The sequence below is a fragment of the Astatotilapia calliptera genome, chromosome 16, assembly GCF_900246225.1.
Source record: "Astatotilapia calliptera chromosome 16, fAstCal1.2, whole genome shotgun sequence".
Classification (NCBI taxonomy): Eukaryota; Metazoa; Chordata; class Actinopteri; order Cichliformes; family Cichlidae; genus Astatotilapia; species Astatotilapia calliptera.
Genome location: NC_039317.1, coordinates 1,971,489 through 2,043,577, shown reverse-complemented (window position 1 = coordinate 2,043,577; position 72,089 = coordinate 1,971,489). Strand labels below are relative to the sequence as shown.

General features: G+C 43.1%; 1 protein-coding gene and 1 pseudogene across 1 annotated transcript; both read left to right on the top strand.

Moving 5' to 3' along the window:
- The first annotated feature begins 10,709 nt into the window (after positions 1-10,709).
- Positions 10,710-11,515, top strand: LOC113008061 (uncharacterized). Its single transcript, XM_026145202.1, has 2 exons — positions 10,710-10,747; positions 10,890-11,515. Exons 1-2 carry the CDS (start codon positions 10,714-10,716, stop codon positions 11,498-11,500), a joined length of 645 nt encoding a protein of 214 aa, XP_026000987.1. The 5' UTR covers positions 10,710-10,713; the 3' UTR covers positions 11,501-11,515.
- Positions 11,516-34,433: 22,918 nt separating this feature from the next.
- Positions 34,434-59,653, top strand: LOC113008471 (uncharacterized; annotated as a pseudogene).
- Positions 59,654-72,089: the final 12,436 nt, after the last annotated feature.

Genomic DNA, 72,089 nt, shown 5'->3' with positions numbered 1-72,089 from the left:
AAAGGAGACTCTGGCCATGCTTCTGGCTCTTCAACATTTTGATGTGTATGTGGGATCTACTTCCCAACCTGTAGAGGTCTTCATTGATCACAATCCTCTCGTATGTATAACAACAATCAACGTGCAGCGTTCGATACTGTTGATCATAATATCCTATTAGAGCGATTAGAACATGCTGTAGGTATTACAAGTACTGCGCTGCAGTGGTTTGTATCATATCTATCTAATAGACTCCAATTCGTGCATGTAAATGGAGAGTCCTCTTCACACACTGAGGTTAATTATGGAGTTCCACAGGGTTCAGTGCTAGGACCAATTCTGTTTACATTATACATGCTTCCCTTAGGCAGTATCATTAGAAGACATAGCATACATTTTCACTGCTATGCAGATGACACCCAGCTCTATCTGTCCATGAAGCCAGATAACACACACCAATTAGTTAAACTGCAGGAATGTCTTAAAGACATAAAGACCTGGATGGCCGCTAACTTTCTGCTTCTTAATTCAGATAAAACTGAGGTTATTGTACTCGGCCCTGAAAATCTTAGAAATATGGTATCTAATCAGATTCTTACTCTGGATGGCATTACCTTGGCCTCCAGTAACGCGGTGAGGAACCTTGGAGTCATTTTTGACCAGGACATGTCCTTCAACGCACATATTAAACAAATATGTAAGACTGCTTTCTTCCATTTGCGCAACATCTCTAAAATTAGAAATATCCTGTCTCAGAGTGACGCTGAAAAACTAGTTCATGCATTTATTACTTCCAGGCTGGACTACTGTAATTCATTATTATCAGGATGTCCAAAAAACTCACTGAAAAGCCTTCAGCTAATCCAAAATGCTGCAGCAAGAGTCCTGACAGGGACTAGAAAGAGAGAGCATATTTCTCCTGTTTTGGCTTCCCTTCATTGGCTTCCTGTTAAATCCAGAATTGAATTCAAAATCCTGCTCCTCACATACAAGGTCTTAAATAATCAGGCCCCATCTTATCTTAATGACCTTGTAGTACCATATCACCCTATTAGAGCGCTCCGCTCTCGCTCTGCAGGCCTACTTGTTGTTCCTAGAGTATTTAAAAGTAGAATGGGAGGGAGAGCCTTCAGTTTTCAGGCCCCTCTTCTGTGGAACCAGCTTCCAGTTTGGATTCGGGAGACAGACACTATCTCTACTTTTAAGATTAGGCTTAAAACTTTCCTTTTTTCTAAAGCATATAGTTAGGGCTGGACCAGGTGACCCTGAATCCTCCCTTTGTTATGCTGCAATAGATGTAGGCTGCCGGGGGATTCCCATGATGCATTGAGTTTTTCCTTTCCAGTCACCTTTCTCACTCACTATGTATTAATAGACCTCTCTGCATTGAATCATATCTGTTATTAACCTCTGTCTCTCTTCCACAGCATGTCTTTATCCTGTCTTCCTTCTCTCACCCCAACCGGTCGCAGCAGATGGCCGCCCCTCCCTGAGCCTGGTTCTGCCGGAGGTTTCTTCCTGTTAAAAGGGAGTTTTTCCTTCCCACTGTCGCCAAAGTGCTTGCTCATAGGGGGTCATATGATTGTTGGGTTTTTCTCTGTATCTATGAAGCGCCTTGAGGCGACTTTTGTTGTGATTTGGCGCTATATAAATAAAATTGAATTGAATTGAATTGAATGAGGTGGGCTTTAATTTCACAAAACTACAACATTGAAATAAAGCATAGGAGAGGATGTGAAAATATTGTGGCCGATGCCCTCTCAAGAATGTGATGGTGTAAGGTTAACAAACTTATACGTTTGTTTTTCTGGGTGGGGATGTTACATCCCCCAGGAGGATGTCTCTTCTCCCTACTAACTCTTTGTTTTGTCCAGGCTCCACCTCCTCTGTCCTGATTGGATGCTGCGCAGAGTCGGGCTAATTGGTAACCAGCAGAGCACTACTTAAGGCCTGTGGAGCTGTGCTTCTGTGCCCTCTGGCTATTTTGGTTGCCATACCTGTACAGGCTTTGTAACTTGTATGAGCCTGAACCCACATCCCATCACCGGGAGATGTAACAAGGACACACATACATGAGCATAACACAACACAACACAACACACAACACAAATCTAAGATGAAAAACAACCAAAAGAGACTTTAAAGTGGTCGCCATGATGATTCTACTTTAGAAACACGAGCAGGTAGAAATGGAGGCATCAGTGTGACTGCTCATCACTGCCTTTGTTACCTGTTGAAGACCGGGTCTGGCTGCTGGGCTGGCATCAACATGCACTCACATTTAAAATAAGCATACTGTCTGTGCTGTCCGTGTGTGTTAGCAATATCATTTGGTTGTTTCTGTCCTGAATGCATTTGACTCTTCACCGTTGCACTCTTGTCCTTTTTCTACAATAAACGTAAAAGAAATGTTTCTCCCAGTGATGCATTCTGCCATTATTAGTTGATTTGGGTTCAAGGGGTCACCGTTCTCCTAAGGTGGATTTAATGACTGAATTACTAACTGCACCGTCGTGATGATAGCTTTGATTGACAGCTGTGGTAACAGAAACTCCTTATCTCTGTTTGGAAATTGCAGATAGTGTAGGAATGCTGAGAGTAGATCCAGCATTTACTACTTCCCATACTGTACCCACGACTGCCTGCTTCTAACTGACAACATGAGGTGTTCTTCAGTAAACTGGACTAAACAACATTAGGACCTGAGGTATTGTGCACTTTTTCAGAAATCACACTTTTAACTTAAAAAGCTAAACGTGTAGTTTTTAAGCTCATGAGTAAATCAACGCCATTAGCTAAGATGAGCACTCAGCTATTAAGGGGAAAAGCTGGTATTGGATCCGTTTACATAAAAGAATTTACCCAGACTAAAAAAATCACGCTGTGCTGTGCTTGAATGTTAATTAAAAGTCAATGCTGTACTTCAAACATTGGCTCTGCTGCTCAGAGTGTGTTGAAGTGAAGGATGTTAAGACCTGCAGTAGCTGTATGTATGGACAGCAACAGCAAGTTTTAAAAAGCGTGCCTTTCGACAATCCCTTAATAACATGGGATTTTACACAATATTAACCTAAGATGAATTACTGAGACGCCTGAAAATGCTCTCACAGTATTTATCTTTTGTGGCTGATAGAAACACACTGCCTGTAATATTTTAGTTTCTACTGTTAGCTGATTGGACCATGCTCTTCTGGGCAGAGACCTCGGATGTTGTATCTGGAATCTGCTGGAGCTACCCAGTTTGATGGGTCACTGCCCTGAGTGTTCTGATTAACAGTTGCTGTCATCTTCAACATCTTCTCTAGCTTTATATATATGTATTTATATAATAATATTAGAGCCCTAACCCTGTTTCAGGTGTAGCAGTGCAGTGTGGGGAACAGGATCACTCGTATATGTCTCTTTTCTTTTCTGCGCACGCTGTGATCAGCTGATCTGTGCTGCTGCTTCAATATTTTCTGCTCATTGTGATTTTAACCAAATTGTCTCAACTATATTTTATTTTATATATTTTATTTATTGTTTACTCTATTTAATTTGTAAAATATGTGTACACACACACACACACACACACACACACACGTAGAAAAATATTTAGTATACACATCCAGAAATGCATATACTATTATATATTGTACATATATTTATTAGTTTCAGATGTAGCCATTCTTGTATTTTGCTTGTTTACATTATTGTATTTGCACAACTCTGTTGCTTGTGAAGCTCGCACACAAGAATTTCACTCACATGTGCTGTACCAATGTACCTGCACATGTGATGTGACAATAAAAGTGATTTGATTTGATTTGATTTGAATTGAAAAAGATTTGAGCATTTGTTACATGAATGACATGGCTGATTTTCCAACCCTTAGATGCTATAAAGCTAATATAAAAGGTAAGTGAATCTAACCGACATCATTATAAACAAATGCCTTGATGGATGCATAGATGACTCCAGTCCAGCACAATGCATCGATTTATCAAAAAAAAAAAAGCAAACTAAATAGCTTATCCTTCGCCAAACTGCCTGGTACATGTAACATGTGAATAACACAACATTTCTATACTTTAGTTTGTTTTAGATTTCACAAAAATAAGCAAGAAAAACAAGATTCACAGATCCAAAAAACTGATTTTAAATTTCTGAAATGAATTAGACATTACATCTGATCTTTAAGTTTACTTCAGACCCAGCAACACACTCAGACACAAACTGGTTCATCCCAAACACAAAACTCTTAAACACAAACTTAACAACGTAGTGCATGCTGTACCGTGTAGCCAGGAATGCCCAGGCCGCTACATTGGAGAGACCAAACAGCCACTTCACAAACGCATGGCACAACATCAGCTGCGTCCCAATCCAGCGACCTCACGCTTCGGAGTACGCGCACTTTGCGGACTATGTACGGCGGGTACTACGAAGTACGAGAAGTGTGGAAGTGAGAGGCTTGTGAAATGGGACGGTCTGGTCTTCGTCGCGCTGCTCAGGTTGCCTAGCAACCATGATACTAACCGTGAGAAACATTTCATACAGCATGAAGGAGAAAAAATGTTTTTTTGTCCGTTTGTTTTTATTATGACATCACTTTGATTAGTTGAGTATCTGAGGCTGAGACCACGGGACTGTAAAACATGATTGTTGGGCTTCATTTCTGTGCTGAACAGTCATTTAAGATTAGTTAGTAAATAACAATTAGTTAATGTTGGTCATGATACTAAAATCATCTCACTGTGGTAATGTAAATATAATATGGACAATATTATAGTTATTATTATATTAATTATGATTTATTACAGCAGTGAGCTTGAACTGTGTCAAATACTGAGCTTCAGTAAAGATTCAACTTGCAGTTATTTGTATTTCCTATCACCTTAAATCTTCATTTAAAGACAAGTATCTTTGACAGTGTATATACAGATGTATTATATATACGGTGTGACAGCACAAACATCTCCCCACTCACACGCTCTTGCTCGCCCAATCTGGAGCTTTTGATCGTTAAATGTCGCCCTTTCTATCTCCCTCGGGAATTCACTGCGGTCATTGCCTTCACTGTTTACATTCCGCCTCACGCGGACTCGGACACTGCCTTATGTGAGCTACATGAGGCTCTCACACATCAACAAACACTTCACCGAGATGCCGCACTCATTGTTATGGGAGATTTTAACAGAGTGAATCTCAAACGGACATTTCACAACCTTCACCAGCACATCAACTGCCCCACGAGGACATTAGACCACTGCTACACCCCGTTCAAGAACTGTTACAAGGCTCAGCCCCTGCCGGCATTTGGAAAATCGGACCATTCCGCCATCTTCCTCATGCCTGCCTACAAACAAAGGCTAAAGCAGCAACCACCAATCAGGAGGGAGGTCGCTCGCTGGACGGACCAATCGGTGGCCGCGCTGCAGGACGCACTGGATGACGCAGACTGGGACATGTTTCGGCGCAGCTCTGATGACATCAACATGTTTACGGAAGCGGTTGTGGGATTTATCGGGAAACTAGCGGACGACACAGCAGAAAGAACTATCATCCGAACGTTTCCCAACCAGAAGCCGTGGGTGGATAAAAACATCCGCGATGCTCTGAGATCACGCACCGCTGCCTACAATGAAGGGCTTGTCTCCGGTAATATGGACCTATACAAGGCTGCGTCCTACAACGTGCGCAGCGCGGTCCGAAAGGCAAAGCGGAGCTACGGGGAAAAACTAGAGTCACAGCTACGACAGTGCGACTCTAGGAGCCTGTGGAAAGGACTGCGGACTATAACGGACTATAAACGACCAGCTTCTTCAATGATGAATGCAGATGCTTCACTGGCTGATGAGCTGAACACGTTTTATGCTCGCTTCGACGCCGCAGCAATTAAAACAACAAACGGCTGCGCGCGCTCGGAGTGCATCAGTGAAGAAAATGCATTCGTCATCACAGAGCATGCCGTGAGGAACACCTTCAGGAGGGTGAACACCAGGAAGGCAGCAGGACCAGATGCAATCCCTGGCCGGGTCCTTAGAGCCTGCGCTGATCAACTAGCACCGGTGTTCACGGAGATCTTCAACCTCTCCCTGGCCCAAGCTGTGGTTCCCACGTGCTTCAAACAGTCCATTATTGTTCCTGTTCCAAAGAAACAACAGCCCGCTTGCCACAATGACTACCGTCCAGTAGCACTGACTTCAATTGTGATGAAGTGTTTTGAAAGACTGATGAGAGATCACATCACTTCTTCACTTCCTGCCACCATCGACTCACTTCAGTTTGCTTACCGGACTAATCGTTCCACAGACGATGCCATAGCTCACCTGCTCCACACATCCCTGAGTCACCTGGACACTGGCAGAGGGAATTATGTTAGGATGCTGTTCGTGGACTACAGTTCAGCATTCAACACAATAATTCCCTCTAAGCTTTTCACCAAGTTGACGGATCTAGGACTGAGCTCATCACTGTGTCAGTGGATCCTCAACTTCCTCACAGACAGACCCCAATCAGTGAGGGTAGGAAAACAAGTCTCCCCCTCCATCTCACTCAGCACTGGAGTGCCTCAGGGCTGTGTTTTAAGCCCCCTGCTGTACTCACTGTACACTTATGACTGTGTAGCCACATCAGACACCACCTCCAGTGTCAAGTTTGCTGACGACACTGCTGTTGTGGGCCTGATCTCCGACAACATCGAGACGGCCTACCTGGAGGAGATTAGGAACCTTGAGACCTGGTGCCAGGAGAATAACCTCCTCCTAAACGTCAGCAAGACTAAGGAGCTGATCGTGGACTTCACTACAAAGCAGGCGAGGAATTACAAACCCCTCATCATCAGTGGCACGCCAGTGGAGAGAGTGGACAGTTTCCGATACCTGGGTGTCCACATCACTCAGGACCTGTCATGGTCCTACATGGTCTGTCACACAGAATAGACATCAGAGCCTTAAACAGGCTGACTTCTGCTAAATGGGTCAAACTGGGCAGAAAGTCTACAAACACATAACATCCTTATAGAATATGATGTAACACTATAGATCAACTTAGCTCAGAATATATAAAGCATATAAACAGTTACAGCAATATGATGCAACAAACACAGCAGTGCTACTGATCCAAAATACTCAAAGCTTCAAAGAACTGAAACCAACATTTATTTTAGCTCCATTCTGCTGCTGATGCATACTTTAGGTTTCTGAACATTAAACTTGTTGCTGCCTTTCATAGTGTGTAACTTGAAGGCCCTGAGTACTCTGAGTACTTTCTCCCACACTGGAAACACTGGGATGATAAAATTATTTGAACATTACCTAATAAGACTGATTCAGCACAGACAGTTATGTTAAACTTTCCTAGCAGTCCTTCACAAACAGGGAACAGTCTGTCTCTTCTCTCCATCTGTCAGCTGCTGCTGGCTCTTCCTCCTCCTCTTCCTCACACACTGCTGAGTTTGTCCTGGTGGATCATCAGGGCTGCAAAGCCTCACAGATGATGTGCAGCAGTGGCTCCCTCAGTCTGTCCTCACTCTGGACACTTGCAGTCGTCACACATGGAAATCAAATGTGTGATAAGCTGCAGGATTCAGACACAAGTGTAACTTATAAACACATGTTCATACTTTTATTCCACAATCAGAGAGAAAGAAACAGAGAGAGAGTGCAGGACAGACAGACAGGTGGCAGTCTCAGGTGTACACACTGCTACACAACAGCACAGAGAAGCAGGATTTAGTGTTTGTGTTATTACGAGTGTAAACAAGAAGAGTTCCAGATGGTGCAGTGGACACATGTGTGACTGCTGTGATTAAAGCATCTTTCTTTCAGCTTAATGAGTGAACCGTCAGCTCGTTCAAACACACGTTAAAGTGCGTTTGGCTCGACACCACCGAACAGAGGCAGCAATATAACACAGCTAACATTAACAGTGCAGTGAATCCTGCTTGTGCCGTGATGTTCAGGACTGCAAACCGAGCAGCATCACTGACTTTCAGCTTGTTGTGTTTGTGGATATATGACTGACTTTAATCATCCACAAAATCATCACATTCTCTGTAAGATTAAGGTCAATTATCGAACAGCGTATAAAGTAAAGGCTTTAAAACCAAGTTAGTACAAACATCACTAATGTCACATAACTTTGCTGACATGTGGCCAACAGTAATGTTTTAATGTTATTAAACATTCACACATAAATAAGTGACATAATATTCAGTACTTACTTTTGAAAGTTTACTCTTTGGCCGCCCCGCTTCAGCCATCCGCCGCTTTTTTCCGAAAGAAATATCCACACCCACCGCTGCGCTAGGAATCCTGGGATTTATGGGGCCACGAAGTCTACACGGTCGCTAAATTGGGACACAGCTATAGAAGAGCCACCTCCATGGGACAAGACTCGGTGGTCCATCTGCATCTAAATGGTAAATCTAAAGGTCAAAGGTCACTCTTTGAGGATGCCAATGTTCACATTTTGGACAGAGAGGACAGATGGTTTGAGAGAGTGAAAGAAGCCATTTGATATACCTTTATAAGTCCTACAGGGGAAATTTCATAAGGCTGCTGACCTATTGCACGCAATGGCGGCGCCATCTTACCCTCCAACCATACATACATTACACAAAACATCACATGGGGAAGACGGGTCAGAGGTATAACAATGGAAAATGCACCACATGAGGAAAGATAAGGAGAAAAAAATAACTCCCCCCAGACTGAGCTCCAACAGAAAAAAACACCTCTGCACATGAAAAAACTCTTAATACACCAAAGAAACACATGACAAGCTACAGGGCGGGTAAAGGTGAGAGACCGCCGACTTAGACAGTACATCCGGGCCTGCGTGCGCTGGTCTCCTTGATCCCTGTCAGCATCGGAAGGGAATAAGCGTCGAAGGCATTTGGAAAGGGAGGGGGGATGAGTGTGTGCATATCAGTGTATATGTGTGTGTGTGTGTGTCCATAGTTCAGCTGAGACAGTGTCCTTCACCCTGCCAGGCTAAGTAAACAGTCTTCCAGCCAACCCAGGTGGCCTTGTAGGGAATGGGGGGAGCAGTCTAAACACAGTCGTTATCAGGGTGTTGTTGTTCAGCTCCAACCTTGAGACCGCAGCTGGCGCCGAGAGGGTCTCCGCATGAAGTGATGGTGCTTTTTACTTTAGTGCGAACAGCTCATATGAATTTCAAAGCAGTTCTACAGTCCAACACTGGTCTCTCAATCTCCCGTTGGAGAGCCGCGAGCTTCGCCATACTTGCGTTCTGTGATGCTGTCATTTCTTGTGCTCAAGGAGCCGATTCTGAGAACTCACGGCAGTGTGCCTCCCCGAGATGTCATCCAATTTGCGCCCAGAGATTTTATTCCGAGCGAGCCCTTCTGAGATGTATCCAGTCTGAAGTCAGAGATCTTATTCTGAGTATTCACAGCAGCCGTAGCCTCTCCAAGATCTTATCCGTGCTGACTCAATGAGCCCATTTTGAGAAACTCATGCCTCTCCCATCGTTCCAATCCCAGCGGGCAGCCTTGTGGGGGTTTGAACAGCCGGTTCCACTTTCTTAATTCTTTGATAAGTCAGGGCCAAGCCAGCTCCGATCAGCAAGAACCCTGTTATCATGGTTCCGAATAGGTAGATATCTTCAGCACTCAGGCTCACCCGAGCCCAAACTTCTCGTTGAGAAGGGGGTGTCAATTGCATTTAGGGACCAGTTGATCAAATCCATAATTCCTCTTTTAGGTTTTAGAGAACAGACTGTGAGAGAGTGTTCCAGGGAAAAGTAATACAAAAAACACGAAAGTAGACAAGGACACAAGAGGCTAAGCAGGGAAGCTAAGGGAGAGGACGAGGAGGAGGAGAAAAGTGCGACCGCCTTCGTCAAGAGCAAGAACAGAAACCCTTATGTCCACTGTGAACACCTATCTTTGAACAGAGGGCGAGGCTTATGAAACCAACTGTCTGCCATCTGTACTCCAGTTTGAGATCCTTCCCAGATGCCTGAACAGCCACTCACATCCTCACATTCATATGTAGCTAAATAAGTAATCATTTGAGGCTCACTGTTATGTGTGGGGAGTCTCTTCTTTGTGCAACCTCAGCAGCGTTCTAACTCCTTGGAGGTGCATGGCAGAAAAGTCAGCCAGCTAATCCAACTTAGCTGCTCTTGCAGCTGTCTATCAACTATGTATGCTACTAATAGGGCTTTGGAGTGTGATGTCACAGGAGGCGGGCCACGCCCCCCGCCGCCATGACAGTAGGCCAGACAAAGGATACAGCTTCAGCTATGTTGTGTAGTCGGTTGCAACGTTAGATCTCACGATCGTGAAGGCAAGAAAGTGGATAATGGGCTATTTTTTCATCGTTTTCCATCCTGGCGGCAACGTGAGGGATCCCATGTATCCGATATCACCAAACAAAGACGCCAGGCATGGATTGCAGCGGTGAGACGAGCGGATATCGAGTTCCGTGCAATCTCCAGCTTTTTGTTGGTTTGCTCGCGGCATTTTCTCTCCGGTGAGTTCTAAATTAATTCATATCACTATTAAAAGGCTTTTAGTGTTTTTTTTTCAATGCGCTGCGGTCATAGATAATGAGATAAAACATGCTAACGTGTGATGCTGCACAACCATGTCGACTAAGTAGCTTTTGATTTGGCATTATTGCAGGCAAACCAGCATATGAAATGGAACAAATCCAGACTGGGCACCAACACTGCACATGGGGCACGACGACAAACCTGTGTCAGACCTGTGTCGCAAGGCGTATGCAACGGAAGCGAAAAAGAGCACCCATTGCAGGTAAACACCCCCCTCTGAAAACATACTAAATTGCTCTTATGGTACACTAATCCGCACATAACTTAAAGATGAATCACACACCTGTCATTGGAATATTGGTGTACATTAACCTTAAGTCTATGCACTATTTTTTATCTTACAGGCTTGATGATCGATGAAGGTCTGACAGAAGAACAACAACAAAATAACCATGTCATGGAGGCAGTGGACAGCAGTTGTGTTGGACAAGTGGAGGTTGACGTACCAGCTGCAAATGTGGACAGTGGTGATGGGAGTGACAGCGTCACGGAAGCTGAAGGGCAGACGAAGGACTGTGTGTGCAGTCAACAGGGCAGAGCAGAAATAAACCGGCTGTTGGAGGAGAACAGACTGCTTCGAGCACAGTTGCAAAAGACAGAGCTGAATGAAACTTTCTTAAAGGACGATACCGAAAAAGTAAGATATTACACTGGACTATATTGTTATGCAGTCTTAATGTCCCTCTTCAACACTGTCAAAGATTTCCTGCCAATACCGAAGAAACTGACAGGTTTCCAAATGCTCTTACTCACACTAATGTGTCTGAGACTTGATCTTCCAGTCCAGCATCTTTGTCATCTATTCGATGTGTCCCACAAAACACTGTCTTCTGTCTTCACCGATACCATTGATGTTTTGTATGCCCGCTTAGGAGCACTGGTGCACTGGCCTGAGAGGCACTGTCTGCAGGCGACAATGCCTCCACAGTTTACTGAAACTTTGGAAAACGAGTAGCCATCATTGTTGACTGTTTTGAGATTCGAACAGAAAGACCATCTAATTTAAAGGCACGTGCACAAACATACTCTCATTACAAGGGTACACACACCATAAATACCTCATCGGGATTACACCCCATGGAGCTATTTCTTTCATTTCCAGGGGATGGGGGGGCGTGCATCAGATAAACACATCACAGAGAGATGTGGCATTCTTCAAAAGCTGTTACCAGGGGACGTAGTATTGGCTGACAGAGGCTTTGACATCAGAGATGCTGCAGGAATGATGTGTGCACAGGTCAAGATTCCAGCTTTCACAAAAGGCTACTGTCAACTTGATGCAAGGGAAGTTGAACAAACGAGAGCAACTGCCCACCTGAGAATTCATGTTGAGCGAGTAACAGGTAGTTTGCGCAACAAGTTCAAAATGTTACACACTACAATGCCAATCCGATTACTCTTATCATGTGAGGCTGAAGACAACACTTCTTGTTTTGTTAATATGTACCCCAGTGTGGTTGTCAAACCAGGGCCAAATGACACTTGCTCCTGTTGAGTATTCTTAAAGCTGGATGTACAGTACATTGTAAATAGTTGTACTTTGTGTGAAGTTGTTTTAATAAAACAAAAAAGAATAGTGTATTTGTTTGTTTTTCTTTATTATAGATCTATTCACATGTACACAGCAATCACATAAAAATGAAATGCAAACTATTTACATCGCACCACACAGCTGTCATCAATCTTTAACCACAACATGAAACATTACAGGCTATTTAGAGCAGCACGTTGTTTCCAGAAGTATTTCCCAACAAGTTCAGGAAGGCACGCTTTACGAAAGAAGTCTTGTGCTTGCTTTAAGCGCGGTTTCCAGAAATCCACAGCAGGGAAGACGCGAATAACAGCAAGGTCTCTCTGTGTCCACAGAACGAGGTCACAGTGGTTGGCGCCCGTAACAAAGATGCACGCAATTTTTTCAAAGTACCGTCTCTTGGCGTCTGGGCACAATCGGTCGCGATACAGCCCTTTGTCTTTTGCGCTGATTTTGAGCATGGTTCTGGCAGTCCCGAATCCAACACTCCAACACTGTGCGCTTGTTTTGCTTTCTGGCCTACTGACATGGCGCCACGATCCCACAATGCACTGCAGCGTGACTCAAAAGCCCTATAAGCTAGTTAAGAGGGAACTTAACCGTGATCAGTTTCAAGTAGTAAAAAGAAATAGGAGTTCTCAAAGGTGAGAACTCAAAACATCCATTACAAAATTGTTCAGTTAAGATGGGCAGCTAGTAGCTTCTTGGGATCCAAATGATATGTAAATTACACAATTCATCCTTTGGCAGTCAATCATTAGCTTTCTCAAGATCCACAACGACACATCATCAGCTCTGCACATCACGCTTGTTCATGAAAATCAGCACTAGTGCCTCTCCAAAAGTATGTGAAACGGTCTTGTCAAAAAGTCCACTGTTCATGTATTTCATCTAGATCAGCTGCCTTTACTCTTCATTCCCTTCATAGCTGACCTCACTTCCTCCTCTGCACCTCCTGATTAACTGACTTTTCTTCATCCATCCTTCTCGCCCTCTTTCTTACCACGCGTAGGCTCAATTCCTTCCTGAACTCTGTGGAGAAGTCTTCCTTCTTCAGCTTTCACTTATTGTCTCTAAAGTGATCCTACAGATGACCATCTGATGCTGCCTCGCTACATGTTTCCCTGACACCACCTGCAGTTTCCTGTTTGTTTCAGATTGTACCTTCTGTATATGATGTAGTTCGCGCCTTCTTCCTCTCTTATACTTGACCCTTTGTTCTTCCTTCTTCTTGAAGTACATGGTCACCATCCTTTTTGTAAATCCACATCCTTCTGCATTTGTCCTTCACAGCATACCTATTCAGCAGCTCCTCACCTGTGTTCCCTTCACTTACATGTTTATTAAAGTCTTCACCAATCACCACACTCTCTGCCACTTCATCCAACGTGCTCCAGAATTGCTGTCTGACATCCAGCCCATGGGGGTTGTTTCCAGCTTCATGGTCTGTTATCCTCGTCAGTTTTTTAAACACTATTCACATTCTTTATGTCTGTATGTGTGGATAAATGCATGCCACTAAATACATAAATTACACATTGCGTTTACACTCCATGAAGGTCTGGTGAAAAATTGTAGTTTAAAAAGTCTCACACTGTGAGACAGTGTTACATTCAATTGTTATATGGCTGTGCTAAAGTATACAGTGTCTTTACATGAAGCCCTTTCATTTGTGTTTCATGTCTCTTTACAGTGAAGGATGCAAGGCCAAATCCCTCAACATAGTTTGTCTTCGTCTAGTATTATCAAAGTGTTACAGATTGATTTGGGAGCAGTGGCTCCCCAAGGTCTATTATGCCTGTAACTTTGATTTTACTACAGCAGATATTACCTACAAATCACACTACACAGGACTCTCTTGACTCAGTTCCTTTTAATTCTTTTACAAAGGTTTGAGGCAAATTGTATAAAGTGTGACTTAAAGCCTGCACTTTCCTGTGGGACTCCACATCCAACACTTCTTTTCAGCAGAAGCATGAAATGTCAGATGCAGTTTGATATTGTTCCTCCAGGTTTATGAAGAAGGAACACAGTAAAACTTTTAACACTGGTTCAGATTTGAGACTAAGCTCCCTTGTTGCCCTACAAACAAGAGTGAAGTCTTTTTCTTACTCAGACAGTAAAGTGCAAAAAAGAGACTGCCTCTGACTCATGGCGCTTCACTTGCTTGTTTGCCTGCTCATGCTTTTTTTTGGTTTGACTGGTCTTGCATTAGATGTCTTTCTTTTGTTAACTTTGACCCATGTATCTCACTGTTTTCTTTTTGTTTATTTGCAAGATTAACACCCAAAGAATGTTCAAACCTCCTGGTTATCTGGGGTATTTCTGTGTGAAGTTTGCGGGTTCTCGGAGTACTTCATCCACTATCCAAACAGATTATATATCTGACACACATGACATGATGTTCAGGAACATGTGTAAAAGCTTCTGATATGTCCAGAAAGAGGATCGTTGTGGAAAATTTCCAAATGCTGCACCCAGAAGCAGTCAGCTTGATAAGATGCAAGTGGTGTTATAGTTCTCTGTTTCTATGACTTTTTGATATGTGGTCGGGCATTCTGCATTGCCATGCTGTGCACACTGCCTAAATAATAATGGGAAGTTTGTTTGAGGGTATAAATGATGCAGACATGCCGATAAGACATACTGCCATGAGGCTTGGTCTTCTGGGAACGATCGTCTGAAAGAAAATTCTATTTGCCTTTCCTGTATTTTGCAGTGAGTGTAAATGATTCTGTCTGGGGTTGTGCATGTTGGTTTTGAGTATCCATGGGAGATTACCATTCCAGTTTAGTTGCTGAAGAATTCTTCCCAAATGGACCTCAGCACTGGTTAGAAAAAGATGAGTTCCTCATCGCCATGGTCTGTCTTTTGGACCAAGCCTGCTCCAAGACAACTCGCACTGGTGTCTGTATCTCCCATTGCTGATACCACATGGGCCAAGAATTTAAGAGATGTCCTGAGCAGTTTGCTCTTCTTCATATTCACAGTTTGGCCAGGCTCTCTGAACTCGTCCAGCGCAGCTTGAACATCAATCAAGTTGTTGTTTCCAGCAGCTGGAGAAAATAATGAGGCAAAGCAGATGCCGCCCTCCAGTTCCTACAGAATTCTTTCTGGAAAGTTGCGGGTGTGTTTTTCGTCCAAAAAGCATAAAATTGAACTGGAAAAGAGCCAGAATGCAGACAAATGTAGTAATTTCATATACCTCAGGAACCATGTTCACTGCCAATACCCCCTGTTCACGTTTAGAGTAGAAAGCAGCTCTTGGATTCTTTGATTTCTTGGATTTTGGGAATAGGGTGGGCATCTCTCACAGTATCTATGCATGCAGGCTCTTTTTTGGCAAGTCAGGCAACATGTTATAGAAATTGCCTGATGGAAGGGCAGCAGGGTGTTTAACACCTTTGCAAAAGCAAGTGTGTGGCCATCATCTGCTTTGGAGTCTGCATTTCCTGGACTCTGTCCAGGTAATCTGACTTCCTCCCACAATCCAACGATGTGCAGGTAGTGGGATGAAGTTAATTTCTAAACAAAAACCAATATATGTCAGTCCCACTCATATTTTATATTAACCTTCCTCTCATGTTAGCTTTCTGTTATCATCTCTTATGTTAGCAGGTCGGTTTTGACCCGTGAATTAAATCAGCTATAAAATATACTAAAAACAATAAGTTATCATCCAATTTGTTTCTCATCTCTTGGTTACCTTGTTAGGCTTCCTTATCCATGAAAATGTTGGTTTTAATACTTTTGGTGTGGGCCTCTGGGTCTTTTTTTGTCACTATACCTGTCACGACCTGCAGAGTCGGCAAGGCACTGATCAGCAATCTCTCTCCCCCTCCCCTGTTTTGCCGGGGCGGAACTCATGGCGGGTTCACGCCCTCAGCCCACGCCCTCCCGGGTCATGCACACCTGGGCCTCATCAGACCAGCTGGTATATCAGAAGGAGGAGATCAGCTGTTCAACGCTGGATTGTTGTGAAGACTCCTGTCAGTACACGTCGAGCCCTAGTTTCCCACACTTCCGCCTCAGAAAGTAACATTTGTCTCTCTGTTCTAGATTCCCCGGACCCGTCCCCGTGTTTCCCCGTGTCACACGTCATTGGTATTCTTATTTATTATATGTGTAAATAGGTCAAACTGAAGAATTTGTTTAAATGTAGACTATGTGGTTTCCCATCTGCAGTTGTTGCCGAGTATAAAACATTTTCACTAACATAACCAACATGAAATAAAAAAAAAAAAAATTATAAACATATTAAGTGTACGGAAGTCTAAGGAGTAAATGCATGCACTTATTTTGCAGGGGAAAATGAGGGATTAAATGGGTTAAAGTGCAGCGAGGTCATCATCTGGAAAGCTGCAATATCCTCCATGAACATGGTGAAGAGCAGATGCAGCACTGTCTACAACCTACACTCAATTTAAAACAAAGTCAACCAAAATATTATTTGTGATTTAACAACATAACTTTATGATTTCTGAAAATAATGAGGCTTTTTGGGAAGAGATCACCCACATTAATCATGTAAATCAAGGTTTTAGTTTTTGTCTGTATTATTTTATTAAATGGTAAATGGCCTGTATTTGTAAAGTGCTTTACTTAGTCCCTATGGACCCCAAAGCGCTTTACATATCCATCCACACACTGGTGATGGCAGCTACATGTAGCCACAGCCACCCTGGGGCGCACTGACAGAGGCGAGGCTGTCGGACACTGGCGCCACCGGGCCCTCTGACCACCACCAGTAGGTAACGGGTGAAGTGTCTTGCCCAAGGACACAACGACCGAGACTGTCGGAGCCGGGGCTCGAACCGGCAACCTTCCGATTATAAGACGAACTCCCAACTCTTGAGCCACGATCGCCCATTAGTAATGTGTCAAGTTTGAGCTGTGTGGCACACAGGAATGAGACCCAAAGCACATGAATGTGAGGATAATGCATAAAACTAAAAATTGCTTATAAAACAAATTAAACAAACCCAGGAGCAGATCCAGCAAGTTTACATGGAAAGTACAAAGAAGGACACTGTTTGATGGATAACACGACAAGGAACAAAGAGAGAGTCAGACAATACAACATCAGGGAACACAGCTGGACAGAATCTAACCTGTGCAATAAGAGGACGCAAAACTCAACATAACACACAAGGACTCTATCAAAATAAAACAGGAAGTGACTAACACTGAGCCCAAGACTAAGAGACACAAACTTAACACATAGACATGACACAAAACACAGAGACGAGACTGGGAAGACAGAATACAAATGCCAAAAAGAAAGGAAACCTATACACTAAGTAATCATAGGGAGCAAAAAGAAATCATAATGAAGCTGACATTACAGCCAGAATATAGAATATAGAGCTAAATACAAGATTATCACAAATACAAAACAGAAATGTTGATAATCCAAGAACTGAAACACGCAGGCAACCATGACAGTAATGTAATTATCAAACATTCCACTGTGTAAGCCACATTGCACATGCTATTCAATGCTAAGACTCCACATATAGCTTTAGAAGGCCTGTCCATGGTATTCATTTACAAACTGCATTAGTAAACACTGTGTAATGAAAACAATGGGCTTAAACCAATGGCTTCACCTCTTCATCCTGGCTGAGGAATAACAGAAGCTCTCACTGTAACCACCCTGTTTCACTTCTTTGAATTCTTTACTACCATGAAGTTATGTTCTTACATGTGGACTGATGAGAATGTATTTATCAGTCATTATTTTCAAGGCTGTAGCCATCGTTTACAGTTTTTTCTGAATGCTTAAACCCTAACTGTGATTCCTGTAGCACAATCTCTAAAACTATTCAGACTTATAGCAAAACCACTCACTGAGTTTGCAAAACTAAAAGCACAAAAACTGCTTTGCACTCAGTTTGCAATTTTGTAACACCACACTTTGCAAAACTGTAGGCACAATTCACTGCACAACACTCAATTACCAAATTTCCAACACACTCCTAGCAAAAGTATACACATGTATGGCTATCATTAACACTAATTTGCCAACTGTCCTGGCACACTTTCACATGTGAAAAACTTTTTAGATAATTAGTTCACTTTGCCAATCAGCCTAAGCACTATAATACAGGTAAGCTGTGTGTGCGGAGTACAATGGAGGGAGCAGGAAGAGTGGAGAAGTAGAGGAGGCCGAGGAAGAGGACGTGGAGGTGAAGAAGTAGGATGAAGAGGACGACAAGGAACAAGGAGGAGCAAGAGGAAGACGAGGAGGAGGGAGAGGAAGATGAGAAGGGGGGAGAGGAAGGGTAGGAAGAGTAAGAAATAGAATTGCTGATGACATCAGAGCTACAATAGTGGACCATGTAATCAACCGTGGAATGACCCTGAGGGAAGCTGGCCAACAGGTCCACCCTAACTCGAGCCGCTACACTGTAGCAAGTACCATAAGGACATCTTGAAATGAGAATCGGTGAGTACAGTCACTTCGCACTAAGATCTGTAGCACTGCCATATGCCAATGAGAAACACACCAATACCATTGATGTAAAAATACTGAAATTGTTACTTTACAGAATTGCTAGATGACCAGATGCTGGGGCAGAGGAAGCATGTTCACTGCAGACCAAGTAACCCATATAGTCATTATGGCGATTGCAAATAATCCTATACTTGGAAATAAACACTTGTGTTTGTTTTTGATGTGTTTGAATAAACACCAGTACTTGAAGTTTGGATCCCTCTATGCTTATGGATCTATGACAGAAGTATGAGCTCAAACTGACATAGCCTACCTTGTGCACAGAGAAAGCAAAAGCCAGATGTGTTTTGTATTCATACCATCAGTGTGCAGTTGGCGCATTGTGTGCTTAGTAGATGATGGCTTGTGTGTACTGTTTGATACGGAAACACCATTTTTACGAAGGTGTGTAGAGTTAATCTAGCTGTGTTTGCTTTTGCAAGAGAACTACAATGTTTTGATTATTGGGTGACAGGTTTTCTTATTTGTGTGAAGAGTTTTGCAAAATTAGCCAATAGTTACAAAAAATGTGCTTAAGCAATCAGAAAAAACTGTAACTGTAGCAGGGCTCAAGGCTGGGTTAGGGTTAGCTGCTGTAAACTTTATATGTGAAGAGCACATTAACTTACTCAAAACAATGGCTAGCTAGTATGGCTGGAACGTAACACAAGTTAACATTAGCCTAAATAATGGGGCTGCAGTGTGAGTCATGCTGGCTCGTTACCTTTAAGTGTAGAGCTCTCACTTACAAAAAAGTATGAAAGCTATGGTGTGATACAGAATTTCCTTTACATTTTTGTCCTTGACGGGTTAAACCACAATAAATACCAGCAGTGTACACGTGCTGTGTGTACACGTTTTCTGCCTTGTATAACGTTCCTGTGGTTTGAAATCTCTCGTTGTCTAACCACTCTTGTTGTTAAATTTCATGCAGATTGTGATAATGTAATTAGACTCACCATAGAAACAGAAAATCGTTTTGTTCAAATTACAATTATTGTAAATGTAATAAACACCTAAATCCAGCGTAAAGTACGAGCTTCATGTTAGGAACAAAAGTCTGAAATGGTTTGTTATTTATTTTGTCTTACAGTGCTGGTATAATGGGTGCTAATTTCTTGTTAGGCACCATAGTACATGGTCATTGGTATCAAACGTCCCGAACAGAAGGTGTTAAATATGTACCCAAATATAAGCTTAAGTACATTTGGCCTTGACTTCGTAGTTGTGTAGTAACCTTGACATCTGAACATATCAACAGCAAACCAGACTGATGAAGCTGGTATACACTCAGCCTTGTACTCTCCAGAGCCTTTTCTTTGTCTGAGCTTCAGGGCTTTGGAAACAGATTGACTGCTGAGGCTGCTGCTGACAAACTCAGCTACATTCTCCCTGCAGCGGCTGGAAGAGCACAGAAGTAATGTGACACTGCTTTGGCTGCTAGAAGATGCCTCAAACCACAGAGGCATTTTCATCCGTTACTCTGCAACCAATAACAAGTCCCTGCAGCCTCTCCTCCCCAATGCATGTGTTTCTTTCTCTCCACTTTGATCATTTCTCATGTTCGTCCATCCTTTTGAACAGTAACTAACTTTATGGGCTATCGTTCTTTCATTGTTGTGCTGTTTTTGTGATTTGAACATCACTGGGATCCATATTTACCACCAGGCTTCAAACTATTTACGTGTAGACAATCCAACTGGATTCACGTGTTTATCTTTAAATTGCTGATGGATCCAATGAAGGATGAATCTCATGCAAGCATTCATTTAAATATAGCATTTCAAAAAATATGGAGGCATAGAAGAAATGCTGTCAGACGTTTTTTCTTTCTTTTTTCATGTGTGAGTTTGGGAGTCTTGTTGAAGATGGTGGCGTTTTGGTTTTATCATTCTACTATTTTAGGTTCCTGAATGCTGTTTTGATTTCCTTTTATTCTTAAAGTTTATTTATTACAATTTTGTGACACACACACACAAGTTCTGGGACCCCAGCATGACACACACAGATAGCGTTGCAGGCAAGTGATCCTTTATTTTCAATAATGATTTGCACTCTTGCACCATTTGCAGCTTGTCTCTGGTCCCCGTGGCCTATCAAAATAAGGAAGACTTGATTATTACGTTGCTCCCAGCTGCTCGGCCATCATCCCTGGCACTAACGCGTGAACCATTGGACCAACTTGAATTTAAATGGCTGGAGAGCCAGAAACCACACGTGTGATGCAGACATTGGCTTCCTTCATGTGGTGGAACCATTGCAGAACCATTGCAGCAGAGCATGGTCTGAACAGAGGGTGGATCAGTGTGCTAGGAGGTAATAACATAAACCAGCGGTCTCCAAAATTTTTTGCGCCACGGATCGGTTTATGCCCGACAATAGTTTCGCGGACCGGCCTTTAAGATGTCGCGGAAAAATACAACAAAATGAAACTAGTGCCGAAAAAAAGATTTATTCATAACACACGTGAAAAGACCCAGGAAAAGCGAGTTAACAATAAAAACGATAACAAAATAACGCTGAAAACCGAAAACCCTGAAAACCAAACATTTCACACCCGAGCCTCAACTCTCGCGGCCCGGTACCAAACGACTCACGGACTGGGACCGCTGACATAGAGAGTCAACCGCAAACTGGATTGCCAAACACTCCTTTTCCACTATGCTGTATCCGGACTCAGACAACTTGTGTTTTATGTCAGATGAACTAGTATTGTTTTTTGTAAAGTCCAGAAAATCTTTACTACTACATCATGCTTGGAGTTCTGCTGCTGGTCTGTAATACTGAAGGAGCTGCAGAGGATGGGTTTCAGAGCTGGATCTAAATGAAAAAAGTATGAATGTATGTTTCAGCATCACAGGGAATGTCCTTGGACAGTAAGATAGACAAGCTTGGTAAACTTATTAAGGCCTGGAGCGAGTGACTGTACTTAGTTCGGGACTTTCTTTGTTCTCAGGCAGACAGAGGTTAATCTAAGCAGTACAGGAAATGTGGGGTGTAGCACACGCCTGGCTGCTCTGGGTTTAGTAATCAGGTGGCAGGCCAGCCACCTGATTGGGTATATACATGCTATTGGGGTTTGTTTTGGTCCACTAGTAGTTAATGTCCACTTATACCATACGTTTTTCAGAGATTGGTTTCAAAGCCTTTATGCTTCATGTGTATTCATCTCCACAGCCCCACACCTGCTATGTGAGTACAGAGTGTAACCAGCAGATGGATGCCAGGTGTGGCTCTCCTCAGCTGGGCCTGTTCCTTAAACCACTCTGCCCATCACTCCCTCCCACAGCGGAACCAGAAACCACACCCTAATGCCACACAGGCTGGCTGTAGTTCGGGAGGTAGATCAGGTCATCTATTGGCAGGTTAGCGGGCGAACCAACATTATACATGTTGTAAAGAGTGCTTTAAGTGCTCTGGGAGAGTAGAAGGCGCTATATAAGAATCAGTCCATTTACATGGGGAGACGGCATCATCTGTGAAAGGTGCCATTATCTGCAAAGGGATGTTTTCGGTGGTTTAAATATTGCACTGTTAGCTGTATACATCCACATTACTCACAGAAGGGAACTGTCTTTAATCATTGCTGTTTTGCTTTTTCTTCTATTTAAATTCACCTGGAAGTAACCCACATCCATGTTTGGATTTCCTGATCAGGTGAGAAAGAGACTATCAGTGACTGTGACTGTAGCTATCGAGCCATTCGTTATTTTCTGTTTTCTCTTTTATTTCGCTCCACTGGTTATTTTAATAAGTATGATTGTGTTTTTAGAGCTGCTATGATAAAAATCATATTCCAGTGTTTGTGATAAATAAGGTATGTCTCATCTTAATTGTCAACTTGTGACAGCACGAGAGACCCGAGCCAAAGGTGAAAGGGCCTTTCTACAGATAGATCAAATTGCTGAAAAACAAATTCACTTATTTCCAAGTTGCAGGGAGAAGAGCGAGGGTCTTCTCCATCAACATATAAGTGGCTACATCCATTTAACCATCTACACCACCAAGCATGGGGAAGAGTCAGGTGATATAAGACCAATCAGGATGTGACTAATGCCAAATCTAGCTTTGTTTAGTACTTAAACAGGAAGAGGATGAATTCGGAGTGCTGTTTCAAAGTTCCACTATAGTAACACTTAAAAGTAAAATGAAATGAAATGAATGAAGGTCTAAGGGCCGAGGCCAGTTTCCTATCACCAACTGAAGGTGTCTCTCGAGTGGCTTTGCTGGAGGCCGATGCAGACTCAGCTGTCAGCCGGTGAGAATGGCGTGGGCAGCGTAGGCAGTGTAGGCACATCTGTAGTGGACCTCTTCATCACCACTTTAACCCATAAGAGCCCATAAAAGTGACACTTTTACACACTGAGGAAAGTTTCTGTTAAAGTTTCAAAGTTGACTCTCCCACAGTTTTCCTGACAGTCACAGTGGGTCTGGGCTCTTATGGGTTAAACCAAAGTCAACTGTGGCATCTGCATAAACTGTCAGTAAACCAAAAATAAAGTCTTAACAATTAATGGAAACATTGTTTACATCAAAGGCTTCATCACCTGTAAAACAGAAAAAGTGATGTATATGATTCTGTATTCATGTAATCAAAAATACATTGGTGAAATATAAAGAAAGACACAGGAGACAAACACAGGAGCTCCATTAAAAGAACAAAGACTACCAGTCCACATGTACATGACTGCATACTTACATTTTTCTGTGGGCAGTTTTCTCACAATTGGCACATACGAAGCATGGACCACCCTTTGAAAAAGTTGCACTGGGCTCATCTGTTTTTGTTTTTGTTTTTTCTCAGCAGTTCTGCTGTTACCTTCACAAGCATCAGGGCAGAAGTTACTGTCATAACTTGCGCTTCATAAAGCCTTCACACTTATGGATGGATTGTGTTGGCTAGCACACGAAGGGACAAAGCATGCAGTCACAGTTTGTTTCACAGCTGAGACTCGGGGACTCTATGTTAACAGGTGTTATTCAAATCAGCGACCTTACTTTCCACCCTTCTGGTATGTGAGTCACAGCGCCATATAAAATTCAGCATGTTGTTGTAAACACTGAGTCATTGTTGGTGCTTTTTGTTGCAAAGGAGCTGGATGGGTAAAAAGGATGGAAGACTGTTACTAATAGATGATCAGCAGCAACATCAGTACAGACGTTTCCTGCAGGACTGAGAGGAGGAGAGCCTCCCTGCTTTTTAACTCCAGCAGATAAGCCCATCCCCACACCCATGAACATAAACTACTACACACTCTTTTATACTGCCGACACTTTACTCACTCACAGTTATTTATTCACCTTTCAGTCACTTTAATTTGAAAACTGTGTATATACTGTATATTCTGTGTATTTATTATGTCAGTCGTATTGCCTGTTTATGCCCTGTCCTAATCTTCAACGTCATGCTGCTCTGTTGTATGTTAATTAAAGTCTTTCTGATTCCTTCTGATTCTGACGACCAGAAACCTGTACTGAATTTATGGTCAATAACACCTGTAATAGAATAATTTCTGAGGTGTTTGGTTGAGAATATGTCAGGTTTAAGGTTTCTCCGCTGTTTTTTTTTTCTTTATAAAGTGACTTCAATTTCACATTTTTAGCGAACAATGTGTATAAAAATGTGTTTTATTCAACCATAAAAATGTGATAAAATGCCATCAGATGCCCACATAGACCCACAGTGGGTGTTTGTTTGTTGACTGTTGTGGGCTGTGCAGTCAAGCCAAACCCTCACTTATTCTATGTGAGCCGAAATCAGGTGTGCCCACACAGGACAATGCCCACCCCACAGAGGCAGAGTAACACAGGCATTTGTGGCTCAGAAGCATGCAGACACGTATACGTCTGCCATTGAATATGCCTGGGACATGCTGAGTCGACATGTTCATCAGAGGCAGCCACAACCAATGACCGCTGCAGGCTGCAGTCAGCCACAATGCAATTTTTCAACAAGAGATCGCTCGTGCATGCACATCACATCCAGAGGATGCCATACTTCATATTGCATCTTGTATATACCAGTGGGTTGCAGTGATTTTTACAGAAAGCAGGCAGAGATGATGAAGACCCCCCTCACACACACACACACACACACACTCCTTCAAGTGTTAATCACGACAAATCACACCTGATTAACACCATTTTCTGCTGCCTCTCTTTTATGTTTTTATATATGCTGGCAGCCTCCTGCAGCTTTCTGAGCTCTTACTAGCTGTCTTCAGTTTTCTGCACTATTTACTTTTATAGTTAAATAAATATTTTACTATATTACTAACTAATTACATTGAGTTTGTTTGTTTTAGAGCCATTTCTTTAAGCAACACTAAACACTTCACTAAACAAACTGTATTAATTGTACTTAAAGTATACAAGAGTAAAAGTTGTATTCTACATTAACATGTTCCTCATCACTCCTGCAGATGTTTAAGGCTGAGCTAAATATTTTGTAGTCTGTTTAACTGCTGGTAATGGATTATATTCTTTAAAATAATGTGTTTGTAGTGTTGCTGTTCTTTATATCTCTGGGGGAAAAAACTATTACTATTATTTCAAACGTGTGTTAATTATTCTGAAAAAAATACATTCACAGCTGAAATAAAAGGCTTGAACACCACGTGTCAGTGTTAACCACATGTACTGACAGATTACAGAATACTAACGAAAAATCAAGGTGGGGTATTAGCAAACCAGCTGGTAAAACTTTATATATTTATGCAGCCAAGTGATTTCTCAGCAATGCTAATGTGAGTACCAGCTGAGCCTGCGTTACTCCCCATCATCACGACTTTATCACGAGTTAATCAAAAAAACCTCTTCACTCCGCTCCTCTACATCAAACATGTTGGTCATGATTGTCTGTTGCAGTGATAAATGAGATGAGCTCATGTCAGTGAAAGAAGAGACAGTGCTAGCTTGTTTAGCGTGCTAGCATGTCACGCTAGCACGCTAAACAAGCGACTGCAACTTGTGCATGACATGGACTCGCATGCACAAGTTGCAGTAAGCTGCAGCACCAGCAGTGGGCGACATTTTAGTTCAAGCCAACATAAAAACAAACATTTAAAGAGACATTACTTCCACATTTACATGTAAGTACTCATGAGCTACCTAGCTTAATCTTAAGGAGCCAAGAATGGACTTCACATCTTCCTTAGTCAGCATCAGTTTGTAGTCTTTACATATATTATCTGCTCCTTCTGGTACTATAAGTTGGACCAGCTTGTCTGTTGCATGCTCTGTCATGATACTGGGTTGATTCCCAACATGCTGAGAGGAGAAGGGCTGCTTTAGTTTTACTTGATGTCTATTTTTGGATTTCACAAGCCAAAACATGCTTTCCTTGCTTGTCTTGACAGAACTCAGCTGATATATACACGCGCCTTTTCCTTCTTCTTTTTTTAGTATAATTATTGTACAAGTATTAATGAGTCATGGCAACTTCCTCCGTGTCTTTTCTAGAGCCCGGTAAATATACCACAGTGAAATAAACCAGAGTTATCCTTTAATTGGCTTCATTTTTTTCCTCCCAAGTAAATTAGTGAGTCAAAAGACTTTTCTTCCCTTTGTGAATAAATGCATTGCCACTTGTGATAATTATTATTCTTCTGTGTCTGTAAACAAACTCATTAGTGGGCTGTCGTAAAACTCTATAGTGTGTGCAGTAGGGTCGCTGATTACTTGGTTTGGTGTTAACAAAGAAATCAGCCTCAGAAGAGTATTGGCATTAGTGCTGGGTGGAGGCAGCCCGCATCAATTCTGTTAATGAGTTCTCCACCCTCACCCCCACCCCTTCCTCTTCTTCCTTTATTCTGCTGTGCTCTGCTGAGCTCGTCTTTCTGTGTCATTGCGGGCAAAGAGGAATGGCGAGGAGCCGAGCAGGCTCTTGCATGAACTTTAAAGGATCACATTAGACCTTGGCAAACAGCCACAGGACATTTACCAAAACAGACACATTGTCCTTTTCATTCTGTCCTGTCAGTTTAATCTACTGAGGATGAGAGCATTAAAAACAGTATTTCACGAGAGTTCATCATTTGAAACGCTCTATGTTACGAGTAATGCAGCCTCTCAAATTCATCATGGAAAATATCAGCCTTAAATTCCTTTTTCTTGGGAAAATATTATTTGGGGAGTCTCATTTTTCACATGCCAGCTGGTTAGTTTGCTTGAGAAATGGAAACCTGTGGTCTTACTCTCTATTCTGCACATACAAGAACTTAATTTGTGTGGTGTCAAAAGTTGGATAAAATCCGGCTCCACTTTAACTACAACTTTGGAGGTTTTTTTCATTCGTTTGTTATCAGCTCAGGTTTCTTTCCTTTAGCCTCTCTTACAGGTGTACATGACACCGTAGCTGCTGCCCCAGTCTTCTTTACAGTGTGATGTATAGAGCACTGTAGGCCTGTGTGAGCAGAGTTTGCTGGTTATACATGAACAGCGGCTTGTGAGCAGCCTGCTCTGAGCCCCTGTGCAGTTAGTCCACAGGGGGAAACTGATGAGGTTGACTCTGGGGTCAGCAGCTCCTCCTGGGCAGGACACAGCTGATCATCCTCCTCCTGTGCCGCTCCACTGCTCAACAATCTGCACAATACCGAAGCCACGAGGCAAAGAAGCATATAGCAGCCCCCCTTTACCACTCACAGCACAATGCCCGGGCACAGAGAGGGTGTACATGAATTTAAACATGTAATAATACGCTACTGTGACTGTTTTCAACAAAGAAAATGCTAGTGTAAATATGATCACATGTTCAATGATTAAAACAATCTATTATTGCTGTATTTAACTGGATCAGCGCAGGTTAGCTGCACACCTCACCTGTGCAGGGTGACAGTGTTGTGTAGTTAACGGCTGAAGAAGTTGGGCTGATGAAAGTAAAAATATTTGGCTACTGTAGTTTTGGGTGTTTGTAATTTGAATATGCAAAGTGAACCTTTATATACATTTTCTCCCATCATAGTTAATAAACTGTAATTTAACAAAGTAAAAGCATTTTGCACTTTTACACTAATAACCACAGTCAGGAAATAAATGGTCTGATTTTCGTTCTTTGGTTATTTCTGCAGGTAAAAATAATTTACATTAACTGTTAAGGGTCAAGGATCTACTTTTTTATTTGATGAACATCTGAACAATTACACTGAACATGAAACCGACCAGGAGATATTCAGAGAGTCTCAGTGGCCCGTTAACGTGTACAAAGAAAGCACAACAGTGAAAACATGTATCTGGTTTTATTTTCCTTTGTCTCTCTGAGGCGACGTCAGCAGGTCCTGCTCCGGGACCTCTCAGCTTCCTTTCAGCCAACACACCTGTTCCTGATTGGCTCATTCCTGGTCGGTTCTTAAGGATCAGCTCAAGCTGCCATTCTCCGCTACGCTGTCACAAACAGTGCGGTAATCAGGCTCCATTCTTGTGATGCCTCCCCGAGCAACCTTCCTTTTCTCTCTGCCTCTCAGTCGCCTGCATTTTTACCTGAAGACTTCCTCTTGTGTTCAGTGCTGACAGAAAATTGCCAGCTTCAAGAAAAGTATTTGGATTCACTCACCTTCCAAGACTCACGTACCTGTCCACTCCCACCATCACCTGTAAAACACTGATCTAGCCTCCCTGCTGCCACTTTCACGTTTTGATGAAGTGTGGACTCCTAACTTGTCCTCTCTGACAGACACTGAGCCAGGAACCCGGGCGTCGCACTACAAGGTGTTTGGCAATAAACTCTGTTAAACTGAGTCCATAGTATATCAGTTCCTACACAGGTTATGACAAAATCAGGACAATAACTGAAAAAAAGGTTATTTTGACAATGCCAAATATAAAACAATACATTTCCACAACCATGGCCTGCATTTACAATTTTACCACAAAGTGCTTAGAACAGGCACTGTGCAGTTTGTGTGTTTCCCTACAAACAGTGCAGACGTGCTCCTGCGCAGCCCCCAACCACTAAACTGAACCCTGTTTGGGTTGCAGTGTCAGCCATCATGTCCTCATGTCCTCATGTCCATTTTGTCTTTAATTATATGATTAGTATCAAATAACTGTGGCAGATTTTAATGGTACTGCAGTTCAGTCCATACTTGTATCTGCAGAAAGTGTCACAACCTGGTAGTAGGAACTCAAGCGCAGAGCCGTAGGCGTCTCCAAAAAACAGTTTATTCACAGCACCAGTGCACGATATATACAGTGAAGGGGAATCCAAACTCCAGGGAATCACGGGGAAGCTCTCTCACACTCGCTCACGTCTTCTTGCCCAAACTCACACACGTTCACACGACTGGGGGGGTCACAGGTACGGGGAGGAATCACGAATCACAGGTTCACAAGAGCTGGGAGAAACACTAACGTCTGTAGTACAATCATCCAGCGACGAGAGATCTGTGTTCCAGCCTCAAATAGTGCTCCAGGTGATGACCGCTGATTGTTGACAGGTGTGTGGGCCAAGGGCGGAGCCCACAGTGAGCTCCGCCCAGGCAGAGAGAGAGAAAACCAAGCAGCACATGCAGCCTCGTGGGGCCGGCCGGGCCGGCGCGGAGACCGTGACAGAAAGACTACAGCTGAGCAGAAATCACGTGCACGTGTGTTTGCTAGCGTCTGCGTTCGGTTGTTTTTTCTGCTTTTTCTAATAATGGTTGTTTTTGTGATTCAGTGGCGTCACTAAATATGCAGAGCTGCTCCTAAAACTGCAGCACTTGGAACAGACCGTGGAGTAAACATGTGAACATATATAAGTATTAATCTTCTGTTCCAAAGATTTTTTAAGTAGCATTATATTCCTCCTTCTATTTTAACTGCACTCACTAGCTCAGTGACTCAGTCTTTGAAACTGCAACTAAATCCAGAGTATTGGCTTGAAATCTCATTGACACCTGAGCCTTTGCTGGAGAATGCAGCTCGCTAAGAGGGTCCTTATCTTTGTTCCCAAACCTCCCTCACAAGCTACAACAGCTCCTGTTGACTTAGTGTTATCCTCCCAGGACACACAGGTCTCTAAGCTCTCGCGGTTTGGAGGAAACAAGATAAAAATGCAGCATGAGAATCAACAATGAAAAACTTCTCTGGCTATGTGCAGAGAGCTGTTGATTTCATACTGTTACCGCTTGCTTTAACTGCATTCTGATCGGTAAATGTGATTCATGTGCTACGATATTAAAAAAAATACCAGGAGCTACACACTTACAGAAACATGAAATAATTCAAATGCTCCCATTTTCTTTATGTGTTGTTCTTAATCTAAACAGTGGTGCTGAAAGCCTGCCCATAAACCACGGACAGACCCACAGAGATGATCACTTGGATTTTGGCTGCTGCCGCATCAGGTCTTGAAGCCAAGACTAACTTGGAGTAGAGGGTGGAAAACGACGTTATTGACTAACAATGGCGAGCTTGGTTAGCGAGCTGCAGCCATAAACTGCTAATGCTAGGTAAGCAAATCATTCTTTAAAACTAAAACCCTCCATCACATATGAAGTCAGTTTAAAGAGTTTGAGGGAGCAGCAGCAGGTTCAGTGACTCAGATTAACACCATGACACGTAGCAGATGTCTGCTGCTTTGGTACAGCTTTGCATGACAATCAATGTCTGTAAGTCCAACGAGTATGAAAATGGATGACATCAAAAATAAACGCCTCTCCACTGCTACGAAGGACAAACACTGCCTACACCTGTTGATGCTGTAAAGCTTTTAGAGCCAGGCTGAAGTGAACAGCAACTGTTGTCATGTCCATGTTATCCTCATTTTCAGCTCAAAAATGTATTAGTTACTATGTGATCATTTATAGCTTCACGACTGAAACCAGTCTAACGCAGTGGGCTGTGGTGACTTCTAGACTTGACACTGCCAGCACTGGTTTCTGTCCCGATGGAAGGCCTCTGATGTGCACGCTACACTCAGAGACTTTGATTCTGTTCCTTTGTTGCCCTTTGTTGGTATGGATGCATGTTTTTCTAGTTTAAAGAAAGAAAATACAAATTGAATGTCTCTTTGCTGCTGCTCATCATCAAAAGTCCACAGAGAAAAAGTAATGACAGAAAAATGAGGATACTGCATCGGCCTCCAGGTCAAATCAGTTTTTTAGCTACTAAAATATAAAACCAGGATGTTCTCCTTCACTACATCCATGTGTCTTCTTTGTGGTATTCCTATTGTCCTCCTGGCTGGAAGCTCCACATTCAACATCCTTTGTCTAGTATTCCTCTGGACACGTCCAAACTATCTAAGCCTCGTCTCTCTAACGCCGTCCGCAGACCTCTCAAACCGAGCGCTCCCTCTCTTCATTTTGGGTCACCCCTAATGAGAACCTAGCCGGTGTCCCTACTACGTTGAAAACCTTCCCTTTTCGCTCTTGCAGTTATTCTCCTGTAAAAATCACCCCTCACACCCGTCTCACCCACTCCACTCTTGCTGCAGTCCTTTCTTCATCTCTCTTGTGCGCTGTCCATTGCTTTGGGTGTGTCCTCTGTCTCGGTCGTTGTGTCCTTGGACTTCACCCGTTGCCTACTGGTGGTGGTGGTCAGAGGGCCCGGTGGCGCCAGTGTCCGGCAGCCTCGCCTCTGTCAGTGCGCCCCAGGGCGGCTGTGGCTACAACGTAGCTGCCATCACCAGTGTGTGGATGGGTGGATGTGTAAAGTGCTTTGGGGTCCTTAGGACCAAGTAAAGCGCTATATAAATACAGGCCATTTACATCTCCCTCCCTTTACTAAAGCACATCGGCAGCTCTCTCCTGTTACCAGTCATAGTTCGTTCACACTCCTGCCTTTCCCTCTCTCCTGGTGCCTTCCTCTTTTCTTCTTATATTGTCTTTGGCTGACAGATACACAGTTTTACTCACACCCTGTTGGCCACCAGCAATGGAAATGGTCATTATTAACCAAGGCCCTGAACAATCTGGTGTGAAAATCTCATTCTTGATGACCTGCCAGAGCATTGGGCTGCATGCCCTCCTTGCCAACCCCACAGTATAGCTGCTGATAAAAGAGATCTCCCAACACATGACACCGGTTGCATTTTAGGACTAACAGGGGGAAGATTAACATGACACAAGGCTGTGCAGGATGAACGTCAGCCCTCGGAGGCCCACAGTCATTTTGTCTTGGCCACATGGCTCAACTTTCCATGCCAATGGGCTGATTGTACAGCAGTTTTAAGTTTCAAGCATGTCTTTCCCGTATTCATTAAATCTGTCAAGGTGAAAATGCCAGACACTGTTTCTGTGTAGACTGGGCGCCCTTAATTGGTCTCTACAGGAATCAGAGAGTTTTCAGTGTCTGAGGGACTGGCACTTGGAGCTGGGCTGATGACAGTGATGATGATAATAACAATATTAATAAGACAATAAACGGACAGGTAGTGTTGCTCTGCCACTCATGTGTGAATTAGACAAAAGAAACCCACAGCCTGTTCCTACTCAGACTGCCCTCTGTGTCGAGCTCTGACAGCCACTACACACAAGTTCAGTCCCCAAGATAATAAAAGGTGTCTGACTCCTTGGACTCTCCTCTCAGCCACAACACTGATGGGCTCCTACACAATGTGAGCTGACAGAAACATGAGGCAGGCTGGTGAGAGGAGAGGAGGGTGAGTAATGTCACCTGCCTGGAGACTTTTGGCTCCCCACAGAACATGCCTCGGTGTGCAGGTGAAAAACAACGAGCTTCTTTTTACACACCACATCTTAACAAACAGACGCATATATGAAAGCTGAAGGAGCCCCTAACAAGCAGACTGCTAAAACTTCAGTATCATTTATTCATTTTATTATCATGTGGAAGAAAGGGGTCTAATGATAACATGGCAAAGACATTGATGGAAAACATATTTACAGACAAAGGTAGATGTTACAGTTAGCCAGCAATTCACTGTTATTACACAACATGACCCCGACATGTGAACACTCGTTCTTGTTCACATAATTCTCTGTGTTTTGATGGTAAGGCCTTCACCTTTGCCTTTCTGTGTAGCGTTTGCATGCTCGCCCTGTGCTTGTGTGGGTTTGCTCTTGCTTGACCTCAGCAGAGACGTTCACATTGAAGAAGCAGCTTTAAGAACCCTTAAAGAGCTCCGCCTCTGCCCGTGCTTAAGCCAGATACTTGCAGCTATCTATACTGCCAAGGCCTTGTCTTCTTTGGAAGTGATGCAGTGAAAGCTAAATTTGCTGGAAAGTGTTCAAAAAAGGGCCCTCAGGATGATCACCAGAAGCAGCGCCACACTACTGCAACTCCTGGCTCTTCAAAGGAGGGAACAGGCAGCTATTCAGCTGCTCAAAGACATGATACACACATAACATCCACTTCATGTCTTGCTCTCACAGTCAAGAGCAGATAATATAAAAAGACAAAGATATTACACACACACACAGTGTAGAACAAACAGGCTGAGAGCAGCAACCCTGCCTACAGCAATCCATCAGATGGTGCAACACAGAGTAGAAACACACAACAAATGGATAGCCTGGCAGAGATGGATAGATGTCTGTATGTGCCTGTTGTCTCTTCATGAGTAAGTGCATGGATGCACAGGGTAGGCTTGCCTCTAAACAAACAACAAGAAAATCTTACAGATGTTTTCTACTGGATTTAGGACTCTCTAATCATGGTTACTAAGATAAGATAAGATAAGATAAGATAAGATAAGATAACCTTTATTAGTCCCACAAGTGGGAAATTTGTTTTGTCACAGCAGGAAGTGGACAGTGCAAAAGTTATGAGGCAAAAATTAGAATACAATAAGAATAAATACAGTACACAGCTGTACAGAATAGAATAAAATAAAATAAATATACAATAAGATAAAAATAGAATACAAATACAAATACTATATACAACTGAGTAAAAATACAACGATGACAGAAAGGATTATTGCACTTAGTATTATTGCATATGTATGGATGTGTGTGCTTGATCAGTTAAAGTCTTTATTATGGAGTCTGACAGCAGTGGGGAGGAAAGACCTGCGAAATCTCTCCGTCCCACACCGTGGGTGCCGCAGTCTCCCACTGAAGGAGCTGCTCAGTGCTGTTACGTCCTCTGACCTTCTGGCCTCTTCCTGGAACAGAGTTGCTCTCTTTCCCTCCCTCTCTGTTCCAGGTGACCACACCTGATTGCCACAGCTGAGCAGCATCATGACCCTTTGTGGAACAGCATATATAGCTCCAGCAAAGGCTTTCCTCTCTCTTTTGGCTACGAGCACTGAGAAGTGTGTGCCTGCTATTAGTGGTGTTTTGCTTTAGTTACTGTTGGAAGCCAAACGTGGCCTAGCTTGTGTCCTGTTTGCTACTCACGGTGCTTGGCAGACGTTTGGTGGGGGCTTCTGTGCCATTTCTTTTTTAATGTAAACCTCTTCTCCTGTTTTTTGCAGAGCAAGGGAGCTGAGGCATTGTACCTTTCCTTTGGTTTCACTTTACAGTGTTTACTTTTCTTTCCAGGAAGAGTGGAATAGTGGGGTTTACTGGTTTGGCTTTGGAGACCCAGAAGATGGATTTGTTTACTGTTTCCCTCCTACTTAAGTTAACGCTGTAAGGTCATTTTAAATAGTGTGTAAAGTTTATAAAATAAATATTTGATGTACAATTTATTCTTTGTAGTGTCAGCTTGTGTACAGCTTGTGCTATTGCCCTTGTCGTGTTACATCCCCCCCCCAACAATCACAAGCAGTGAAAATTTGCCATCTTACAATGTGATTGCAGCCATTCCCCAACTCTCTGTGAATGGGACTCATGGATATTGATCAGTGGTTGTTGATCAATGGTCATGAGAATTTGCATAATTAAGATGAAGGAACTGACCTCCCGGCCCATTGTTCCTTCAGTGGGCTGGTTTCAGTCATTATGCAAATGTCCTGTTTATAAGATTGAAGGTAAGATGGCGGACTACAGGAACCACCTGAGATTCAGCCTCAGATGCCGACAAAACAGGATTACTCCTAAAAGTCTGCAAATGAGCTCTTCAGTTAAAGGCTTCCAGGCAACAAAAATCCTCCAGAACGCACAGCATCAGTTGCTTAACGGGTGAGGCAAACAGATTTTACCATCGACATGGTAAAATCTCAAGAGGAGACAGAGACTGACAATGCTTTTAGATGAGAGTACTCTTAAAAAGGTGTTTGACTTTACTTATTAGACTCGTCTAGCACAGCACAAGAAGTCTAAGACCAGGCAACAAAGGAAGTTTGACTTACTTGTTGTACGTCGGAAACCACAGCAATATACAGAGAGTGTCCTCAGCGGCCAGAAGAGAGAAGGATGCGACACGGAGGATGTGGACAAGTGGGTGAAGAATTTGTCTGACAGACAGCTTACCCAAACAGAGAAAAACATCCTTGCTAAAGGGTTGAATTTTGCTGTCACACCGAGACAAATCCCGCTAGTGGAGCTGATCACAGCCACAGAAACAGCAATTCCAAACAACAATATTGCAGAAGTGGAAGCAGAGCAACTACGGACGAAAGTTTCAGCCTGTCTCAGCAATGCAAAGCCCCCAGCATCCAACATCACCACGGAGGAGAGGAAGGCACTCACATCACTTAGTGATGACAACAACATTATCATCCTGGAGTTGGCTGTCCGACTGCGGTCTGGAGTGTGGGGCCTCCCTGCTGCTGCGGAGTCGGGGCGGTCTGCCTCCCCCCACCGCAGGGAAAAGGGTAACACCACCTGGGTCTGGGTGCAGTTCCCCCCTCCAGGGGCAAGGGTACCTAGACCCGGTTCGTAGAGTACGCTTGGGGAGTGTGATTGTGTGTACAGCGTCTCTTTATGTCTGTCTCCACGTTGGTTGAGTGTGGAGTAAGTGCATATGAGAGCATGAGGGTGGGAATGGATGTTTGTATCTGTGTGTGCCTGTATGTCTGTGTCTATATGTCAGGTTGGGTATCAGACGCCACCTCTCTGGGGACATCTCAGGCCCTCCAAGGTTTGGAGGCCTATCTCCCCCCACCACCACTTCCCCTGCCAGTGGCGGACTCCCTCAGACATCGGTGCGTTGGTGGTTCTTTGTGTCCGGGGTGGGCGTCCAGGTACACACCGGCTCACTCCTTGGCGGCCGCTTATCGGGGCCTGGAGCCTGGGGCTCGCTCGGGCCACTTCTGAGGTGGGGTGCCCCCGGCCTCTCGGCCTGGGGCTCGGTCACTCAGGCACGGCTGGCTGCCGGCGGAGCTCACGGGCGCGTCACTGCAACTCCCCCTGGCTTCTGCTCCATGGCTGCTGAGTGAGCCCTCATCTGGGACTCTCCTCAGCTCTTTCTGGGACAGTGGCGCGACTGCCCCTCTGGTGGTCTTCCTTGGTCTCTTGTGTTCTGGGGGCCTCTGGATGTCTGGAGTTTTGATCTCCTCCATACCTGCTTCACGCCCTGGAGGACGGGGCTGTGGCCCCCCCACACCCTCTAGCAGATCATTACATGAAGGAACCTTTTAAAAAACAAAAAACAAGCGCGTCCATGCTCACAGGTGTACACACGGGTGATCACACCCACAAACTACACCCTTTTTGGCTCCTACCTCAAAGCACACTGTGTTCTGTTGATCTTATGTGCTGCACAATAATGTTTAACATTTAGTATTTACTGTCATATTCCCATATATCATTGTGATGTTGTTTATTCTGTTACTCTTGTTCTCTTCTGCTTGTTTTCTTTTTTCTTTCTCAGCAGGTGACCCAGGTGATTGATATATGCATTTTTTTTCTCTGCCCGTTCTGTTGGTTTTTGTCTTTTGCCCTTCTCCCCCGTCCCTCTTCTCAGCTGTTTCTCTTTCCCTCTTTCTTTCTCCCCTTCTTTCCCCCAGTCAAGTCTGTCCCGTATTCAGTAAGTGAAAATAAAATAAACAATAAAAGGTGAATCAAATGGACCATTACGGCAAGGCTGGGATGGTCAGTTTGGTAAAGTAAATCCGTTGGGCATCTTTCTTTGCCTTTAGACAACAATTCTGATGCAAAAGAGCCAAACGGGACAGGCAAAAAAAAAACGACAAGGAGGCGACACGGAGGATGTGGACAAGTGGGTGAAGAATTTGTCTGACAGACAGCTTACCCAAACAGAGAAAAACATCCTTGCTAAAGGGTTGAATTTTGCTGTCACACCGAGACAAATCCCGCTAGTGGAGCTGATCACAGCCACAGAAACAGCAATTCCAAACAACAATATTGCAGAAGTGGAAGCAGAGCAACTACGGACAAAAGTTTCAGCCTGTCTCAGCAATGCAAAGCCCCCAGCATCCAACATCACCACGGAGGAGAGGAAGGCACTCACATCACTTAGTGATGACAACAACATTATCATCCTGCTGGCAGACAAGGGTAGATGCACAGTATTGCTAAACCAGAAAGACTATCATGAGAAGATTTTGTCACTACTCAGTGATGAAAATACTTATGAGCCCCTGAAACGAGGCCCAGGAAGTGGTTACAGGAAGAGGGTGATAGACTGTCTGAAGCAGTTAAACCAAGACAAGGCTATTGACCGGACCTCATACCACAGGCTGTACCCAGGGGAGTCTACACCAAGTCTGTATGGTTTACCAAAGATACATAAACAGGGTGCACCTTTAAGACAGATTGTCTGCACGATCAACTCGGTCACCTATAACATCTCCAAGCTTCTGGCTTTGATCTTCAACCCGCTGGTGGGCAGCTCTGAACACCACATCCAGAACACCCTGGATTTTGTTGAGAAGGTGAGAGATGTCATTATGGAGGCAGATGAAACCATGGTCTCGTACGACGTTACATCTCTCTTCACTTGCATCCCAGTCACAGAAGCGTTGGAGGTAGTGTGTAAGAGATTACAGGACCACTCTCAGCACCGACCACGTGTGTTTGAACTGTGTCTTGATTCCACCTACTTCACATACAAGGGTCAGTTCTACAGGCAGAAACATGGGTGTGCCATGGGCTCCCCAGTTTCACCCATCATGGCCAATTTGTACATGGAAGAAGTGGAAAAGAGGGCTTTGCTCTCCTATCCTGGAACACCACCAAGGCATGGGTTCAGATGTACAACGCATCCACTTAACACACTGTTTGCTGCTACAGCTACACATGTTTCTTTTCCAACTATTTATTTATGAGTGACTTATGTATGTATGTATGTATATATATGTATATATTGTACTATTCTTAGTTAGCGTATTGTCTGTCTTGTCTTAATGTTGGTTTAAAATGGAGCACTGTAACAAAAAATAATTTCCCCCAGGGATCAATAAAGTATTCTGATTCTGATTCTGATTCTGATTCTGATATGTGGATGACACCTGGGTGAAAATCAAATCTCAGGACGTACCACAATTCATAGATCACATTAACTCGGTGGACCAACACATCAAATTCACCAGGGAGGATATGAACAGTGGCAGGTTAGCCTTCTTAGACTGTGAGATTTCCATCAGTAATGGAGGACATCTAAAAGCTGACGTGTACCGGAAACCTACACATACGGATCAGTATCTAAGGTTTGACTCTCATCATCCACTGGAGCACAAACTGGGCGTCATCAGGACGCTATAACACAGAGCGAACATCATCCCCACAGACACAGCAGCCAGGGAGGCAGAAAAACATCAAGAAGGCTCTGAGTAAATGTGGTTATCCCAGCTGGACTTTTGTCAGAGCTGGAAAAGCACCTAAAGAAAGCTCCAGCCGATCCAGGAGAGAAGGACAACCGCTGCCTAAGTGAAAACCTGCAGTGATCCCGTACGTGTCAGGAGTATCGGAGCAGCTGAGACACATTTTTTCTAAACACCAGGTCTCTGTGGCTTTTAAACCCCAAAACACGCTGCGCCAAAAACTGGTCCACCACCAGGATCGGGTCCCCCGACACAAACAGAGTAACATAGTGTACGCTGTTAAGTGCCAGGAGGATTGCCAGGATTTATACATCGGGGAAACCAAACAACCTCTGACTAAGAGGATGGCACAACACAGAAGAGCCACCTCGTCAGGCCAGGACTCTGCAGTCTATTCACACCTACAGGTCAGTGGACACTCTTTCAAGGATGAGGATGTAACATCCTGGACAGGGAGGAACGCTGGTTTGAATGCAGCCATTTACATGAAAAGGGAAAGACCATCTCGGAATCGAGGAGGGGGCCTAAGGGTACATCTGTCACCATCTTACAATGCTGTGACTGCAGCCATTCCCCAACTCTCTGTGAATGGGACTCATGGCCATTGATCAGTGGTTGTTGATCAATGGTCATGAGAATTTGCATAATTACGATTAAGGAACTGACCTCCCGGCCCATTGTTGCTTCAGTGGGCTGGTTTCAGTCGTTATGCAGATGTTCTGTTTATAAGATTGCAACCTGCAGCTGAGACTGAAGACGTCACCTGATGATGACGAAACGTTTCTCCCGCAAAACGCTACGTCCAGATGAACAGAAACAACTTTTGGAGAGTGAAAATTAAAGTTGTTCTGTACGACAACAATACATTGAACCATTCAACATCATCTGAGGTCTACACTGTGTGAGTACAAGGAAATAATTATTATAATATGATGTGTTAAATTTGTTTAGATCAGAGGAATAAGGAGGGATTGGTCTGTGTTTCAGTTTGGCTTAGCTGTAGCCTGAGAGTGTAATTGTTTAGAGAGAAAGGAATTTATGGACACTGGGGGTCTGCCTGCCTGCCAGGAGACAGGAAGCTACAGTTGGGGGTTGCTGATGCTGATGCTTGTACCTTTAATAAAAACTCATAATTGTTATAAACTTAGAATTAGGTTTGCAGGAGACTCTCCACATGCTTATCTGTAAATGTAAGACAACAAGAGGCCAACGACCCAGTGGATGCAGAGTGGGGGTCTCAGTGTTTGTAATATGTTAACTCTGTTTTCTATGTTGTGTAGAGGAATTTGGTGTAGCTTGGGTGAGGAGATTACTTTTATGACCCCCAGGAAGTCACGTATGCAGAGACACACACAGTGCTTTGACTGTTACGACACACCCACACCTACATGCACACTCACTCACTCACTCACTCACTCACTCACTCACTCACTCACTCACGTGCACTCACATAGACACACAGGCACGCGCACACGTGCTCGTGCATAAACACAGGCACAGAGCTTCCAGCACACCGTGGGGGTTTTATGATGGGGTCGCTTCTACAAAACTGTGTTTCACAGACAAAGCAGTGAAGATCTGCAGAGGGACACGTCTGCCCTTCTTAAATGACTGAGTCGGTGCCGTCTCTGGATGAGGAGGAATAAAAAGAACCGGGGTGAAACTGATTTCGCAACAACTGTGAGTCACTTTGTTTCAAATGAGGACATCTTAGAAAAGGCTGCCTTAGAGGGAAACGGTTTAAAATCGCCTTCGCTTGATGGGTCATGTTTGCTGTCTGGATGAACAAAGGCCATATGGGAAGTTACTACAAAGACACCCTCAAGAGTGTTCTTAGGTACAGGGAGGCTATCGTAGACTGAAGCTGTGTAGTTAATGAGATTAGCAAGTGTGGAGGGTTCTGGCTACACACAGGGTTTCAGGAAAAACACATGAATCCACAGTTCCTTCTCTCCTCAGATCTCTCACCAGACACAAGTTCCTCACCAGTCCTCCAGACAGTCTGCGCAGAAGATAACAGGGTAACTAACATCTGCAGGGAAAGGCAAACCACCACCTTGTGTAGACGCAGCAGATGAGATGATCAGGAACAGGTAAGCTCATTGCTTCCAGCAGCGTGGGAACTTAAAATATGTCCTCCAGATCCCTCTGAAACACAACAAACAAAGAGGAGAGCAAAAAGGGAGAGAGCGGTGAAAGTCCCAAACAGATTCCCCAAAGAGATTCTCCTGAACTCAGACCTGGTGACTGATGAAGTCACTGCGGTGATCATACCCAGTTTGACAGCATGAGACAACCTTTGCTTTGACATGGTACACTATCATGTTTGAAGTAGCCACTACAAAACCGTGAACTGTAACCATGAAGTGATTTCTGCAGTCAAAAACAACACAAACTTTGTTATTTAGATCACGTGTGATTGGTGTTAAAGCAGTCCGCCAAGAAAATTTCTGAAAGCGCTGTAACTAAGTTTAAGAATATAATCCACCCACTGTTATCATCTTCAATGCCCTGTACCAACACAGAGCAGAGCAGCTATCTGAACGCTACCCCGACAGAGGTCGATCATCTTGTTAATAATTTTACCTCCTCACTACGTACGACTCTGGATACTGTAGCTCCAGTGAAAACTAAGGTCTCTAATCAGAAGTACCTGACTCTGTGGTATAATTCTCAAACACGTAGCCTAAAGCAGATGACTCGTAAGCTGGAGAGGAAATGACGTGTCACAAATTTAGAGGATCATCATTTAGCCTGGAGAAATAGTTTGCTGCTTTATAAGAAAGCCCTCCGCAAAGCCAGAACATCTTACTATTCATCACTGATTGAAGAAAATAAGAACAACCCTAGGTTTCTCTTCAGCTCTGTAGCCAGGCTGACAAACAGTCAGAGCTCTGTTGAGCCAACCATCCCTTTAACGTTAACTAGTAATGACTTCATGAACTTCTTCACAAATAACATTTTTATCATTAGAGAAAAAATTACCAGTAATCATCCCACAGATGTAATATTATCTACAGCTACTCTTAGTACCATTGATGTTAAGTTAGACTCTTTTTCTCCAATTGATCTTTCTGAGTTAACTTCAATAATTACTTACTCCAAACCATCAACGTGTCTTTTAGACCCCATTCCTACAAAACTGCTCAAAGAAGTCCCGCCATTAATTAATGCTTCGATCTTAAATATGATCAACCTATCTCTAATAATCAGCTATGTACCACAGGCCTTCAAGCTGGCTGTAGTTAAACCTTTACTCAAAAAGCATCTCTAGACCCAGCAGTCTTAGCTAATTATAGGCCAATCTCCAACCTTCCTTTATATCAAACATCCTTGAAAGAGTAGTTGTCAAACAGCTAACAGATCATCTGCAGAGGTTTATTTGAAGAGTTTCAGTCAGGTTTCAGAGCTCATCACAGCACAGAAACAGCTTTAGTGAAGGTTACAAATGATCTTCTTATGGCCTCTGACAGTGGACTCATCTCTGTGCTTGTCCTGCTAGACCTCAGTGCAGCGTTCGATACTGTTGATCATAATATCCTATTAGAGTGATTAGAACATGCTGTAGGTATTACAGGTACTGCGCTGCAGTGGTTTGTATCATATCTATCTAATAGACTCCAGTTTGTGCATGTAAATGGAGAGTCCTCTTCACACACTGAGGTTAATTATGGAGTTCCACAGGGTTCAGTGCTAGGACCAATTCTGTTTACATTATACATGCTTCCCTTAGGCAGCATCATTAGAAGACATAGCATACATTTACACTGCTATGCCGATGACACCCAGCTCTATCTGTCCATGAAGCCAGATAACACACACCAATGAGTTAAACTGCAGGAATGTCTTAAAGACATAAAGACCTGGATGGCCGCTAACTTTCTGCTTCTTAATTCAGATAAAACTGAGGTTATTGTACTCGGCCCTGAAAATCTTAGAAATATGGTATCTAATCAGATTCTTACTCTGGATGGCATTACCTTGGCCTCCAGTAACGCTGTGAGGAACCTTGGAGTCATTTTTGACCAGGACATGTCCTTCAATGCACATATTAAACAAATATGTAAGACTGCGTTCTTCCATTTGTGCAACATCTCTAAAGTTAGAAATATCCTGTCTCAAAGTGACGCTGAAAAACTAGTTCATGCATTTATTACTTCCAGGCTGGACGACTGTAATTCATTATTATCAGGAAGTCCTAAAAACTCACTGAAAAGCCTTCAGCTAATCCAAAATGCTGCAGCAAGAGTCCTGACAGGGACTAGAAAGAGAGAGCAGATTTCTCCTGTTTTGGCTTCCTGTTAAATCCAGAATTCAAAATCCTGCTCCTCACATACAAGGTCTTAAATAATCAGGCCCCATCTTATCTTAATGACCTTGTAGTACCATATCACCCTATTAGAGCACTTCGCTCTCGCTCTGCAGGCCTACTTGTTGTTCCTAGAGTATTTAAAAGTAGAATTGGAGACAGAGCCTTCAGTTTTCAGGCCCCTCTTCTGTGGAACCAGCTTCCAGTTTGGATTCAGGAGACAGACACTATCTCTACTTTCAAGATTAGGCTTCAAACTTTCCTTTTTGCTAAAGCATATAGTTAGGGCTGGACCAGGTGACCCTGAATCCTCCCTTAGTTATGCTGCAATAGACGTAGGCTGCCGGGGGATTCCCATGATGCATTGAGTTTTTCCTTTCCAGTCACCTTTCTCACTCACTATGTATTAACAGACCTCTCTGCATTGAATCATATCTGTTATTGACCTCTGTCTCTCTTCCACAGCATGTCTTTATCCTGTCTTCCTTCTCTCACCCCAACCAATCACAGCAGATGGCCCCGCCCCTTCCTGAGCCTGGTTCTGCCGGAGGTTTCTTCCTGTTAAAAGGGAGTTTTTCCTTCCCACTGTCGCCAAAGTGCTTGTTCATAGGGGGTCATATGATTGTTGGGTTTTTCTCTGTATCTATGAAGCGCCTTGAGGCGACTTTTGTTGTGATTTGGCGCTATATAAATAAAATTTAATTGAATTTAATACAGACACTACAGTGAGCATCACAACCATATAACATATTTTTACACCATGAAACAAACGATTTTTCATATCATCATCTGATATAAATACAATTGAATTGAATTGAATTGAAAATTGTCCAAACTTTTATAATCCCAGCAGTATAACGGATCGTCAACACAAGGCAGTGTGGGTTGTTGTACTGTGGTACAATACTGTTGATTTTAAAGCCTCAGCAGAAATGCAGATTTCTCAGGCATGTCTGTGTTTCTCTGTGTTCAACTGTCATGTTTGATGAGCCTGAGATTATCTCAAGATTTATCTTGAGTTCCTGGGAGAGAGCGAAAGAGAAATAAAACTTACTTCACTCTGAAGTAAGGTTGGTACAAAACAAACATGAACCTAGTTAAAAAACATTTCATTACTACAGATGATCAGCAGATGGCTAATGAGCTCTATTAATGTTATGTGTCATTGACGAGTGGGGATTTCACAGGAATGAAGGAGTCGGATTCCCTCTGTTGGAATGAATGTGGAGCTAATGACAGACTGTTGACTGATCCAAGTGTTTTATCTCTTTCTACAGTGAACATAAAACACTACATGTACAAAGGCTAATGCATGCTGTGGAGCCCTGCTCTCAAAAACCTAGGTCCATCTTCATCGACTGAAGACTTCAGAAATAAGAGTTTTTAAGAAATTTAAGAAATACGTTTTTAGAACATGTTTAGCTCCATCTATCGTTTGCAGTAAAATAGTTTCCCCACTACACAGGCTCTCCTCACTGACGAGTCTTTTGTTTTGGCTTCTTAAACTGGCCCCTGGTCTCCTCTGAGTGTTGTGGTGATGATGCCAGACAGCAGCATAATCTGTAAACTCAAACTAGCCCACCAGCAAAGGTTTCAGCAAAGTCACTCAAACCCTACCCCATAACCTGATGTCAACATTAAGTGACCTGTGCTATTGTTTATTAATAACAACAACAACAACATTATTATTAATAATAATAATAATAATAATAATAATAATATAGATGCACTGTAAGCTTAGGAAAAATGAGGACAACATATGACAGATTTTTTTTATCTGCTTTTGTTTTTAATGCAAAAATAAAAAGCAGGTCTATCATCTTCTAAGTGTAGTTTGTGCTTTAATTAAGAACGGAGGATTTCTTCTCCTCATTTGGATAATGATACGGCGCTGGCTGTTCTCATAAAAACGACTCTTTTAGAAGAACTTGGGCTTTGAGGGGAAAGTCTGCTTTCATCTACTGTAGATGAACATGCAAAAATAGAAATGGAACATGAGGATGGGCCACTGACAAAGCCACAAACAAATAAAAGCATCCAGTGGAGCCTGAGAGGAAGCCGAAAGGGAGGAATTGATGTCTGTTTCTGTTTTGAGCACTTCCTATCTGTGACTCACCAGGATCACTGAGAGAGCTGCAGCTCCCACCAGACTTCAAGACTTCTGATCTGTTGGGTATTTTTATTTTTACCCTTTTTTTCCAAGGATAAAAGTAAAAATTATGGTAATTTTATGTGGGAAGGTCACTGCACATCGAATCATTCTCAAATCACTCTTGAAGCACGGTTCATTAGGCTTTTCCTCCCACTCATCCAACCACCCACCCGATACTCATACACAGACACACAGTGAACATACCAGCGAATATTTTTCAGCCAATTTACACAAAAAGGAGGAGAAATAATCTGCTCCGTTTATTATTTTGGATACAAGCCGATGCTGAAATTACTCTGATGTAAAAAGGGATGGTTACTGTGGGCAGGGACGGGAAACTGTCTGTTAATCTGTTGCAAGGCTCATTGTTCATTAGCTGCTGAAAGTCATTCTCAATAACTCAATAACCTGTAACACTGGTTCTCATGTGGCACATTTCTACTGACAGTGAAGTGCTTTCTATCCCACGTTCACACACACCATCACTCTAGCAAACACGTTGGAAGAGTTCAGCATCTTGCCCAAGAACACTTTGGCATGCACAGTGGAGCAGCCGGGGATCAAACCACCAACCTTCTGATTAGCAGATGACCCGCGCTAACTCTCGAGCCACCGCCACCGGAATTAAGATGAAGCTGTGCAACCTTGACAGACAGGTTTTCTTACTTTTTCACTTACTTTAAGTGATGCACTCAAGTGCTTTCGAGTTTCAAGATGCTGTTTTCAAGTGTTTTGAATTGAAGCACAATTTAAAAGTAAAATGTTACGTTTACAGACTGTTAGTATCAATAACATGGTTATTTTTGGCTGACGAGTTCTCTGACCTGCTGGAATGAAACGGGTTTGTGTGGTTCACGAAATTCCAAATAAATTCAAATATGGCACTTTTGAAGTCCTTAAACACGCGTGCTGTGCAGTTATTCCATCTCTATCCTAATAAGGGCACACACATAATCTTTCTTTTAATTATTAATCGTTATCATTATTAATGTTATTATGGTCCAGCAGAGGTAGCACATTCACTGTCTGCCACTGTTGGCCCTACTGCCTCCACAGAGCTGTTTCCAGAATATGAGGTTCAAGCAGTCTGTGGACCATCAGCCAGCTGTGCTGAAAGTGAAGTTATACTGATTGCTGAAGTGAAACTTCTGAGTTCTGGTTGAATCTTGACAAACTTTGGAAATGAACTTTTGGCAAACACTTAAATCATCCACTTCCAACAACACATCCGAGGTGGCTGAAAATCCCTACAGTTCCCATCTACATGGGTGGCTACATCTGTGGGGCCATGAACCCGATTAACAAATCTAAAATCCAGAGTGCACTTCACAGATCACAGAAGAATAAAATGCAACGAGCCAGACTCACCATGGCTTCTGCTCTCACGTTCTGGCTGCTTGACACTAAGGATACCACGCGTGTTTGCTTCTCTCGTGTGAAATCAGAGACATGTATGTTAGTTTATCATGTTAATATCACTGTATATAGTGAGATGGCAAAAACAGCAAACAAAGGAAAAATGAATACATATATTTATCTACGTATTCATTGTATAAGACAAAAATAATCAGTATCCAGTCCATGTTTATTTATAGAGCACACGAAAAACCCAAAACAACACATTAAAAGTCACAAAACCACAGATTAATCAAAGGGGGAAAATAAATAACAATAATAAATAAATAAAGGTATAAATAAAAAAATAGAGAACAAAGTGTACTATAAATAAAACAGTTTCAGCTCTCGTAGGTCCCCGTGATGTGTGGGTGTGTCTTATCCAGGAGCTGAGCTGCCACCCATTTCTCCTGAGGTGGCAGCTCCCAGCTGACGTTACTCAGTGATCAGCCACCCAGCAGTATGTTACTGAAGCGCTGCTCACTCAGTAAGTAGGTCAGTCCCGGGTGGTGAGCAGCAGTGGTGGATTCTGTGTGTATTAACTGGGATTTGTGTTTTCTTTGGGCTGCTTGGGAGGAGCTGCTGATTTCTAAGTGTAGCTTTAATTTGACTAAAGTCTTCGTTTGTTTGGTTTAATTAGCAGTGTTCCCACCTCTTTGAGCTCTTTAAAAAAACAAACCTTTGGCTTTTTCGTTTCCGTGTCATACCATTGGTACTCCTGTCATTCCCTAGCGCTTATTTTGGGGCATGTAGCACTAAACTGATTATATATCGTTTTTAAAGAAACTTAAAACTGACTAGAAGCTAACTCTGTTAATACTGCTAAAATGCCTTTTAGAAAATGTGTTTTCAAATTTGATTCTGTTTAAAATCAAATCCACCCTAATATGGGGGAGGAGCTTATTCCATTATTTGGAGGCCACAAGAACAAAAGCTCAGTCCCCCAGGTGTTTCCATCATGACATGGGAGCAACAAACAGCTGGTCAGCTGATTTAAGTTGGAGACAGACCACTTAAAAGCAAACCTGTGTAAAGACTGAAGACAGGGGTCATGTGCTCACATGTGAGTGTCTCTGTTAGCAAATGAGCAGCAGCAGCTTTCTGAACCATTTGTAAATGTGATCGTGAGGCCTGATCAACGCCAACATAAAGTATATTGCAGTGATGAAGGCAAGTTGTCACAAATGCATGTAAAACTAAATTAACTAAAGTTAAAATGCTTGCATTTAGAAAGCCCCCTTTTCTCACTGTTATTCGCTTGTTCATTTTAAGAACTGTTTCAACTTTCACCCCACGATCGGAAGCACGTGGTTTAAACAGGATCTGGGGAAGCTTTGAAAAAGGTCTGAAATTTTACAGCAAAGAGGCATTCGGACCTCGGGGGGTTCCACTGCCTGTGTAAAAGTTACAGGTACATCATTAAAAGTCAGGGATGAAATGCTCTACAGTCAGCTGTTAAAGGTAATACAGGGTGGGCCATTTATATGGATACAGCGTAACAACATGGGAATGGTTGGGGATATTAAAGTCCTGTTTGTGGCACATTAGTATATGTGAGGGGGCAAACTCCTCAAGATGGGTGGTGACCATGGTGGCCATGAAGAAGTCGGCCATCTTGTTGGTAATGTCACAAGAAAACAATGGTGTGCTTGGTTTCAACGTAACTTTATTCTTTCATGAGTTATTTACAAGTTTCTCTTTGTTTACAGCCATTGACATATCGAAGAGGTTAACACGTGAGGAGCGGATGGAAATTGTGTTGATATCTGGTGAACGCAGTAACCGGGTCATTGCAGCAGATTTCAATGCAAGACACCCTACGAGACCACCCATCTCCCATGCTACAGTCAGCAAACTGCTTGCTAAGTTTCGTGAAACTGGTTCAGTGTTGGATTTGCCAAAATGTGGACGCAAGAAAACTGTCACTAATGAAGAAACATCAGTGGCTGTCCTAGCTTCATTCAGCAAGAGCTCACAGCGTAGCACTCGCCGCATGTCACTGGAGAGTGGCATTAGTCGAACATCCCTCGGCGGATGTTAGCTACTCACAAATGGCACCCTTACAAACTCCAGCTACTGCAGCATCTCAGCGAGGATGACCCAGATCGGCCACAGAATTTGCAGAATGGGCAAAACAAAAACTGGAACAGGAAACTCAGTTCATGCAGAAGATTTTGTTCAGTGATGAGGCAAACTTTTATGTGAATGGTGAAGTTAACAAACAAAACCACCGCTATTGGTCTGACACCAACCCACATTGGATGGATCCCTCCAAGACTGTTGGAACAACAAAAGTGACGGTTTGGTGTGGTATATGGGGTAAAAACAATAGTGGGTCCATTCTTCATCAATGGAAACCTCAAGGCCACTGCATATTTGAAATTGCTACATGATGACGTGTTTCCCTCTTGAAACTCATGAAAGAATAAAGTTACGTTGAAACCAAGCACACCATTGTTTTTCTTGTGACATTACCAATAAGTTTGATGTGTCACATGACCCTCTTCTTATTGAAAAAACAAACGTTGCATTCAAGATGGCCGACTTCTAAATGGCCACCATGGTCACCACTCACATATACTAATGTTCCACAAACAGGACTTTAATATCACCAACCATTCTCATGTTATTACGGTGTATCCATATAAATGGCCACCCTGTAGAACGAACTGCAAACAATAGCGCAGAAGTTGCCAAATTTTCAGTAGCTACAAACCTCCAAACTTGTGACCTTCAATTAGCTCAAGAACAGTGTGCAGAGAACTTTCTGTGGAACAGATTTCCATGGCTGAGTAGCTGCATCCAAGCATACACGTAAAGTAGATGTAATGTCGGCATATTACACACACGTAATAATAATTCTTAATAATTAGAATTCCCAAATCCCTATGCAGCTTTACTATGTTTCATCCAGACTGATTAATGATAAATAAAGAGTCAATGTTTTATATGCATTTTGTTTGGTCTATGAACAATATGCACCTCACTGTCATGGTGTTTTGTGCAGTAAAACTCAATAAAATGTCAATATTTCAAGTTCTCAAAGGCCATGGACAACTTTGACTTTTTCCTCCTCTCTGCATACAAACTGAAATCAGCTGACTGTAGCATAAGGGATTAGGAAACGTCTTTTTTTCTATCCACCCATCGTGCATTAACAGCAACACTGTATCACTATTAGGAACACTGTTATGTATATTACAGCATTAAATGGTAAATGACCCGCTGCCCCTCCCAATGACTCAGGAACTGCTTAGGGTTAAATTTAGGGTTGCATTTATTATTATTTTTGTTTGTGTGTTTTCCATAATTTCACAAGTACAAGATGTTACTTTTTAAATCATCTGTTTCCACTTTATGATAATATTTCCATTTGCAAAACAGGTGAAAATTCAAAAGGGAAAATGTGAAAATGTGCTGTTTTGTAAAGTCTTTCTGGGTTATGTTTTATGTTTAAAAAAAGGTTTTTAGTGAAGAAATAGACTGCTGAGTAAAAGAAAACTCTAGAACATTGAAAAGACCTCAAGGACATTCCTAGTTTTCAGTGAGGTCACATCGGTGATGGGCTAATGTATCCCTCACCATATGGGACACCTTCACAGTTTATAGGAGCAGCCTTCAGGGAAAAGGCCAGCCGGAGTCAGCCGGTCTGTGGGCTTCAGGGAGGCCTGTGTAAGCTGCCTGCTGAAAGGGTGCCCTTCATTTCTAGACAGCGTGCCCTTTTTAAAATACAATCATAGATAGAGAGTGAGCGGCTGCCTTACCGCTGTCTATCCCAATTCATTCACATACACTGCCTCAAGGGCCTCATTTGGGTAGCTATAGCTATAGCCTCATGGTCAAAACATGACCTTCAACACCCTGCTGCAATCAGACCTCCTCTCAACTATGCATATACTTTTTTATTGTCAGGTGATCTGTATCATAACTGTATCATACGGATCATCAAAATAAAGGTCGCCATAAAGTTTAAGTGCAAGCACTTGAGCTCAGTGTGCTTACAGGTACTATTAGTAAATGAAGGTGCTTTGTTGTTTCTTTGTTGGGACTCTCCTTTGGTTCCTGCCATCCGCCTCCACATACCTAATGTCCTTATTTGTGGGCACTACCTGAGGTAGCCTCAGGCTTTAGTGGACCACTGCATTGCTAACAGTTAGTGAAGCTGGCTGATGACCTTAGCTAACCTTTTTCCTTGCACGGAGAACCTGGGCCCTGTTTCAGGAAGCCGGTTTAGTGCAAACTCTGAGTAAGTATACCCTGGGTTAACGGAAACTCTGGGTTTTCGGTTTCACAAAGCGAGTTTAGATTAATTCTGAGTGAGTTACTATGACGACACACTCCGTGAAGCTAACCTGCCCCCTAGCAGGTTTACTTCAACTAACCCTGACCTTCTCCGCCTCTTTGTCAGAAACCTGACTGTAGGAAGTGTCAGACATGGCGTGCTCCTTCCTTGAAGAGCCAGTAGATGTTGAAGCCCAAATTCTCCGCAGAGCTCTCCGCCGGGAGAGAGTGATCAGAGCGCGTTCGGACATTTTATCATTTCCTGATGATTTTCTGTGCGAACGTTACCGTTTTTCAGCACAATCTATAATTTATTTGAATAACATCCTCAGGCCATATATTGCTCATGTGACACATCGCGGACATGCTCTCAGTTCTGTACATATTATTTGTATTGCACTTCGGTTTTTTGCAAACGGGAGCTTTCTGTATAATATTGGTGACGCTGAGCACGTTTCCAAGGCTACCGTCTGTCGGGCAGTCAGGAATGTTACAGTTGCACTGAAACGTCTCCTGTACTCGTTTGTGGTGTTCCCCGGTCATAGACCCACAAGATTTATCAAAGAGGGATGCCACAAAATTGCAGGTATCAGGATGAACGAAACTTAATTCATGATGTGGTGATACTTGAACTACTACTTAAATTTTACATTTATTCTCACGGTTCCCAGGCGTGATTGGCTGTATAGATGGCACTCACATTCCAATCATTGCTCCTTCAGTAAATGAAGGAGACTATGTGAACAGGGAGTCTTTCCACAGCATTAATGTACAGGTACATAGTTCCCTGTAGCATGTCAAACTAACAAATTATTTCATTATAGTAATGGATGCTAATTTGTGTTCTCTGCACTGTGAAGATCATATGTGATGCTGCCAACATTATCACAAATGTGGAAGCCAACTGCTCAGCCTCTGTGAGTGGTGGTGGTGGAGGACCCCCACCTGTTTTTCGGGCCTCCGCTTTTTTTCTGTTGGCTATAACGGGTCACATTTGATCATACAGAGTAAGCAAATATGTACTTGTAATGTGCTCAGATAATTTCAATAAGTGCTTACAGACAGAAAATTAATGTAGCCTCTAACTGCAATTGATTTACATCGGACAAACAGACCAAGCACTATGGCTCATAATACAATTACACCTCACCTGTTTGGACTATATTTTTATATTTCATTTTTACTTGCTGCCAGGCACGTTTGGGGCCTGTTGGGTTGCACCTGCGCTCACATCACATCACAAAATAAAATGTATGAAATAAAAAATAAAATAAAATGTAATGAAATATAATAAGATAATGTGTTAAATGGGTGGAAATCCCTAGATCAACGTTTAAATGAACACTCACGCATTGACTCTGTCGGCTATGTTTTGCCATGCATGCTCCCTTTCTTTTGCAGCTGAGGCTGTGTTATTTTTTTTCCGCGGAATTTGCATGTTATCGGCATATGCTGCCATCAGAATTTCGGCCTCAAGCGCTGTAAAATACATTGACCGCGCCTTCTTTCCCTCCGTCTCCATGGTGACTCGCTTAATCTGTGCTCCACTAATCAGGGCTTTATGTATCCTCGTCCGCGCGCTTCACTTGGGGTTAAAGCAACTCCGTGTTGACTGAACTAATTGTTATCAGCCTTTCTGAAACCGAATATTCCGAGTTGGACAGTTCGGGGTTACTCAACCCTGAGTATCGTTTTTCACTCTGAGTTTTCTAAACCGGCTTCCTGAAATAGGGCCCTGTTGGCAAAATCCTTGCTGGAAAGCGGTGCACTGTTTTGTGTTCTTGGGAAAGATTCTGTGGTATTGTGTGGATTTGGAAACCCTGAAGCCTTCAGGGTTGACTTCAACTCCGAGTCAGTTACCGGGGTAACAGACTCAATGAACCTAACCCGCTCGCTGACGGGTTTTCTTTAACAAACTCTGAATTTCGCTCTGATGCCGTCCTTCAGCTGCACTTTAATCATTTGATTGACACTCCAATTCATTTCCTAATTCATAAAGTTCCTTTCAAAGCGAATAGAAACAACAAATTTGCAGAGGTTGCCATTTTCACAAACACTGAAATCCCAGATTCATTGTATTTTGCCTTTTTTTTACTTAACGTCAAAGTAATTCAGTCGTCAATATATAAAGACAGAGATAACGATTACACCAGATTCATTATCAACTCAGAATGAAGTCTATAGTCTCCATCTTTCTGTCTCTGTGACTCTGTGGACAGTGATGCTATCAGACTGTCAGTTTACCTACACTGCAAACATTTACTACTGCAGCTGTTGCACACTGTTCAATCATTTGTCTTTTTATAATCAGTCACACTGACAGAAAAATGTGTCACAGTTGGATCTTGTGGATGATGTGAATATCTAAGTGAAGATGAAACTGAAGTGACTTAAACACTCACAGAATGTGGCTTCCCACATTCTGTTTTGCCAAAGTTGGGTAAGTGGATGCCTCACAGGCCAAGAGGGAGTGTTCAGGCCCTTGGCAGGTATCTCTGCCTCCCCCTTCTGCAAGACCTGCTGAAGCTCAGTCTTTTAGTGGCCCCTCTCTGACCCCAGCTCCTGGTTGGGAGCCAGATGTGGAAAGCTATCAGGAAGGAGATGTTGATGAAGAGAACGTCATCTTTGAGGAGTACAACCTGTCCTGCGGTTAGCAGCCAGCTAGTTTCCTAGGAGCAGAGTTGGGCCAGTCACTTCTCTGATATGATTATCAAGGCATCCTCCTCTCTTGATATTTCCCTCGTTGATGATTCTGTGATGCCCGCATCTAGGTTTGAGCAGTTGCAACCTTCCCAGATGTAGGTGCCCCTGCTACCCGACTTTAAGGACCTGATAAGCTAGTAGTTTGGCTCTTCTGCAGAGTTGCACAAGTGGTCCGTTACCTGTAGGAGGTTTTCTAATATTTATGTCAAAGGAAAAAATTGCCTGTGCCCCTCTCCGCCTGGCAGATCAGGCTCTTGCTCTGTTAGTCTAACCCTCTAGCTCCCCTTTCGGCATGGCCGCATGCTCTAGCAGCAACTGTAGGGTCATGGTTGCCTTGCTAACTAGGCTACACAGGGCAATGGCTAACCAGGTGTGTCTTGCTAATATTGGAAACATTATATCCCTTTATATGCATCACCTGTCTCACCAGGTGCAATCAAATCTGGGGGCTCCAGTTGTGTGGGCAAGGTTCTGGCCTGTTACACTCACCTTTCTGCTCTCATGCAGGAGGAGCAGGCTTTTGCTACTGGCAGTGCCTTGGCTTACTTCTGGGTAGTGTGGCACCATCTAGAGTTGTCTCAGTCCCAACTCTGGCAGGATGCCCAGGACTCCTTAATGAGGCAGCTTGACTGTTGCAGCAGGCTTGAGACAGTCATTGCTTTACAAAGGAGGTGTTGAGGAACCTGTCCAGACTCTCTAGAAGTTCTAGGCGCCTCACCTTTTTGTGTTTTTGTGCTTTTCATGCCTTTTAGCTGAGTCCAGTGTTGGGCAAGTTACTTTGAAAAAGTAATTCATTACAGTAACTAGTTACTTTTTCAAAAAAGTAACTGAGTTAGAATCTTGTAACTCAGTTACTAAAAGTAATTAATTACTTGAAAAGTAACTATTGCGCTACTTAAAAAAAATGTTTAACCCTCCGGGGTCCAGGGTATAATTGGCCATTTTTAACCACTTTTGATGTTTCCTCCACATTTCACCTTTAAAAACGATTTACTTTGCCTTGTTTGGTCTCATCCTTTTCAGCACAACCTCACGTGTCTGAATCTAAAGTCGCGTTTTCATTTTGACTACAGTATTAACACAATTGATCTAAAATCAGACAACAAACATAAAAAACAAAAAATTTTAATAACCATTTCAAACTATTTACAGAACAATCAGCTGTTCTGCATTCAATAAGATGCCACACAAATTATTTCTGCCACTGCAAATATTTCTGTCCACTATAAAGGAGAACATCACAGCCTGATACCTGCAGGTCTGACAGCAGCAGGTGTATCACTCCTGTTTCTACCTGCACTGTAAAATGTAATATTGTGTTTAATTAAAAATATTAAATAGGCTGAACTCAGTTTTTATCAATTTGTTATTAGAACTCGATTTAAATAAGTTACCAGTACTTTTTATGCAAAAACGCTGATAAACTCAATTTATTTGAGTTGTCTTAACTTAGAAAAACTAAGTAAGCTGGAAGTTTTGTTTTTCAGTGCGGAAGGATGAAAGATGTGTTTTGAAAATGCCACGTCACTACCATCCTCCTCCCTGCGGATCAGTCCGCATGTTCAGGGCGCATTTGTTATGGAATATGTTGAGCAAACCTGGAGAAGCGTCAGCTCAACATATTATTATTGTCATTGCCGTGGATCTTTACCTGATAAACTGACTTGGTGAGTAAATGTTTACTCTTATTCAAACTGATTTTGTGGCTTCTCTTAGTTTAGCACCAGGTTTATAATCTTGCTAGCTAGTTAGTGTTAGCCTAGCGTTGCTGCTGCCGCTGGGATCATGTTTCTTAAAAATTAACACCACAGCCTTAAAAACCTTATAAAACTATGTCTGTGAAATTTTCTGTTGATTGTTTGAAATAAAAAGTGAGATAAGAGCCCAGACAAAATTCTTCGGGAGGTGCAGCCGTTAGGGGTGGGTGGGGTGTGGGGGGTATTTTCAATCCATAGCCATAACTAACTAACTAACTAACTAAATAACTAACTAACTAACTAATGATATATATCATGTTTAACCTGAGTAGCAAAAGACTGCAGGGGGGGTTGAAAACAGTAAGCCAGGAGTTAGCTGTGCTCGCGGACTCTATCAAGCCTTGACCTCCTGGTCAGCTATTGCTATTGCGCTGGTGGATAACAGAGCTCTCCACTCTGAAGCACTTTTGAAAATATGTGATATTATTATAAATTAAGTAGATATTTGAGCATTACACAGCTACATTCTTGCCTGAAAATATCTTAAAAGGTTATTTTGTGACCCAGAAAGGGTAATCTGGGGAAAAGGAGGATTGCATTTGTCGGAGCCTGTGCATACTTGTAAGCACGGCAATGGCGGAGGAGCGCGGCTAAAAAACGTATTACTTTTTCTGGGTCACAAAATAAACTTTTAAGATATTTTCAGGCGAGAATGTAGCTGTGTAAAATTCAAATATCTGTTCGATTTATCAAGACATCACATATTTGCAAAAATGCGACGAAGTTTTCAGACACGTCCATTTTCTTTTATGCTTTGTGGCAGCTTTTGAACATCTGTGGCATCTATTAATGCCAAATCTAGCCTTTATTTAACAACATAAGCAATCTCTATGTTACAATGATTGCACAGCCATTAAGGATCAAATCAGTTTCTGAAAAATGTTATGCTTTTTCTCCCTCTGCTTGCTTCTTACTGTCTTTGAGGCCCCACAAGGCTGCCCGCTGGGATTGGAACGATGGGAGAGGCGTGAGTTTCTCAAAATGGGCTCATTGAGTGCAGCATGGATAAGATCTTGGAGAGGCTACGGCTGCTGTGAATACTCAGAATAAGATCTCTGACTGCAGACTGGATACATCTCAGAAGGGCTTGCTCGCAATAACATCTCTGGGTGCAAATTGGATGACATCTCGGGGAGGCACACTGCCGTGAGTTCTCAGAATCGGCTCCTTGAGCACAAGAAATGACAACATCACAGAACACAAGTATGGCGAAGATCGCGGCTCTCCAACGGGAGATTGAGAGACCAGTGTTGGACTGTAGAACTGCTTTGAAATTCATATGAGCTGTTCGCACTAAAGTAAAAACCACCATCACTTCATGCGGAGACCCCTTTGGCGCCAGCTGCGGTCTCAAGGCTGGAGCTGAACAACAACACCCTGATAACGACTGTGTTTAGTCTGTTCCTTCCCATTCCCTGCAAGGCCACCTGGGTTGGCTGGAAGACTGTTTACTTAGCCTGGCGGGGCAAAGGACACTGTCTCAGCTGAACTATGGACACGCACACACATACATATACTGATACTGATAAGCACTCACCGACCCATCACCCTCCCTACCCCGGATCCAACGCCACCTCCAACGCTTACCTCCCCCATGATGTGGACATCGGGTCAGTTGGAGGCGCAGTCGAAAGATTGCAGCGGTCCCAGATCAGATGTACACACTAGAACTCTTTCCCATGTTGCTGTCTGTGTTTATTGTGTTATGGTGTGTTGATACCTGTGCATTCCTGTATTATCCTTTTGTGTTGCACATTTCAATGTTTTTTTTTCCTCGCTACCTAGCCTGACCTGTCTCCCCAATGTGATGTTTGTATTGTATGTACGGTCGGCAAGGTCTGTCATCTCGGTTGTGGACAAAAGACCTGCAACTGACACATAAAGGCTATCTCATCATCTCTCATCTCATCACCAGCACTCCTGCTGTTGGACAGAAAGACATCAGTCAGTATTTTGATTTTCCAATATATTAGCAACTGTCAGTGACATTTATATTAATGAGGCTGAACTTTAATCATACTTTAGATCAGCCTGTTTTACTTATTGTTTTATTTGTGCTTTGGTTTGGGGAAGTTGTTTCTTCACTGATCTTTTCCTGTCTTCTGTTATTAGACTTGAGATATGACTGCACTGTGCTGTTGCTGGTGACTATAAGACATGCTGTGTAAGTAAACCAACAACAACAGTTTGTCTGCATTTCTTGAAAGATCACATCCCCCAAACTTAGTTTAGAGGGTCTACACTGTATATAGTGAAGTCTGCAAGTTTTCTAACAGCTAGATTTGTTGAAAGTTATTGGCCATGTTTGCATAGCCCTTTTTAAAATGATGCTTTCATGACATTATTGTGTGTTGGGTGGGGGTCACGGCTATCCAGACTGACAGTGGGACATTGAATGTCACCTCTCCGGTGGGGAGGGAGCCTGAGATTGTGTAAATTGGAGTCTGTTTTATACCAAATGCAGAAAAAAAAATGTTTTAAGGAAGCAATTAAGTTCATGAGTCCTCCGTCACAGAAGGTGTGTCAGTGAAGATGGTCGCCTGCAGGTTCAAGCTCATTGCATCTCCAACCCACATCCACTGCCACTGTACTTCAGGGAAGTTAAAGACTTTCTTCTGCACCTACATTTGTATCACCTCGATCCATGACAGTAATTCAGGCAGTAATGCCTGGACTGGAAACAAGCATCCTGAAAACATTACAACATTCCAGCTCCTGAGTTGGAATGAAAAACAAATGTGTTGTTTAAATCAGAGACTGCACTTATTTTTAATCATATTCAGGTTACCACACATTGTTTTTTCATTTAGTTGAACTTGAAATGTTTGTCAGTAAGTAAACAATTAGTATTGTACAGTCAGAAATATCAAGTTATTCTTAATACTGCAGACTTGCAATGTATAAGTTGTCCTAACAGTCATCTTAAGTAAGCTTTACTTAGTTTTTTTTGAGGCAACGAGTTTCTTTAATTTTTTTTGAGTTCTGGGAACTAACAAGGCCGTACAGTGTACTCAAAATGAGCAAGTTGCCCTAACTTGGTCATCTTAAGTAAACTTGATACAATTTTTTTGAGTTCTGGGAACAAATTAGATTTTACAGTGTGGAGACAGCAGTGGCCTCATTGTTCTGACACACAACACAAAGCTATCCACAACACTACACACTAACTACACAAGACAACACATTAACTACACACTCCAAACACGCTAAACGTCACATCTCAAAACTCTCTCTCTCTCTCTTTTTCTGCTCTCTCTCTCTCGCCGTCACTCCTGAAACTTCCCCCTCTTCCTAAACAACCAAATGTCATGTTGCCATATCATTTTTTGATTGGTGCATTTTTCCACCAACACGAATGGGCTGTTTTTTGTTTTGTTTGTTTATTTTTTTCTCCAGGTGTTTTGCCAGACAGTGCTCGTGATCGCCGTCCGCGGGAGCGCGCAGCTGCTTAAAGCTGTAGCGTCCAGATTACTTACAGCTACTTCCTGCAGCTGATATAAGATGCCGTAAGCTGAACACAGCTTCAACCGTCTGTTGAAAAATAGTAACGCACCGCATTTTCTTGTTAGTAACTGTAACGGCGTTGTAACAATAGAAATAGTAATTCGTTAGATTACTCGTTACTGAAAAAAGTAACGCCGTTTGTAGCGCTGTTATTCCCATCACTGGATGAGTGTTTCTGCAATGCACTGATCAGTTTCAGTCATCAGGAACTAAAGGATATTGGCCTTATCCAGAACCCAGACTTTAATTCAGATTGAACCGACAGTATCCCAACTGAGATTGCAGAACAACACGGGAGCTCCATGGGTTATTGTCAGAAACAGCAAGTGACGCAGATGGAGCAGGGAGAGAAATCAAAGTGGGGATGCAGAGTTGGCACATCCAGCTATCAAAACAACAACACAAACTCCCGTTTCCATCCATCTTACTCACCAAAGCCAGATCCCTCGCAAACAACACTAAGGAGGTACAATCAGAGATTTTACTAATACCGCTTTTTCCGTAAGTGTTGTCTACTGATTGTAACTCAATCTTAGCTCCATCCAAACATCCGCAGTGTCTTAGTGGAGTTACCGGGCCAGACATTACACCGCTAGGACCGCCACAAAGACTCTGGTGGGGGAAGGCGTGCTGGGATCTGCGCTGATGTGCTTCAACACTGGTGCCATAACAGCAGAATTATAGACATTAACCATGATTACCATTGTTTACATCCCCGCAATGCAAACTTTAGCTCAGCACTCAATCCCCTCCAACTTATCATCATCAAACAGCAGAGAGGACATCAAGGGTGTTCATATCGTTTGTGGGGACTAATAAGGCATGTTTGAAATCTGTACTCCCCAAATTCCACCAACGTGTTAAGTGTCCTACCATTGGGGACAGGACACTGGACCATATGTACAGTAACATCAAGCATGTCTACAGAGCATCACCACTCCCCCACCTGGGACAGAATTATCACCGGCCTCTGCTCCTCCTCCCTGCCTACATCGCCCCCAGGAAACAGACCCCTCCAAGCCCCTGGGTCATTAAAGCATGGCCAGATGATGTTCTCCTCCAAGTAGAGGACTGTTTTGATCTGACAGACTGGTCCATGTTTGAAGAGCAGGACCCAGAGACCTTCAAGTCTGTCCTTTTCTACACAAGTACTGTGTAGTAAATGTGGACTTGTAACTCAGCCAAGGAGACGTACAGGAGAGGGATAGAGGTCCTCCTCACTGACATCATCCCACACCAGGTGTGGTATCCAAACTCACTAACTACAAAGGACAGAGCCCCCCAAGCCCCAACAGCAGCCTCAAACTTGCAGAAGAGCTCAGACCAACTGGAAGGAATCCCTGCCAGGCTGTTCAACCTCTCCCTGACTCATCCCACAGCGGTTCCCACCTGTCCGAAGGCCTCCACTATCATTTCTATCCCCAGTGAGGCTGGTATAGACAGCCTCACTGACTACATACCTGTAGCCCCCACATCTGTAGTCATGAAGTGCTTCGAGCAGTGTCTTGTGTCTAAGTACAAGACTGTCTTTCCTCCTCCTTCGATCTGCACCAAATTCCTTCATTTCACCTGGTGGAGAACCTCTCCTGGTCCCTCAACACCAGCTCCATAACTAAGAAGGCCCAACAGTGTCTCTACTTCCTGCGAAAGCTGAGAAAAGCCCATCTCCCACCATCCATTCTCACCACCTTCTACAGGGGGACTATCGAGAGCGTCCTGAGCAGCTGCATCACTGTGTGGTATGGTAACTGCATTGTATTGGATCATAATACCCTACAATGGATAGCGAGAGCAGCTGAGAAGATCACTGGAGCCTCTCTTCCCTCCATCACGGACACCTGCAACAGCAAACCCACTAGCATTGTGGAGGACCCCACACACCCCTCATATCACTCTGCTGCCTTTTGGCAAGAGGTACCGAGGCCCTTACTGCCAGACTGTGGAACAGCTTCTTCCCCTTGGCCGTCAGACTCCTGAACACTCAGTGACTGGACGAACACACACACACCTTCATACTTCACCTTAAAATTTGCACAATGCTCAGTCTTTTTGCACGACACGCTCTCATTGTTGCACTTTTATATTATACACTGTTGTGTCTGTATCGTTCTGTGCTGGCTGGTGTTGCACTGCTTTTGATTTGGGTTTTTTTGCAATGTTTGCATACTTGCACTTTATGTAGTACTGCGTTGATTGTCTGTTATATGTTATAGGAAGCACCATGGTCTTGGAGGAACGTTGTCTTATTTCCCTGTGTACTGTACCACTGCACATGGCTGAAATGACAATAAAGCCACTTAACCTGACTTGAAATATGCCAATGATACCACCATGGCTGAGCTCATTGATGGAGATGAGACAGCGTACAGGGCGGAGGTAGAGAACTTGAAGCTGGTCGTCCAAAAACAAAAGAACTCGTAATGGACTTCAGGAGACACAGACAGTTCCACTCCCCTCTGATTATAAATGGAGAACGGGTGGAATCTGTCTCTACCTTCAGGTTTCTAAGCATCCACATCTCCACTGATCTTACTTGGACCCACAACACCATCACCCTGGTAAAGAAGGCCCAGCAGCGGCTAAACTTTCTCCATGTCCTGAGGAAGGAGAACCTGGAAATGATGTTATTATTAAACTTAGAGTTTTTCTGCTCAGTGCTCAAAGCTAGGAACTATGCCTGAGGGATGATTTTAGGGAAGAGCCAAAAGCAGAAAAAAAATGAAACAGGACTTCTGATTTTGGCTGAAGGCCTCCTTATTTGAAATATTAACTCTGTTTAATATTAGCACTGATTATTACAACAGTATTTCCATGACAGTAAACAGCACACCAAGTTGTTTTCCAGTTGACAAATTAATTTGGGAATTTGGGACTCATGTTGAGGAATACAATCCAGGCAACACTAAAACATATTCTGTAGGATAGAAATGTCGTTTACTGAGGACGGGGGTACCTGGATGCAGCAGGGCTTCATTCAGATAAGAGAGAATCTTCTTTGTGTGTGCGGCAGACCGTCTGGAGGACGAGGATTTGGACTCAAATGCAAGCACGGACGACAGCGTAGCTGTGAGAAAGTTTATTAACAATGAAAGGCAAAATATAAACCAAAGCAGAGCATTGCAGGGAACTACGCTAACAAAAACCTAAACTGGGAACAGCTACAAAATAATAATGAAAGGAACAAAAACCTGCAATGAGAAACCTGGAACGGGAAACCTGGAACATGGAGAAACACACAGCAGAAATACGGGTAGACACGCAGACGAACCAGCAACTAACAGACGGAAACGCAGGGCTTAGATACACATGGGATAGCGAGGGAATGAGACACAGAAGGGGAACACAGCTGGGAGTAATCCGACATGACAAGACCAAGGGGAAGAAAAAGTCAATACAATGACATAGGACACAGACTTTCAAAGTAAGACAGGAAACATAACAGATGCGGACGTGACTAGGTGAGACAGCAACCATGGAGCACAGAAACCAAAAGACTAGAAAAGATAAACAATAACAAAATCAAAGTTCAATAGTAACACAGAAACAAAAACACTGGACCGTGACATTGTGTTTCTATTTAAGTGTTCACTGGAAGCTTATTAGAAGATTATTTAGCTTGTTTGTTCTTCTAGATTAATTATCAAACCAAAAGGCTCTTAAGGTTTTCATTTGTGTGTCCAAAAGTGTTGCATTTCCTTTTCTACTTCAAAGACTTTTTCATTAATACATACCACATTTTGTTCAAGCACTGATTAATGGCTGACCTTTACACCACAGGCATGAAAACACTGGTAGCACCGGTGGGACCTCACTGTATATAAAGTTAATAAAATAATTAACTTTGCTTCAAAGACATTTTTCAACCTGTATCTATCAAACATCATGTGATATGATCCTACATTGAAACTATCCTGCAACTTACTGTGTTCAAATCTTACTTTTTTAGAGATCTTAATTCTAAAAATAAAGTCAGATTTAACAGTTTGACGGTGTAGATGAACTTCATTTGGAACAGGTAACCCTTTCACTCCAGCCGGGGCGTTTTCGACCATCTTCTTCACCATCACACGTGCTGTGGTAATGGTTGAGATGCCAATGTGGGGAGTGATGAGTATATTAGGAAGCTCAAGCAATGGATGATCCCTACACAAGAAAAATCAGAGATAGCTGTCACGGCCCAGCGGCACGAGGGAACAAAGATGGACACAGGTGCAGAAACCAACCCGGAAGCGAGACGGTAGGGAACAAATGATTTATTTCCGCCCACAGGCAAACAAAAGCAAAAGCAAAGCGGCGCCACCACACTCGTGGCGCGTAGGATTATCTACGATAATGAGGGTGACCTAGACACCTCTAGGAGACGGCTGAACAGCAGAGGCAGCGGGGAGGTAGAAACAGGATTAGGCAGGGGCCGGGGCACTGGAATAAGAGGAGATCACGGTCAGTGGGATCCAGCAGACAATCAACAATCCTCCACAGTTGAATTGAGTTGCCTTACTTGGTTTCAGGTGGAGGAGACAGGTGGGGCGGAAGCCCGGAAGCGGTCGAGGCGTGGGGAGGCAGGCAAGTGAGTGGTGGGCCGGCAGGCCACGTCGTGTTAGCAGCAGGCGGCCCAGGTCCAGGAAGGCGGGAGTGAGGGAGACAAGATCTCCACTCCAGGTGCTACCTCTGAGGACAAGAAAAACAAGTAAGACATCACACAGCGTCTGACAGAGTTATGATGCTTCACTCGACTGACATGGGGATAGCAGATACTCAGGCGATGAATGGTTGAGAGCGCAGGTCTGATATACTGCTGGCATGATTGCTCACAGGTGGTCAGCCAGGGAGGAGCAACCGAACTCCGCCCAAAGGAGGAGGGGCCGCTGTCGGAGACCTGCAGGTGCCCACCCAGACCATGACAATAGCACTGCATGAGTCTGCTTGAACGCGTGATTCTGTTGTGTTACTTTGTACGCACAGACATAGCACCTTGGTAAAGGTTCAGGATGAGTCACATCTAAGGCCGCTGCACGAATTGAGAGCTGCAAGTAAGGCGTCCTGGTTCACAACCAGACCTGAGGTTTATAAAGAATTGTTATTACACTGAACCAGTGATCACTAAACACTATAGTACAGGAAACACATTATTCCCACCTCTGCTGATGTTGATCAGTGTCACTGTAGGCTTCATGAGGGACAACTCCCTGTGGCCAATGAGCCTGATGTCTCTGAGGTCAGATTTACAGCTATCATGACAAAGTCTGAGCACCTGAGCAGGTCATCCAAGTTCTCACAATAACTTGCTCCAACTGCTTGCTCGTCTTCGGTGCTCTGAACAGCATGAAGAGTATTTGAGGGAGACGGTATAGAAACTGAGGGTGACTAATTTAAGCTGTTTTAAGCAAGCCCACCTCCATGCCAACTACTCCTGTCATATAGTGTCTGACTAAATCATATTTATTGTCATTGGTATTGTGTCTGTTTTGTTCTGAAGTCTTGATGCTGCTTCGACCTGCCTCTGGTGTTCTATATATACAGAAACAAGAGCAAAATGTGGAAGGGTAGAAAAGCCCAACCACTACAGCAGTACTGACTAATCATCCTTGAGGGCTTTTTGCACACTAATGAAATCATCACTACAAAACATATATATATATATATACAGTGGAACCCCGACTTACGAATACCGCATTTAACGAAAAATTCAAGTTACGAAGGCACTTAACGGCAATATTTTTTCCCGTGTTACGGCAAAATGCCCGCATAATGAAATTCGCTGGCTCTGATTGGCTGAGCCCAGAATGCCTACAATGCCCACAATGCCTTCCGAATCATGTGACAACCCCCTTGGCTTTCGTACTTGTGCTTCGCTGTTCCACTTGAACAACGTATTGTTGTTGCAGTTAGCAGTTAGCCTATAGCCTATCGTTCACTCAAAAGGCGCGATGGGTGCTTCGACTTACGAAAGACCCTTAGGAACGAATTAATTTCGTAAGTCGGGGTTCCGCTGTATACTTGTGTTCTTTTATTTACCTTCTGGTCCTCTTGTGATACATAACCTTCATTTCAAATCCTTTGCTTCTTTGAGCAATCTTGTAACCAACCTCTCCCATTCCAGTGATTCCAAGGGTCGCCCGTGTGACTTCAACTCCCATCAGATTTTGAGGTATATGGACAGTCTTTGGGTCTGTAGCTATCTGGTGACCTATGATGAAAAAAATCTTTTGGCTGGATTCACAGATGATACATTTTAGATCATGTTAACATGGTAAATGATGCAATTTACTCCTACGTCTAAAAGAAGGAAGTATTATTCTGCTTATCTGTTGAAGAGTTAAGAGTGATTAGGCATTAGGTCTTGGTTATAGAATTGCTTGAACATTGGGCCACTTTGGTTAACCTGTAATCTCACCCTCATGAATGTTGCGAGCTGAAGCCAGAAGTAGCCCCATGGCTAAATCTGCAGTGCACTGACCACACCAGGTGTGTTGGCCACTTTGGCACCAAGACTGTTGATGAATAGCACATCCAGATGATCGATTCCCACTCCTCCACTGGCTACAACTTTAAGGCAGGGAAGCAACCTGAGCAACCAAGGCTTGGCTGCAGGGCAGTACTTCCAATTTAGCAGAGCCTGTATTTTGGATTATGGAGCACAGGGTTCTGCAGAAAGTCTTTGTAGCAGACGATCTGGAAGTGTTGTTTCACTATGTCAGCTAGCTCTTCAAGGTACAGTAGCCATGTGGACCCCCAACCTTTAAAATTAGTGCCCATGGCTTTTCCTCCTCCATCACTTTCTTTGAAAAAAAAAATGCCCTATCATTTTTTCTACCAAATAGTAAAGACTGTGATTTGGTAGCTTAACCTAGTATGACACGATCTACTCTAATCAGCTGAACATAGTAATCTAGTAGCTGACCAGTTCAAAAGAATTGATATTTTCAGGGTTAAATGACTCTTTTCACAGGTTTCTTAAAAAGAACAGTTTATCTGTTATTAAGAACAAACTCCATAAAGAAGTCATCACTTAAATGAGAAAGACTCACCCTTGAAATTGCCTTTCAACCCCTGAGCTTTCTTCGCCTGGTGTAGTGACAGGTGAGCCTTTGCAGGCTTTCTTACACTACTGTAAAGTTACAGATTAAGTAAAGTTAATATGAAAACATGGGCTGTGTTCAATCTGCAGCATAGTGAGGCTGCAATAAATAGAGTTTACGATTCACCGATATAACATGTATAGCATGAATTAGCACTTCAAAGTTATGCTCTGCAACCTCTCCGGTTATCTAAAAGACAAACTGTAAAGGCTTTGTGAACTTTGGTAACAGATGATTACTGTAAGACTAGACAAGGCCAGACTGAATGAAGTAAGATTTGTTTAAAGTTGCATCAGACAGTTCCTTTATGAGTGCCAACAGATTCTATTTTAACCTAAAAAGAACAGATGGATGATGTTAGTGTACGTTACTCTCTCACTTCTGACAGCTAATGACGTCAGACTTAAAGACCGGATTGAGACATTAGGTGCACTTAGTTTTTCACACACTTCTGCATTTTGGCTTGGCTGTTGCTGAATAAATAAATAACGGCGTGGTTTAAAATGTCATGGGTTGTGTCCATCTGGCGTTATATTAACCTGGTTTTATGGCTTGATTCCTGCAGACATGCAGAAACAAACTAAACCTGCACTGAACTAATTGACTAATGCTGTAGAGAATCTGCAGGTTTGTCTGGACTAAACTTACTGGGGTGTTTTCAGGACTGGTACCAACATTTTGACGAATTATACAGATGCTGTGATGTCCTACATCAGCTTCTGTGACGACGGGTGCTTACCATCAAGCACCGGGGTTAGGTATAATAATCGCAAACCCTGGTTCACACCTGAGGTTGGAAAGGAGTGGAGACACAGACAGTTTCAATACATGGAAATACAGGTTTAGCAAAGCGGTGAGAGAAACATCTGAACTGAAAGAAACTACAGACTCTGCAGAGTTATTTCAGCTAATGACCCTGCTCAGGCAGCTAACCAACTACAAACCTAAACAATGGCTGGCTAACAAACCGACAACACAAGGCAAGACTGGCACACGTACTGTTTGTATCACATACTTTGTACACTCCCTTTATCTGACAACAGAGCTCACAGCAGGCAGACGGAAAATGAGGAGTGAACAGCAAGCGGGACAATCGTGGCTCAAGAGTTGGGAGTTCGTCTTGTAATCGGAAGGTTGCCGGTTCGAGCCCCGGCTCGGACAGTCTCGGTCGTTGTGTCCTTGGGCAAGACACTTCACCCGTTGCCTACTGGTGGATGTTCAGAGGGCCCGGTGGCGCCAGTGTCCGGCAGCCTCGCCTCTGTCAGTGCGCCCCAGGGTGGCTGTGGCTACAATGTAGCTGCCATCACCAGTGTGTGTGAATGTGTGTGTGAATGGGAGGATGACTGGATATGTAAAGCGCTTTGGGGTCCTTAGGGGCTAGTAAAGTGCTATATAAATACAGGCCATTTACCTTTTTACTTCTGTTAAGTCATAAATTCCACTTCATCTGAAGAGTTTGTACTGTTGCTTTGACAAATAAAGGAACAGTCCTAAGTTTGCACACTGGATGCAGTACAACCATTTTGCACTTCTTTGTCCAGCACATCCTACAGATGCTAAACAGGATTGAGATCCAGAGAATTTAGAGGCCAATTCAACACATTAAAACTCATTAATTTATTTGCTTTGTGGCAGAATAAATTATTCTGTTCATTTTAATCAGTACCAAATCACAACTCAGTCACCTCAATGGGCTTTGCAGAAATTACTCAACAGTTACAGTAGTGACAGTGAGAAGGAAAAACTCGATTTCAACAGGAAGATACCTCCTGCACAACCAGGCCCAGGGAGGGACAGCCATCACTGGTTGACAGTGAGGAGAGCGGGACAGGAAAAAAGCCACACTGCTGAAGAGAGGCAGAGATTAATAATAACTAATGATTAAATGCAGAGTGGTGTATAAAAACATTAAAAAGTTTGGTGAAAAAGAAACACACATGGGAAGCTCCCAGAAGACTAGGCCTGCTTCAGCATCACTAAGGGAGGATCCAGGGTCACCTGGTCCAGCCCTAACTATATGCTTTAGCAAAAAGGAAAGTTTGAAGCCTAATCCTGAAAGTAGAGATAGTGTCTGTCTCCTGAACCCAAACTGGAAGCTGGTTCCACAGAAGAGGGGCCTGAAAACTGAAGGCTCTGCCTCCCATTCTACTTTTAAATACTCTAGGAACAACAAGTAGGCCTGCAGAGCGAGAGCGAAGTGCTCTAATAGGGTGATATGGTACTACAAGGTCATTAAGATAAGATGGGGCCTGATTATTTAAGACCTTGTATGTGAGGAGCAGGATTTTGAATTCTGGATTTAACAGGAAGCCAAAACAGGAGAAATCTGCTCTCTCTTTCTAGTCCCTGTCAGGACTCTTGCTGCAGCATTTTGGATCAGCTGAAGGCAGATAGAAGACTCCTTGGATTTTAGATCCGAGGAGTTATGCAGGAATAGTCTGTAGCAGATTATTTGAAAATGCTAATTCATTATGTCATTTACCTCATCAATGAAAGCATGTTCACTACCCCGCCCCTGACACCCCTCCTTTGGGATCAGAGGCTCCATTAGCTAAAGGGATAAGACACAAAGGTAAACACATTAGGGCTTCTCAAACACTTTGGTTTTGCCAGTGCTGGAAGGAACAGAGACACCACATTCAAACCTCAAAGCTCCATCTAAAAGCTGTTCCCTGCGCTTTGCTTTTGTGACACAGTAACACCATACTCATTAGCTGATATACAGCTTAACTTATTAAAGACACTACACTCCACCATATGTTAGATGTCAGTATTCAAAGGTGTATGTGTGCATTCCTGAAATTAGTGTGAATGTGGGACGACAGCTGGTGGAAGGCAGGCTGAATCCAACACAAAACAAAACACAGCAGACATCACAGTATGCAGTCAGCGAAACTCACAATTACAACCTTCTGGGACACGACTTTCGAAAGTGCCATGACATTTAAGTCACGTTTCATTAATCACATAGATATTAAACACTGATGAGACAAAATATACAGTAGCTGAGACTCACACCACATTTCTTCTTCAGTCTGACTTCTGCCATGGAAGACGTAAACTCGCACCAAACTGTTTCAAAGGTCTGCTATTGTGTTCAATGACAGTGGTTATCCCAAACATACAACACACAAGTTGGTGGGATATTTACTTAGCTATATTCAAAAAGTTATGTCAGAATGAGTGGTGGGCTTTGGTGGGTTCTCAAGCTCCCAGGACTCTGGTAGAGGACCCGAGGACAGGATGAGGACCACAGGGGTGAGAGGGGAATTTATATATATGTATATATAATGTGTATGTGATTGACTGTCAATGTTGGGAAGGTTACTTTTAAAATGTATTCCACTACAGATTACAGATTACATGCCCCAAAATGTATTTTGTAACGTATTCCGTTACATTACTCAGTGAGAGTAACGTATTCTGAATACTTTGGATTACTTAATATATTATCATGCTGTTTACAACTATATGAATGTCCTATTGCTGTGTGATTTATTACTATTACTGAAGGCTACTCGCCATACTAATACCAATTAGATTTTTAAATCTTAATATAAATGAGTAACAGTAGGTGGACATTAGGCAAGGCTGCGTATATATAACAGGTCTGCGGCTCCGAACCGTAGTAAAGGGACCTCTGGCTGATACGTCGGGTTCGTGTCGGCTCGTAGCTGAAAACTAGCTTTACTTTGTTGTCTGGGTCACTTTGCTAGCGAGAGACAGAGAGAGGCGTTGAAAGGCTGCTGCAACAGAGCTTATTGTTTCAGAGGAAACACGAACACAGTGCACAGTCGAGTCTTAATAGCTTACTTACAGCTGGGCTCGTCAGGCTCTCTGTTTGGCTGTGTAACTGGTGTGATTCTGCGTTGTGTCTGATAAAAAAGGTAAAAGAAAGAAAGGCCTCCAAGTAAATAATTTGCCCACTCCAGCTCCTCTCCCACAGGGGAATTGTAGAAAAGGGGAGAGGCAAAAGGGGTACACTGTATTTATAGGGTCGCACCAAAGAAGAAGAAGGAAAGAATGAGGAGGGGCTCTAACTGATAATGAACATAACTACAGGCTAGGAGGTCCTGAAAGTCAGGTACAAAAGGAACGGTTTGGGGGTTTAGATTTTGTGTAATTATAACAAGATGTGATTTATGACCCTGTTACAGCTGCAGTGGTTATTATTATATTTACATGCTTCCAGCTCCCGTTTCTGCTCCGTGACAGCTCGTACTTTTCCTTTTTCTCCCTCCCTCGCTCACAGACACATAACGGGTATGACAGTCCATCCTCCCTGCAGCAACACTGCCCATGAGGCTGCTTTCTTTAGCGCTATGCCTGTAGGGCTTTGGAGTTGACGTCACGCCGCAGTGCATTGTGGGATCGCAGCGCCATGACAGAAGGCCACAAATCAAAACAAACACACTGTGTCAGAACCATGCTTAAAATCAGTGCAAAAGACAAAGGGCCGTATCGCGACCGATTGCGGCCGGACGCCAAGAGACGGTACTTGGAAAAAATAGCGTGCATCGGTAATGTGGACCCGTATGAAAAAAGGCAGTGGACTGGAAACCCAGACAGCCTACTGCCGTTGGCCTATCCCGATATTTTCGCGTGCCTCGTCTGTGGAGTCAGCGCATACACGGTGCAGTAGGTTGAACATACGACCAAGAAACAGCCAGAGGTTGCACATAACATTGACTTCTCCTCAGCAGCTGCCCCCAAAATTGCTCTAGATGAACGATTCACGATTGATGCCAGCTGTGCGTTGCCATGTAAATAGTTTGCATTTCATGTGTATGTATTTGCTAAGTACATGTGAACAGATCTTGAATAAAAAAAAAATAAACATACTTTTCATTTCTGTTGTATTGAAACCACTTTACAGAAAGTACAATTATTTATTATTCGGTGGCACAGTGGTTAGCACTGATGCCGCACAGCAAGAAGGTCCTGAGTTCAATTCCACCATCAGGCCGGGGTCTTTCTGTGTGGAGTTTGCATGTTCTCCCCGTGTTTGCGTGGGTTCTCTCCGGGCTCCAGCGCCCCCGCGACCCTGAAAAGGATAAGCGGAAGTGAATGGATGGATGGATGGACAATTATTTACAATGAACTGAACATGCAACACAGCAGTTTTATGAATATTCAACCAGAGCAAGTTTCGTTGGCCCTGGTTTGACAACCACACTGGGGCACATGTTCACTTTGTTTTGATTTTGTTGTTGGTCTTCTGTCAGATCTTCATCTATTACTTCTGCACGGCGCACACCTTCATACTCTGCAGCTGCATAATGAAAGCATGTCAAATAAAATTAGTGCATACACATAAGGTAAATGTACACCAGTAATCCAGGTGCGTGATTCATCTGAGAGTTATGTGCAGATTAGCGTACAATGAGTGCAATTTTGTATGTTTTGGGGCGGGGGTTACCTCCGATGGGTTCTCTTTTTCGCTTTCTTTGCACTTGCCTTGTGTGCCGGTCCGAGTCTGACCGCTGCAATCCAAGCCTAACGTCTTCGTTTAGTAATATCGGAACATGAGATCCCTCCCGTTCCCTCCAGGAGGGGAAACGATGAAAAGAGAGCCCATTTTCCAGCTTCTTGCCGTCCCTATCGTGTGATCTAACGTTGCAACCAACAACACAGTACGTACGAACCATAGCTGACGCTTCCGTGTGCTTCGTTTGGCCTACTGTCATGGCGGGAGGGGGCATGGCATCACGCTCCAAAGCCCTGTAGCATTCTGCCTATTGCCTTCATATTAAATCAGGGGCGATTCTAGGATCAGAGCTTTGGGGGTGCTGAGCACCCAGAGAGCTGCCCAGCCAGGCAAGATAAACTTTACACGTCACGATGAGACGTCTTCCCCGTCTCTGTCAGTCCCTGCATCCTTAAATGTCTCCAGTTGTCCCGAGTTGTCTCTGAATGTCTCCTTGGTGCATTTAAACTCCTGTTCCTCCCTGTCCTCATCATCTGCTGTCTTCATCTCCATTATCAGTCATCATAATTTTACCATCTCTGTGCAAGTCTGCAAATTTCTTTATTAAATCATAAGATTCTTAAATTCATCAAGTCTCTCTGTGCCTGGGTCCGAGTCACAAAACATGACATCACTGCTTTGTACATTTTAACAATTTAATCCCACATTTGTGAAAGAAAAGCAAAACACTTTTTTGAAAAGGCTGTAACAAAACCATCAAATCTGATCAAGGTTATTTAAATGCTGCAAAAGAAGAATGGATTGGAATAGAATAAATACATATCCTAACCTTAATTACTGGGGGAGAATATTGAATGATGCTCACAGTGAGTAAAAAGTAAACTGAGTGCATTTTTTGGACAGAGATTCACTTTTAATGTGTGTGTTTAATATAATACAGATACATAAAAAACACTCCCAAAACAGAATAAATTGTTACAAATAAATTATTACATAATATTAATAAAAAATATAAAAATGGAGGCAACTTTGCCTGTGGTAGAATGTATACAATGTATGCAGACACTAATTTTACTAATTTAAAAGTAATAATTTTGTGTTGTAAGATTTATGGGTTTCATGCTTTCATAGTGGTCCTTAGGAGAGCTTGACATTTTCTCAGGTGGTCCACACTGTAACAAGTTTGAGAAACACTGATAAGTGTCTGTGTGCTTTTGGAAAACATTTAAAGCTGCAGTACAGAATCTTTGAAACAAGCTTAAACATTTGTAGAAACAGAGCATCTGCTTCTCTTTACAGCTGCTCGCTCCACCAGGGCTGTTTGGCTCTTTCTGATAGTGAGCACATGTGATGTACG

What these genes read in the sequence shown, in the direction of transcription:
- LOC113008061 (XM_026145202.1), top strand. Translation starts at nt 10,714, where the DNA reads ATGCAACGGAAGCGAAAAAGAGCACCCATTGCAG. An exon ending in AAAAAGAGCACCCATTGCAG is followed by an intron (nt 10,748 to 10,889) that starts GTAAACACCCCC and finishes TTTATCTTACAG; the next exon opens with GCTTGATGATCGATGAAGGT.